The 72,089-nt window shown below is 47.0% G+C and overlaps 2 protein-coding genes across 2 annotated transcripts; both read left to right on the top strand.

Annotated features, from left to right (window-relative positions):
- The first annotated feature begins 24,937 nt into the window (after positions 1-24,937).
- LOC127053463 (olfactory receptor 52R1-like) lies at positions 24,938-25,885 on the top strand. Its single transcript, XM_050958269.1, has one exon. It carries the CDS (start codon positions 24,938-24,940, stop codon positions 25,883-25,885), a length of 948 nt encoding a protein of 315 aa, XP_050814226.1.
- Positions 25,886-53,490: 27,605 nt separating this feature from the next.
- Positions 53,491-54,459, top strand: LOC127037367 (olfactory receptor 51G2-like). The gene has a single exon (XM_050929030.1). It carries the CDS (start codon positions 53,521-53,523, stop codon positions 54,457-54,459), a length of 939 nt encoding a protein of 312 aa, XP_050784987.1. The 5' UTR covers positions 53,491-53,520.
- Positions 54,460-72,089: the final 17,630 nt, after the last annotated feature.

Raw genomic sequence — 72,089 nt, forward strand, 5'->3', positions numbered from 1 at the left:
CTAGGGTATCGATGGACACTGGTTAATGCCACACTAGGGATTGTAACATTCACACTGCCATTACCCAGTTTTCAGGTCACCTCTGTATACCCGAATTGCTCCAAGGGGGCTGCCATTTGGTTAGCAGAACAAAGGGCATGGATCGTCTCAAGAAGGAAAAGAGATCTGAATGCCAATAGTGCAGCAGCAATTTGGACTCTTTACGAAGGCCAAGAGCATGAGGTAACAGAGGGTCTGTCACCTGGCAACTAATGGCGAGACCCTGCCCCCTGCAAGGGGATGCTAAAGATGTGGGGGAACAAAGAGGTCAGGTGACCTCCTGGCCCGGGAAAGAGACACAGCCCAGAGAAGGAGGGGCTGGAGGGGGTTGGGGAGTTTTTGGAAGCTGACTGGGAAATGGAGAGGAGCCCTGAGGAGGCTCGGGCCTCCCAGTGGGGCTGTGGCCTCCCTGGGCCCCAGCTGGACCTAACTAAGGGGATGTCTTGTTGTCTATACTGGCAAGACCTGTTTTGGACCATGTTTCTGTTGTTTAAATAAACCTCTGTCTTACTGCCTGGCTGACAGTCACATCTGACTGCAAAGTGGGGGTGCAGGGCCCTCTGGCTTCCCCAGAACCCCGACTGGGCAAACTCGCTGTGAGAAGTGCACAGAGGGGCACCTGCTAAATGCTACGTGTGAGCTTCCTGCCCTAAAAGTAGTCTGCTCCAAGGGAGAGGAGGCTCCTGAAAGTCCTGACTGGCTTTGTGGGGAGCAGTTCCAGAGCATCGCCCGGGGACTCCGTGACAGCTGGTTTCTGAGTGGGAGCAGAAGTGAGGTCCCAGAGTTAACACCAGGTTTTGTCTGTCATCCTGACACTCAATCTCTGTGACACCTTGGCCAAAGCAAATCTCCTTGTGCCTCACCTTCCTATCTGTATAATGGGGATACGTTCATAGTGACTTTCCTTTGCTTGGTGTTTTGAATGTAAGGTGCTGCACAGTCTGATGATCGTTACTGATGAGAATTACTGATCTCTGTTCCCTTACCAACAGGCCAGTATGGCTGCAGAAAGTGTTTGTATTGCCTCAAAGTCATCTATCCCCAGATCTGTCTGTCTGCTTCCTACCCATCCCTCCTGGTCATTTACAGGATTTCAGACCCTATGGAGACTTAGACATTGTCTCTAGTTTTCTCCCTAATCAACTATAATTTTTAAATGAACACAAATGCACAGAGCAGCCATCTCCTCTCTGACTCAGCACAGAGCCCAAGGGTTCTCATCTCCCTTTGGGAAGGCCTTGTAATTGCTGTTTACTCATAAAGGTGGATAAATAGCACAGAAGCGCAGACAGGTTTGTCTCCAGCATGTTTACATCCAGATGCCCCTTCTTCCCTAGAGGCTGAACGATCCCACTGGGATTGCACAGAGCTATATTATAAATGGCGCACACCCCTGTGTCGCTCTCAGCGTGGGATACTGCTGCAGATGCTGGGATGAGAGAGGTGTGGGACACGGCTACCTGTAGGGGATTCCCGGGGAAGACGCTTCCATCTCAGGATTCACAGGTACCATCTCTTACTGCAGAACTCACCTGCTCGACAAACCCAGAGCAACGTGGGTGTGCTGGGATAGAGAATAGGTCTGGGGTCCTTTCTGATCTGTACAGTCAGTAAACATCCCAGGGCCCTTGCCAGACGTGATGAATGTCTGTTTTCTGTACACCCCCGCCTGCCTTGGTTGATGACTTCATGGCACAGGGGATCCTTCAGGATGAAAGCTGTTAGTAGACGGATAGTACAAGGCCAAATTTTGATGCCTTGGCCCATAGTTTGCTCAGGCCCCATTTATGCAAAACTCCCTTTGCAGTAAAAACTGATTAAAGACCTCAGGAGCCAGCTGTGTGTTAATGCACAGACACTGTCACATCCTGCTCTTGCATTTCAGGCTGTTAACTCGGGGGGGGGGCTGTTACCTGACTTTTGTCTGCTGGAAAATATAGAGGTGCTAGGGCTCCTGTGATGGTGCCGCCCGTGGGAGCCAGCTGAGGTCACTCAATTAGAATGAACTGAAAACAAAACGAGGTAGACAAACCTCAGAAGCTGGTGGTTATTCCAGTACTTAGATTTACCAAACCAGCACAGAACAGCTTCTGTAGGACCTCACTGGTTACTTAGGCCTGGTCTACACTACGCTTTTAAACCGAAGTTAGTAGTGTTAAACCGATTTAACGCTGCACCTCTCCACACAACGAGAGGAATAGTGCTGAAATTGGTATTACCATATCAGATTAGGGTTAGTGTGGCTGCAAATCAATGGTATTGGCCTCTGGGCAGTATCCCACAGTGCACCACTGTGACTGCTCTGGACAGCAATCTGAACTCAGATACCGTGGCCAGGTAGACAGGAAAAGCCCCGCGAACTTTTGAATTTCATTTCCTGTTTGCCCAGCGTGGAGCTCTGATCAGCACGGGTGGCGATACAGTCCCAAATCCAAAAAGAGCTCCAGCATGGACCGTACGGGAGATACTGGATCTGATCGCTGTATGGGGAGACAAATCTGTTCTATCAGAGCTCAGTTATAGAAGATGAAATGCCAAAGCATTTGAAAAAAATCTCCAGGCTATGATACAGAGTTCACAGCACAGTGCTGTGTGGCAAACGTAATGGAAAACCAAAGAATCAAATGGACGCTCATGGAGGGAGGGAAAGGGTACCGAGGACTCCAGCTATCCCACAGTCCCCGCAGTCTCCAAAAATCATTTGCATTCATGGCTGAACTCCCAATGCCTGTAGGGTGAAACACATTGTCCGGGGTGGTTCAGGTCATATCTCATCAATTTACACCCCCCCCCACATACCCGCGTGAAAGAAAAGGAAAAAAAAATCATTTCTTGACTTTTTTATATGTCACCCTATGCCTACTGCATGCTGCTGGTAGACACGGGGCTGCGGCACTGAACAGCAGCATCCTCTCTCCTCCCCTTGTCATCATCCCGTGAGTGCTCCTGGCTGGCCTCAGGTGAGGTCAGCCGAGGGCGCCTGGGTAAAAATAGGAATGACACCCAGTCATTTCCAGCCGATGGTACAGAATGGCTGTTAACCGTCTTCATCATAGCAACTGGGGGCTGAGCTCCATCAGCCCCACCCATTTCATGTGTAAAGAAAAGATTCTGTACTGCCTGGACTATCATAGCAGTGGGATGCTGGGCTTCTCTCCCCCCACTGTTTAATGTCCTGCCTGGGCTATCATAGCAGCTGGAGGCTGCCTCCCCCTCATTTTATCTCACTAACAAGTCAGTGTTTCTTATTCCTGCATTCTTTATTACTTCATGACACACATGGGGGGACATTACCACGGTAGCCCAGGAGGATTGGGGGAGCAGGGAAGCAATGAGTGGGGTTGTTGCAGGGGCACCCCCTAGCATGGCATGCAGCTCATCATTTCTGCGGGATCTGACAGAGAGCGATTGTGCTCTCTGGTACACTGATTCTCTAGCACGCTTGCCCCATATTCTAGACAGGACTGACTCTATTTTTAGATACAATATAAAGGAGAGAATGACCCATAGAGTCATTCCCATTTTTGTCTTTGCACCCCCGGCCAACCTCAGCCAGGGGCATCCATGACAGCAGCAGACGGTACAGAATGACTGATAACCGTCATCTCATCACCAATTTACAATGGCACAGCAGATAGTACAGAACGACTGGCAGCCATCTCTGCCACATTGCAATGGCAAAAGAATGCTGCTGTGTAGCGCTGCAGTATCACCTCTGTCAGTGGCATCCAGTACACATACGGTGACAGTGACAAAAGCCAAAACAGGCTCCATGGTGGCCATGCTAAGGCATCTACCAGGGCAATCCAGGGAAAAAGGGCACAAAATGATTGTCTACCATTGCTTTCACAAAGGAATGAGTGACGACATTTACCCAGAATCACCCGCGACACTGTTTTTGTACAATCATGCATTGGGGTCTCAGCCCAGACTTCCAATAGGCGTGGGAGACTGCAGAAACGATGGGATAGCTACGAGATAGCTACCCACAGTACAACGCTCCAGAAATCGATGCTAGTCTCGGACCATGGACGCATACCACTGAATTAACATGCTTATTGTGGTTGCGTGCACTCGACTTTATACAATCTATTTTACAAAACCAGTTCATGTAAAATAAGAATAATCCCGTAGTGTAGACATACCCTTAGAGTCCGAACAAAGCAGTTCCTTTAAAGTGCCCAGCCTCAGGCCTCCATCCAGACACACACGTCAGAGATGATGATAAATACGGAAAAACTTGTCTCATCATATAAAAGAAAAGGTTCTTCCAATCCCAAAGGATCAGCCACATACCCAGGTCCAACTATAGCTTAGATCTTACCCAAAAAACATGCTATAGCTAATTTTTGTTAACTAAACTAAAATTTATTTGAAAACAAAAGAGAGAGAGGGTTGGTTAATTGATCAATATACAGACAGACAAACTCAATTGTTAAGGTTCCGATACACATTAGAGATGAGTCTGTAGTTGCCAAATGTCCTTTTAGAAATAGTGCAGAGGTTATAGTCCAATGTCCATACGCAGGGTGACTCCAGTCAGTGACTGGGGATCTCAATCCTTATGGCTTAAGGTTTTCCCCTTTTGAAACCCAAAGCAGATCGGAGATAAAACAGGCTGGTGTCCCAGGGTCTTTATACGTTTTTCCAGCAGCTTCTTGTCCTGAGAGAATAAGCTTCATCTTCTGTCTCCCAAACATCCTGGCAATTAGCATAGTGCAATTTATCCATTAAGCAGTTTATACAGAGTTCATCACAACCTTCAAAGAGACAGACAGACAATAATACTATTTCACTCAAAAGTTATCATAAATATTAATACTCCTTTTTTGATCTTTGAATTAAATCTATAGCAATAGAAAAGACTTGTTTACCTCCATCACAAGACCTGGGCAAACATCTACCCTTCTATCTCTAACCGTGCGGCTGCATTTCAAACCTCTGTTCATTTACAGATCTTCCTAACGAGACTCTAAAGTTCGGCCCTGGGTCAGGTCAGTCTGTGAGTTAATTAATTCTTTCTGGTCCTGTCACCTTTCAATGAGATGTTATATCACACTCATATTGTGACAGATCTTCACTGGAACAATTATAAACATTTTTCAACATGGGCAAGACATATTCTCTCCTTGCTTCATTCAAGAAGTCGGCTAAACTGTTATGCCTGAATCTTTCAAAAGACAATTTAGCCAGAAGCAGACATTCAGCATGAGAAATTTCAGTCCAAACACTTAAAATTTGGTAAACTTATAAGCAATTGAAAATCAGGTCTCCTAATTGAAGGCGTCAGATAGACTCAACTAATTTTGGTGCCACCAACACCACCTACAATGGCCTATCCATTTGTGAATCCCATTCAGCTAAGCTCTTCTCCAATAATCAGAGAATCAGAGAATATCAGGGTTGGAAGAGACCTCAGGAGGTCATCTAATGAAAATCCTTGCTCAAAGCAGAGCCATCCCAACTAAATCATTCCAGCCAGGGCTTTGTCAAGCCGGGCCTTAAAAACATCTAAGGATGGAGATTCCATCACCTCCCTAGGTAACTCATTCCAGTGCTTTACCACTCTCCTAGTGAAATAGTGTTACCTAATATCCACCCTAGCCCTCCCCCACTGCAATTTGAGACCATTGCTCCTTGTTCTGTCATCTGCCACCACTGAGAACAGCCAAGATCCATCCTCTTTGGAACCCAATTTCAGGTAGTTGAAGGCTGCTATCAAATCCCCCTTCACTCTTCTCTTCTGCAGACTAAATAACCCCAGTTCCCTCAGCCTCTCCTCCTGAGTCATGTGCTCCAGCCCCATAGTCATTTTAATGTCAGTGCCAAGGAGTTCCACAGACCAAATATGGATTATGAAAACAATTTTCTTTTCTCAGTGTTATATGTTCAGATTTTCAATGTAATTGAGTATTTCCTTGTTCATGTGTTGTAAGACAGAGTAAATATTAATGTTGATCTTTATCTTTTCTTTATCAATAAGTTCATAGGGTTCAACGTCAGAAGGCCCCATTAGATCATCCTGTAGGATCTCCTATATAACACAGGTCATGAAAAGGATTTTCCACAACCTCCCAAGGAATCTGTTTCACTGTCCTGTTGTTACAGTTAGGAACTTTTTTTTCTGAGATTTCATCTAAATCTGTTCTGCTGTAGTTTAAACCCATTGACTCCTGTCCCACCCGCTGTGGTGAGACAGAACAACTCTTCTCCATCTTTTATATGGCAGCCTTTCAAGTAGTTGAAGACCGTTGTCATGTGCCCCTCAATCTCCTTTTTTCCTTTACACAGTGCACAGTCAACCTGTGGAATTCCTTGCATGAGGGGGTTATGAAGCCTAGAACTATAACAGGGTTTAAAAGAGAACTGGATAAATTCATGGTGGTTAAGTCCATTAATGGCTATTAGCCAGAATGGGTAAGAAATAGTGTCCTTAGCCTGTTTGTCAGAGGATGGAGATGGATGGCAGGAGAGAGATCACTTGATCATTGCCTGTTAGGTTCCCTCCCTCTGGGGTACCTGGCATTGGCCACTGTTGGTAGACAGGATACTGGGTTGAATGGACCTTTGGTCTGACCCGATACGGCCGTTCTAATGTTCTTATGTTCCAAATTACACATATCCAGTTCCTTCACCTTTGCTTGCATAGCTTGAATTCCATCCCTTGGATGCTCTTTGTCCGTCGCCTCTGGATCCTTTTCAGTTTCTCTACATTCTTCCTATACCCTGGTGACCAAACTGGACAGAATGCTCCAGCTGAGGCTGAACCAGCACTGAGTAGGGGACTACTATCATCTCGGGAGACTTGCATGCTATGCCTTTGTTAATGCAACCCCCAACTGCATTTTCTTCCTTTGCAATAGCAAAAAAATCCACACCCCAGAGAGATGTCACTCTATCAACCTAGTAGACAGTATGAGGTGAATGGAAGAATTCTTCAATCAACCTAGTTACCACCTCTTGAGGAGGTGGCTACCTATGCAGATGGGAGATCCCCTGCCATCAGTGTAAGTCGTGTCTACACTGAAGCAGTACAGCAGCACTGCTGTTGTGTTTTAAGTGTAGACAAGCCCTCAAGCAAATCTTCCAGAAAAAAATCCAGTCTGCATCTGCAGCCATAGGGAGTTGGCAAATCCACCACTTCCCTTCACAGTTTGTTCCAATGATTAATCACCCTCAGTGCTAAACATCTGGCCCTTATTTCCAGCTAGAATTTGTTTGGCTTCAGTTTCTAGCCATTGGGTCTTGCTCTACCTTTCTTCACTTTACTAATAGTTTTCATGCCATGAAAGTCTCCACTTGATCATCTTTTGATAAATTATATATTTGATGCCCTTTTAGTCTCTCACTGTCGGGCATTTTCTCCGGGCTCCAATCAGTTTTGTGGCTCTTTTCTGCACCCTGTCCAATTTCTCAACAGCCTTTTTGAAATGCTGACCCCAGAACTGGTCGCAGTTGATTTCACCAATGCTCTGTGCAGAGGCAAAATTCTTCCCCTGCTCCAGCTCACCAACTCCCTTTTTATGCATCCAAGGTTCGTATCAGCTCTTTTGGCCACAGCATCGCATTAGGAGATCACAATGAGTTGGTTTCCGCAGTGACCACTAAATCCTTTTCAGGGTCCTTATGTTCCATAATACAGTGCCCTAGTCTGAGGGTTGGGCCTGCATTGCCTGTTCCAAGAGAATAACTTTTCATGTTTCTTTGCATGGGCCCAGCTCACCAAACAATCCAGATCAATCGGTATGCCGGCCATGACCTCCTCATTGTAACCACTCTGCAAATCTTTGGGTCATCTGCAAATTTTATCTGCAATGTTTTTCTATTTCCTTCCAGATCATTGATGGAACTATTCAATAGCATCGAGCCTAGAACTGATCCCTGCAAAACCCTGCTAGTAACACCTCCATTCACTGATAATGGCTCTTGACAACAGCTTTCTGAGATCTGTCAGTTAGCCAGTTTTTAATCCACTTCACATGTGCTCTACTAGTATTGTAAACTGTTCATTTATTATCTGAATGTTTTCCACTACTAAATTAAATGTCTCAGAGAAACTGACGTTTATTGCATCTGCACGGTACCCTTGATCAACCAAATGTTCACTCACATTAAAGGATTAAATCAGTATTGTTTTATTTGACAAGACCTGTTTTCCATAAACCATGTTGTTTACTGGCATTAATTATATGCCTAGATTTTTTTTTAACTAATCCCATACCAGCTTTTCCATTGTTTTGCAACTGTGTCAAATTTTTTTTTATTTTCCCTTTATTTTTAAATACTTTTCACTTAACACAGAGTTGTCCTGTATTTACCCTGCTTTTTTCTTTTGGCTCCGCTGCTGACAGGATAAGTAATTCTACTTTTGAATGAGATGCATGGTTGATAGGTCAGTTTGCAACTCTGGTATTTGTAACTCTAAGGTTCTACTGTAGATTCATAGACTCTAGGACTGGAAGGGACCTCGAGAGGTCATTGAGTCCAGTCCTCTGCCCTCATGGCAGGACCAAATACTGTCTAGACCATCCCTGATAGACATTTATCTAACCTACTCTTAAATATCACCAGAGATGGAGATTCCACAACCTCCTTAGGCAATTTATTCCAGGGTTTAACCACCTGACAATTAGGAACTTTTTCCAAATGTCCAACCTAAATCTCCTTTGCTGCAGTTTAAGCCCATTGCTTCTTGTTCTATCATTGGAGGCTAAGGTGAACAAGTTTTCTCCCTCCTTCTGATGACATCCTTTTAGATACCTGAAAACTGCTATCATGTCCCCTCTCAGTCTTCTCTTTTCCAAACTAAACAAACCCAATTCTTTCAGCCTTCCTTCATAGGTCATGTTCTCAAGACCTTTAATCATTCTTGTTGCTCTTCTCTGGACAATTTCCAATTTCTCCACATCTTTCTTGAAATGCGATGCCCAGAACTGGAGCCAATACTCCAGTTGAGGCCTAATCAGTGCAGAGTAGAGCGGAAGAATGACTTCTTGTGTCTTGCTCACAACACACCTGTTAATGCATCCCAGAATCATGTTTGCTTTTTTTGCAACAGCATCACACTGTTGACTCATATTTAGCTTGTGGTCCACTATAACCCCTAGATCCTTTTCTGTGTACTCCTTCCCAGACAGTCTCCTCCCATTCTGTATGTAAGAATGAAACTGATTGTTCCTTCCTAAGTACAGCACTGTGCATTTGTCTTTATTGAACTTCATTTGATTTACCTCAGATCATTTCTCCAATTTGTCCAGATCATTTTGAATTTTGACCATGTCCTCCAAAACAGTTGCAATCCCTCGCAGTTTGGTATCATCTGCACACTTAATAAGTGTACTTTCTATGCCAAGATCTAAGTCGTTGATGAAGATATTGAACAGAGCTGGTCCCAAAACAGACCCCTGTGGAACCCCACTTGTTATACCTTTCCAGCAGGATTAATAACAACTCTTTGAGTACAGTTATCCAGACAGTTATTCACCCACCTGATAGCAGCCCCATCTAAACTGTATTTGCGTAGTTTATTGATAAGAATGTCATGCAAGACCGTATCAAATGCCTTACTAAAGTCTAGGTATACCACATCCATCGCTTCTCCCTTATCTACAAGACTCGTTATCCTATCAAAGAAAGCTATCAGATTGGTCTGACATGATTTATTCTTTACAAATCCATGCTGGCTATTCCCTGTCGCCTTACCATCTTCCAAGTGTTTGCAGATGATTTCCTAAATTACTTGTGTAATAACCTTAGTCCCAGATTTGGACCTTAGCGTCCAAGATATGGGGGTTAGCATGAAAACCTCCAAGCTTAGTTACCAGCTTGGACCTGGTACTTGCTGCCACCACCCAAAAAATTAGAGTGTTTTGGGGCACTCTGGTCCCCCTGAAAAACCTTCCCTGGGGACCCCAAGACCCAAATCCCTTGAGTCTCACAACAAAGGGAAATAATCCTTTTTCCCCTTCCCCCCTCCAGGTGCTCCTGGAGAGATACACAGACACAAGCTCTGTGAACCCAAACAGAGTGAATCTCCCTCTCTGTTCCCAATCCTGGAAACAAAAAGTACTTTCCTATTCCCCCCAGAGGGAATGCAAAAATCAGGCTAGCAATCCAACACACAGATCTTCCCGATTCCTTCCTCCCACCAATTCCCTGGTGAGTACAGACTCAATTTCCCTGAAGTAAAGAAAAACTCCAACAGGTCTTAAAAGAAAGCTTTATATAAAAAGAAAGAAAAATAAGTACAAATGTTCTCTCTGTATTAAGATGATACAACACAGGGTCAATTGCTTAAAAGAATATTGAATAAACAGCCTTATTCCAAAAGAATACAAATCAAAGCACTCCAGCACTTATATTCATGCAAATACCAAAGAAAAGAAACCATATAACTTACTATCTGATCTCTTTGTCCTTACACTTGGAAACAGAAGACTAGAAAAAAGAAACTACTTCTCCAAAGCTCAGAGAAAGCAGGCAGGCAGAAAACAAAGACAAAAGACTCAGACACTCAATTCCCTCCACCCAAAGTTGAAAAAATCCGGTTTCCTGATTGGTCCTCTGGTCAGGTGCTTCAGGTGAAAGAGACATTAACCCTTAGCTATCTGTTTATGACACGCCCCCCAAATTGCAGACAGTGGGGAAGCTCACTGGCGGCGATTTCCTTCTAGAACTTGAAAATAAACAGATTAATACAACACATAGACCTTTACATATACTCCTAAGTATATAACTAACAGACTTCTACATTTTAAGAACACTTTTTAACTACTGAATTCTGGGAAACTCTCACGGGAGAGTGCATCAGCTACTTTGTTAGAAGCTCCTGTGATGTGTTGAATTTCAAAATCAAAATCTTGGAGAGCTAAACTCCAACGAAGAAGTTTTTTGTTGTTCCCCTTGGCAGTATGAAGCCACTTTAGTGCAGCATGGTCAGTTTGTAGTTGGAACCGCCGTCCCCAAACATATGGGCGTAGCTTTTCCAGGGCGTACACAATGGCATAGCATTCCTTTTTACTGACTGACCAGTGACTTTCCCTCTCAGACAGTTTCTTGCTGAGAAACACGACAGGATGGAAGTTGTGATCTGTTGCTTTCTGCATGAGCACCGCTCCTATACCACGCTCAGATGCATCTGTGGTTACTAGGAATGGCTTGTCAAAATCCGGGGCCCTGAGCACGGGGTCAGACATGAGCATCGCCTTAAGCTGGGTAAAGGCCTTTTGACACTCATTAGTCCACTTAACGGCATTTGGCTGGGTCTTTTTGGTCAGGTCGGTCAATGGGGCAGTGATTTGGCTGTAGTGTGGTACAAATCGCCTGTAGTATCCGGCCAAGCCTAAGAAGGATTGGACCTGCTTCTTGGACCGTGGGACAGGCCACTTTTGGATAGCATCCACCTTGGCCTGTAGGGGGTTAATGGTTCCTCGACCCACCTGGTGCCCCAGGTAAGTCACTTTGTTTTGGCCTATTTGACACTTTTTGGCCTTAACAGTTAGTCCTGCCTGCCTGATGCGCTCAAAGACCTTTTCCAGGTGTAGTAGGTGTTCGGGCCAGGAGTCTGAAAAAATGGCCACATCATCGAGGTAGGCAACTGCAAATTTTCCCAGTCCAGCTAGTAGACCATCTACCAGCCTCTGGAAGGTGGCGGGTGCATTTCGAAGGCCGAAAGGAAGGACATTGAATTCATACACCCCCGCATGGGTGACGAATGCTGACCTCTCCTTGGCAGGTTTATCTAGCGGTACTTGCCAGTACCCCTTGGTTAAGTCTATTGTAGAGATGAACTGGGCACGTCCCAACTTCTCCAATAGCTTATCGGTACGTGGCATTGGATAGTTGTCCGGACGAGTTACCGCATTTAGCTTACGGTAGTCCACGCAAAAGCGTATTTCCCCATCTGGTTTGGGTACCAGAACCACTGGAGATGCCCATGCACTGGTAGATGGGCGGATTATACCCATCTGTAGCATGTTCTGGATCTCCCGTTCTATAGCAGCTTGGGCATGAGGAGACACTTGGTAGGGTGGGGTTCTGATTGGGTGAGCATTACCTGTATCAATGGAGTGGTATGCCCGTTCAGTCCGTCCTGGGGTGGCTGAGAACAATGGGGCGAAGCTAGTGCACAGCTCCTTGATTTGTTGCCGCTGCAGACGTTCCAGGGTGGTTGAGAGGTTGACCTCTTCCACGCCAACGTCTTTTTTTCCGTCGTAGTAGACACCGTCAGGCCACTCAGCATCCTCTCCCTGGACTGTAAACTGACAAACCTGTAAGTCTCTGGAATAGAAAGGCTTGAGAGAATTAACATGGTACACTTTAGGCTTTAGTGAGGAATTGGGAAATGCTATGAGGTAGTTTACAGCTCCCAGGCGCTCTTGGACCGTGAAGGGCCCTTCCCATGATGCTTTCATCTTATGGGCCTGTTGCGCCTTCAAGACCATAACCTGGTCTCCTACCTTGAAGGACCGATCTCTGGCATGTCTGTCATACCAGGCCTTTTGCTCTTTTTGAGCATCCTTTAGGTTCTCTTTAGCAAGGGCTAAAGAGTGTCGGAGGGTGCTTTGTAGGTTGCTTACAAAGTCCAGAATGTTAGTTCCTGGAGAAGGCGTAAACCCCTCCCATTGCTGCTTCACCAACTGTAATGGCCCCTTAACCTCGTGACCATACACAAGTTCAAATGGTGAAAACCCTAAACTGGGATGTGGTACAGCCCTGTAGGCAAACAGCAACTGCTGCAACACTAGGTCCCAATTATTGGAGAATTTGTTGATGAATTTTCGTATCATGGCCCCCAAAGTTCCATTGAACCTTTCCACCAGGCCATTGGTTTGATGGTGGTATGGGGTGGCAACCAAGTGATTCACCCCATGAGTTTCCCACAGTTTTTCCATGGTCCCTGCCAGGAAATTAGACCCTGAATCTGTAAGGATGTCGCAGGGCCAACCTACCCTGGCAAAGATGTCTGTTAGGGTCAGGCACACAGTGTTAGCCCTGGTGTTGCCTAGAGCGACTGCTTTTGGCCATCGGGTAGCAAAGTCCACTAAAGTCAGTACGTACTGCTTTCCTCTGGGCGTCTTTTTTGGGAAAGGGCCCAGAATATCCACAGCTACTTGCTGAAATGGGACCTCAATTATGGGGAGTGGCTGGAGAGGGGCCTTGACCTGGTCTTGAGGCTTACCCACTCTTTGGCATACCTCACAAGACCGGACATACTTGGCAACGTCCTTGCCCATCCCCTCCCAGTGGAAGGACTTCCCCAACCGGTCCTTGGTTCGGTTCACCCCAGCATGGCCACTGGGATGATCATGGGCTAAGCTTAAGAGCTTCCCCCGGTACTTAGTTGGAACCACCAACTGTTTTTGCGGCTGCCATTCTTCCCGGTGTCCACCAGAAAGAATTTCCTTGTATAAAAGTCCTTGGTCTATAACAAACCGGGATCGATTAGAAGAGCTGAGAGGCGGTGGGGTGCTCCGTGCCGCCGCCCAAGCTTTCTGAAGGCTGTCATTCGCTTCCTGCTCAGTCTGGAACTGTTCCCTTGAGGCTGGGGTCACCAGTTCTTCCTCAGACTCTGGACTTGGGCTTGGTCCCTCTGGAAGCGATGTAGGTGATGGGGTTGTTTCCGTTGCTGGTGAACCGCTTTCCGCTGGTGCACCTGAGGGTATTTCAGGCTCTGGCTGAGCCTTTTGGGTATGGCTGTTTGTTGCTTCTGCCAGTTTTGGCTCGCTGGCGCCCTCTGGCGTTGAGTTTGAAGATGTAGTTGCACTTGCTGGTGCTGGTTGCTGTTCCAGTTCCGGGCCTGGGACTGGAGATGCTGTGGCTGTTTCAGTGGTAGGCATGGAATCCGGGTCCACTACCTCTGTCTGGGTCTCTGGTAACACAGACGGGGCCTCTGTGGACGGTTCAGGAACAGGAATGGGTCTGGAAGCTTGCCTGGTTTGGCTACGTGTAACCATTCCCACTCTCTTGGCCCGCCTCACCTGGTTGGCCAAGTCTTCCCCCAGTAGCATGGGGATAGGATAATTGTCATAGACTGCAAAAGTCCACATTCCTGACCAGCCTTTGTACTGGACAGGCAGTTGAGCTGTAGGCAAGTCTACAGCTTGTGACATGAAGGGGTAAATTGTAACTTTGGCCTTTGGGTTGATGAATTTGGGGTCAACGAAGGATTGGTGGATAGCTGACACTTGTGCCCCCGTGTCTCTCCACGCAGTAACCTTCTTTCCGCCCACTCTCAAATTTTCCCTTCGCTCCAAGGGTATTTGAGAGGCATCCGGGCCTGGGGATCTTTGGTGTGATGGTGGTGTAATGAATTGCACTCGCATGGTGTTCTTGGGACACTTGGCCTTGATATGTCCCAGTTCATTACACTTAAAGCATCTTCCATCTGATGGGTCACTGGGTCGAGGTGAGTTACTGGAGACTGGTGAGGTTGAAGGGTAGGGTATCTGTGGCTTTACTTGGGTGGTATGTGGGGTCTTTGGCTGTCCTCGGTTGTAGGGTTTATGGTCTGTGTGCCCCCTGGGGTAATCGTTCCCCTTGACAGTAGCTTTCTTGCTTTCTGCCAGTTCCATCCATTTGGCTCCAATCTCCCCCGCCTCAGCGATATTCTTGGGGTTTCCATCTTGTATGTACCGTGTGATGTCTTCAGGAACACCATCCAAGAACTGCTCCATTTGTATGAGGAGGTTCAGTTCTTCCAAGGTTTGAATGTTGTTTCCTGTTAGCCAGGCCTCATAGTTTTTTGCAATGTAGTAGGCGTGTTTGGGAAATGACATCTCTGGTTTCCACTTTTGGGTTCTGAAGCGCCGACGGGCATGATCTGGGGTTATCCCCATCCTGTATCTGGCCTTGGTTTGAAAAAGTTTATAGTCATTCATTTGCTGCTTAGGCATTTCAGCTGCCACCTCTGCTAAAGGTCCACTGAGGTGTGGCCTTAATTCTACCATGTACTGGTCTTCGGGGATGCTGTACCCAAGACAGGCTCTTTCAAAGTTTTCCAAGAAGGCCTCGGTGTCATCACCTGCCTTGTAGGTGGGAAATTTCCTGTGCTGTGGAGCAATATTTGGCGCCGGGTTGTTAGGGTTGGCTGGCACAGGCAGCCCAGCTTTTGCCATCTCCAGTTCATGTTTTCTCTGTTTTTCCTTCTCTTCATTCTCTTTTTGTTGTTTTTCCATTTCTTTTTGTTGTTTTTTCCATTTCTTTTTGGTGTTTTTCCATGTCTCGGCGGTGGGCCGCCTCCTCTTCTTCTTGCTTCCTTCTGTGGGCCAACTCATCTTCTGCTTGTTTCCTTCGGTAGGCCATCTCTTCTTCTTCTAGTTTTCTTTTGTGTGCTGCCTCTTTGGCTGCCTCTTTGGCTGCCTGTTCTCTTTGGTAGGCTGCCTCTTTGGCTGCCTGTTCTCTTTGGTAGGCTGCCTCTTTGATCTGTTCTTCTCTTTCTTTCATCTCCATCTCTTTTTGTTTTATTTCCAGTTGTCGCCTGTGTTCAGCTTCTTTGATTTGTTCTTCGGCGTCGATTTTTGCCTTAGAAGTCATGGTTCCTGTTTTCTTGTGTTGGGGTGCCCTCCGGTGTTTATCTTCTGAACTGCAGGTTCTCTGTTGCCTCCTGAAGTCTGCCTAGCAACAGTGCCTTTAGCTAATTTTCCTTTTCTCTCTCTAGCTAATGTTCAATGAAGGGAAACCAGAAAAACCACTTTATTTGCATGCCTATAAGTGCTGGTACTTGCCTCCTAATGGGAGGGCTATTGCATGACAAAAGACCCTTAACATGCAAGCCACAAACTGCGAGAGAGAGCAGAAAAAAAAATTCTCTCTGGTTCCCTTTTAAAACCAACTGCTTCTCTCTGCTAAAAAGCCCTTAGCAGAGAAAAGAAAAATATAATATTTCTACTGGCTTCTGGATTCTGTCTATCTCCCACCAGCTGCCACTCATGTAATAACCTTAGTCCCAGATTTGGACCTTAGCGTCCAAGATATGGGGGTTAGCATGAAAACCTCCAAGCTTAGTTACCAGCTTGGACCTGGTACTTGCTGCCACCACCCAAAAAATTAGAGTGTTTTGGGGCACTCTGGTCCCCCTGAAAAACCTTCCCTGGGGACCCCAAGACCCAAATCCCTTGAGTCTCACAACAAAGGGAAATAATCCTTTTTCCCCTTCCCCCCTCCAGGTGCTCCTGGAGAGATACACAGACACAAGCTCTGTGAACCCAAACAGAGTGAATCTCCCTCTCTGTTCCCAATCCTGGAAACAAAAAGTACTTTCCTATTCCCCCCAGAGGGAATGCAAAAATCAGGCTAGCAATCCAACACACAGATCTTCCCGATTCCTTCCTCCCACCAATTCCCTGGTGAGTACAGACTCAATTTCCCTGAAGTAAAGAAAAACTCCAACAGGTCTTAAAAGAAAGCTTTATATAAAAAGAAAGAAAAATAAGTACAAATGTTCTCTCTGTATTAAGATGATACAACACAGGGTCAATTGCTTAAAAGAATATTGAATAAACAGCCTTATTCCAAAAGAATACAAATCAAAGCACTCCAGCACTTATATTCATGCAAATACCAAAGAAAAGAAACCATATAACTTACTATCTGATCTCTTTGTCCTTACACTTGGAAACAGAAGACTAGAAAAAAGAAACTACTTCTCCAAAGCTCAGAGAAAGCAGGCAGGCAGAAAACAAAGACAAAAGACTCAGACACTCAATTCCCTCCACCCAAAGTTGAAAAAATCCGGTTTCCTGATTGGTCCTCTGGTCAGGTGCTTCAGGTGAAAGAGACATTAACCCTTAGCTATCTGTTTATGACAACTTGCTCCATTATCTTCCCTGGCACAGAAGTTAAACTAACTGGTCTGTCATTTCCTGGGTTGTTTTTATTTCCCTTTTTATAGATGGGCACTATATTTGCCCTTTTCCAATCTTCTGGAATCTCTCCCGTCTCCCATGATTTTCCAAAGATAATAGCTAGAGGCTCAGATACCTCCTCTATTACCTCCTTGAGTATTCTAGGATGCATTTCATCAGGCCCTGGTGACTTGCAAGCGTCTAACTTTTCTAAGTGATTTTTTACTTGTTCTTCTTTTATTTTATCTTCTAAACCTACCCCCTTCCCATTAGCTTTCACTATGTTAGGCATTCCTTCAGACTTCTCGGTGAAGACCGAAACAAAGAAGTCATTAAGCATCTCTGCCATTTCCAAATCTCCCGTTACTGTTTCCCCCTCCTCAGTCAGCAGTGAGCCTACACTGTCCTTGGTCTTCCTCTTGCTTCTAATGTATTGATTAAAAGTCTTCTTGTTTCCCTTTATTTCTGTAGCTAGTTTGAGCTCATTTTGTGTCTTTGCCTTTCTAATCTTGCCCCTGCATTCCTGTGTTGTTTGCCTATATTCATCCTTTGTAATCTGATCTAGTTTCCATTTTTTATATGACTCCTTTTTATTTTTCAGATCATGCAAGATCTCGTGGTTAAGCCAAGGTGGTCTTTTGCCACATTTTCTATCTTCCCTACCCAGCGGAATAGCTTGCTTTTGGGCCCTTAATAGTGTCCCTTTGAAAAACTGCCAACTCTCCTCAGCTGTTTTTCCCCTCAGCCTTGATTCCCATGGGACCTTACCTATCAGCTCTCTGAGCTTACCAAAATCCACCTTCCTGAAATACATTGTCTCTATTTTGCTGTACTCCCTTCTACTCTTCCTTAGAACTGCAAACTCTATGATTTCATGATCACTTTCACCCAAGCTGCCTTCCACTTGGAAATTCTGGACTGGAGACTATTCCATCACCTCATGTGATAGGAGCACCTCATACTGCTTCTTTCCAAATGCAGAAGAAAACTATTTCGTCAATACATCTATATTTTCTGCAACCTTAGCAATTTTCCTTTCTTCCTCTAGGAATTGGCCTAAAGCTTTTTTTAGGATTTCTTTTGTTCTTAATATATTTAATAATCTTCTTTTTCTTATCCTTTGCCCGGTAAAGCATGGAGTTTTCTCAGATGTCTTTAACATCCTTTATCAATTTTCATAACTTCCAATTCTATTGCTTGCTATCTATTTTCCCTTTTTTCCAATTTGTATATATCGCTTTTCCCCACATAATTGCTGCCTTGACTATGGAATTGTGATTTTTTTTAGCTAGCCAATAAACCAGTGATTCTCAAATTTTTTACTGGTGACCCTTTCCAAGCCTCAACAAGCCTCTGAGTGAGACCCCCCGCCATCCAATCAATTAAAAATGCTTTTAAATATATTTAACACCATTATAAATGCTGGAGGCAAAGCGGGGTCTGAGATGGAGGCTGATAAATTGCAACCCCCCACGTAAGAACCTTGCATCGCCCAGACGGTCCCGACCCCCAGTTTGAGAACCCCTGAAATAAACTCTTCCTAAAGAACTTCCAAATTTCATTCCCATTTTCCTGTCTTATCAAGAAAACTGATTGGGAGGACAATCTTTTCTTCAGCTTTGGAGAATAAGCCCTTTTGAAGCACGAAGTATCTATAGGTATTACTGGTTGGGAACTGTTCTCTGTTTATTCAACTGAATGTAGTCAGTTCTATTCTTTATAGAGTCATAGAATCATAGAATATCTGGTTTGGAAGGGACCTCAGGGGATCATCTAGTCCAACTCCCTGATCAAAGCAGGACCAATCCCCAACTAAATCATCCCAGCCAGGGCTTTGTCAAGCCTGACCTTAAAAACCTCTAAGGAAGGAGATTCCACCACCTCCTTAGGTAACCCATTCCAGTGCTTCACCACGCTCCTAGTGAAATAGTGTTTCCTAATATCCAACCTAAACCTCCCCTACTGCAACTTGAGACCATTACTCCTTGTTCTGTTTTCTGCCTCCACTGAGAACAGTCTAGATCCATCCTCTTTGGAATCCCCTTTCAGGTAGTTGAAAGCAGCTATCAAATCCCCCCTCATCCTTCTCTTCTGCAGACTAAACAATCCCAGTTCCCTCAGCCTCTTCTCCTGGTCATGTGCTCCAGCCCCTGAACCATTTTTGTTGCCCTCCGCTGGACTCTCTCCAATTTTGCCACATCCTTCTTGCAGAGTGGGGCCCAAAACTGGACACAGTACTCCAGATGTGGTCTACCAATGTTGAATAAAGGGGATTGATCACGTCCCTCAATCTGCTGGCAGTGCCCCTACTTATACAGCCCAAAATGTCGTTAGCCCTCTTGGCAACAAGGGCACACTGTTGACTCTTATCCAGCTTCTCGTCCACTGTAACCCCTATGTCCTTTTCTGCAGAACTACTGCCTAGCCATTCAGTTCTTAGTCTGTAACAGTGAATGGGATTCTTTCGTCCTAAATGCAGGACTCTGCCACTTGCCCTGGTTGAACCTCATCAGGTTTCTCTTGGCCCAATTCTCTAATGTGTCTAGGCAGAAGTGTAGCGAGTGCCCTCTGTACCCTCCGACCAGAGAGGGACCCGCAAGGAAAGGGGCCCCTAAAAGTGGCAAAAAAAAATGTAAGGTATAACTAGGTAAGTGACATTTAATGACGCTATTGCACAATCCATGTCAGTTTTACTGACAAAACCATGAAGTCATTATGATACATCATAATACTATTGGCTACATCAGTTGTCTGTCGGTCAGTTTAGAATTTTAGTTGGTCCCGTTCAAAGAATGTGTATTTGCATTCATAATGGCGGTCAACGGATAAATGTTATTAATTTAGTTGTTTAGCTTTTTATCGTTTCCAACGCAGAAGCGTGCTTTGTGATGTCTAAGAGAATGTATAAGAGCGGAGCTAGTAAACGAAAGGCAGCAAAAGATGCCGAGAAGAAACTTGAGAAAATTCCAAAGTTGTCAACGTGTTTTGCACTGCAATCCAACGTACAGGTACAGGCTCATGAAATGGACAGCACTAGCAGCGATGAATCGTATCCAGAAGTATCCACAAGAGCTTCAAGTGAGGTCGAAGGTGAAGCCAGTTGTTTTACAAAACAAACTGTGACAGATATTCCAGCTGCTGCCGGGAAAGAAGTATCTGAATCTGAACCACTGACTGATGATCCAGGAGATTGGCCATCTACAATATCGGACAGGCAAGTGTGTGACATTGTTGCACGTGGCCTACCGCAGCAGAATGAAAGTTACGAATTTCCATTTAACGAGGAAAGACGGAGGTTCACAAGTACTCATTTCTATCGAACCATGGCAAATGGCGAGAAAATAAGCCGTTCATGGTTAATGTACTCAGTTCAGAAAGATGTCATTTTTTGTTTTTGTTGTAAATTATTTGGCACTGGCGACATACCGCTATGTCATGGAACATCTGCTTGGAAAGCACTGTCAAAAAGACTTCACCAGCATGAAACAGGCAAAGGTCATCAAGACTGTATGGTGAAATGGTTTGACCTTCGGTCAGGCATAGGAAACCGTACATCTATTGACCAACTCAAATTGCAGGCTTTTCTGAAAGAAAGAGATTTCTGGAGAAATGTTGTCAAACGTTCTTAATGTTCATGATACAACTGGCAAGGGCTTATTGGAAGCGTTTCTTGAAAAGGCAAGCAACTTAGGAATAGACATTGCTGACATGAGAGGCCAAGCTTATGATAACGGCGCAAATAGGAGAGGAAAGAATAAAGGAGTTCAAGCCCGCATGCTAGAAACAAATGACCTTGCCTTGTATGTACCATATGGAGCTCACACTTGGAATCTTGTGATCTCACACGCGGAAAAGGCATCAAAATATGCCGTTGACTTTTTCGGTCTGATTAGCAGAATATATGTTATCTTTTCTTCTTCACCTTCACGTTGGGATATACTTCAAGAACGTATGCCAATATCTGTTAAAGGGTTATCGGACACTCATTGGGAGTCGAGAATTGATGCTGTGAAGCCATTGCGTTTTCACCTTGAAGAATTGTGCAATTCTTTGTCATCTTTGCGAGAATGTGCGCTTGAAAAGAAAGATGGCAATACAGCAACAGAAGCCAGTGCGCTTTTAGACCATGTTACTACGTGGCCTTTTGTTCTGACTGTGTATACGTGGTATGATATACTATTTCATGTCAATAAAACCAGCAAATTAATTCAGTCACCAGATGTGTCAACTGACGTACTGCAGGCAGAAGTCGATGCTACAATGAAGTTTTTGGAAGACTATCGAAATACAGGATATAACTCTGTGGTCACAAATGCACATGAAATAGCAGAGCATATGGGTATTGAGCAGGTGTTTCCAAAAACCAGGGTGCGAAGTAAGAAGAGAATGTTTGATTATGAATGTGCTGATGATTCGAGTCATCTTTCTGCCGAAAAAAAATTCAAATCACAGTTCTTTCTTGTTCTCACTGATCAGGTTTATCTTCTGTTTCGTGGCGATTTGACCAACTCGTGGAGTGGTATAAATTGTTTGGATTTCTGTACAATGCTAACAGCCTGAAGCAGTGTCACAGAGAAAATGAACTGGAGAATCATAGCAAAAATTTCGAAAGAAAAATGGGAGACATTGATGCCAATGAACTCATAATGGAATTGAATCGTTTTATTTATGTCATCGAGAAAGAGAGAGGACTTGTCACGGCAAACAATTTTTTAATGTACATATACAAGAACAGCCTTCAGGAGATATATCCGAATCTTTGCATTTGCATCAGAATTCTTCTGACCACACCAGTTACTGTTGCTGGTGCTGAAAGGAGCTTCAGCAGAATGAAACTGATCAAGAATATCCTGCGCTCAACCATGACAGATGACAGGCTTTCTGCGCTTGCAGTTATCTCAGTCGAAAACAAGATTGCCAGATCTCTGGACTATGACGCATTGATTAAGCAATGTGCGGAGAACAAGGCTCGAAAGAAGCGCTTTGTGTAAATACAGAATACACATACACTGTAGGCCTATGTATACATAATATGAACCCTGTATATTGTATAAAATAAATACCGCATTCCAGTTTCTGCATTGTAAGGGGCCCCGGACATATGTTCGGAGGGGGCCACGTTCTTTGTTGCTACGGTCCTGTGTCTAGGTCCTTCTTTATCCTATCCCTACCCTCCAGCATATCTACCACTCCTCCCTGTTTAGTGTCATCTGCAAATTTGCTGAGAGTGCAGCCCACGCTAACCTCCAGATCATTAATGAAGATATTGAACAAAACCGGCCCCAGGACCAACCCTTGGGACACTCCGCTTGAAACCAGCTGCCAACTAGACATGGAGCCATTGATCACTATTCGTTGAGCCAGATGATCTAGCCAGCTTTCTATCCATCTTATGGTCTATTCATCTAGCCCATACTTCTTTAACTTGCCACAAGAACACTGTGGAAGACCGTATCAAAAGGTTTGCTAAAGTCAAGGAATAACACATCCACTGCTTTCCCCTCATCCACACACCCAGTTATCTCCTCATAGAAAGCAATTAGGTTACTCAGGCATGATTTGCCCTTGGTGAATCCATGCTGACTGTTCCTGATCACTTTCCTCTCCTCTAAGTGCTTCAGAATTGATTCCTTGAGCATCTGCTCCATAATTTATCCAGAGACTGAGGTGAGGCTGACTGGGTTGTAGTTCCCCGAATCCTCCTTCTTCCCTTTTTTAAAGATGGGCAATACAGTAGCCTTTTTCCAGTCATCTGGGACCTTCCCTGATCACCATGATTCATAGATTCTTAGATTCTTAGATTCTAGGGTCAGAAGGGACCAATGTGATCATCTAGTCTGACCCCCTGCACGAAGCGGGCCACAGAACCCTATTCATCCACTTCTGTAACAAACCCATAACCTATGCCTGAGTTATTGAAGTCTTCAGATTGTGGTTTGAAGACCTCAAGCTGCAGAGAATCCACCAGCAAGTGACCTATGCCCCACGCTGCAGGCGAAGGCGAAAAACCTCCAGGGCCTCTGCCAATCTGCCCTGGAGGAAAATTCCCTCCCGACCCCAAATATGGTGATCAGCTAAACCCTGAGCATATGGGCAAGACTCACCAGCCAGCACTCAGAAAAGAATTCTCTGCAGTAACTCAGATCCCATCCCATTCAACATCCCATCATCAACCACTGGGCATACTTATCTGGCGATAATCAAAGATCAGTTGCCAAAATTAGGCACTCCTCTAATGGTTAGAAACTTTCATCTAATTTCAAGTCTAAACTTCCTAGTTTCCAGTTTATACCCATGCGTTCTTGTATCTACATTGGTACTAAGCTTAAATAATTCCTCTCCCTCCCTAATATTAATCACTCTTATATATTTATAAAGAGCAAGCATATCCCCCCTCAGCCTTCTTTTGGCTAGACTAAACAAGTCAAGCTCTTTGAGTCTCCTTTCATATGACAGGTTTTCCATTCCTTGGATCATCCTAGTAGCCCGTCTCTGAACCTGTTCCAGTTTGAATTCATCCTTCTTAAACTTGGGAGACCAGAACTGCATACAGTATTCCAGGTGGGGTCTCACCAGCGCCTTATATAACGGTACTAACACCTCCTTATCTTTGCTGGAAATACCTCGCCTGATGCATCCTAAAACCACATTAGCTTTTTTAACAGTCATATCACATTGGCAGCTCATAGTCATCCTGCGATCTACCAATACCCCAAGGTCCTTCTCCTCCTCTGTTGCTTCCAACTGATGTGTCCCCAGTGTATATCTAAAATTCTTATTATTAATCCCTAAGTGCATGACCTTGCACTTTTCACTATTAAATTTCATCCTATTACTATTACTCCAGTTTACAAAGTCATCCAGACCTTCCTGTATGATATCCTGGTCCTTTTCAAAGATAATGGCCAATGGCTCTGCAGTCACCTCTCCCAATTCCTTTAGCACCCTCGGAAGCAGCACATCCGGCCCCATGGACTTGTGCTTATCCAGCTTTTCTAAATAGTCCTGAACTACTACTTCAGTCTGGTTACTGACCTGATTCGTGAAGACGGAGGCAAAAAAGCATTGAGTACATGAACTTTTTCCACACCTTCTATCACTAGGTTGCCTCAAGGGGCTCACACTTTCCTTGACTTTTTTCTTCTTGCTAACTCACTCAAAGAAACCCTTCTTGTTACTCTTAACATCTCTTGCTAGCTGCAACTCCAAGTGTGATTTGGCCTTCCTAATTGCTTTCCTCTATCATCTGGCACCTTCTTTGTCTCTTCTCTAAATGAAAGAGTCCCAGACTTTTCAGTTTTTCCGCATATGGCAGCCTTCCTGACTCACAGATCCTAGCTCAGAAATCCCTTTTATAATGCTATACCCATTTTAGAGACTGGATGATCAAAACTGAGCACATACCCATTTCTTAGGCATTCAAACATTGTCTTTGATTTGGCCACTACTGCGAATGAGCAGGTGTTTTGTTGACCTGCTATCAATGACTCCCAGGTCTTTTTCCCGAGGTGTGTTCTAGTTGGGATGTTTATCCCTGGTACAAGTCTTGGCAAAGTTTCGTTTATTTGTTTGTTTTTTTGTTTATTTGTTTTAAATCTCAGATTTTGAGCAATCGAGTGAAGGGGAACTCTCTTCAGCATGGCCTCTCTAGCCTGGATTTCATTGCATTAAGAAACAGTGATGAATAACCAGTATTCACACTCGTGTTTCCTTCTGGTGCCTAGTAAGGTTTCCCACACCACGACATGCAGAATTATTGACTCATGGAGCACCATCAAATATGGAATTGGCATTAGTAGAGCCAGCTGTTCATAATTCATTTATCTGAATAAAGAAAATTTTTCAGCGTGTGAAGAGCAACCGATCTGCTTCACCCATGAGAACAGAGTCCAGTAGTGCATGTAGTGTCTCATGTTAACATTGTCTCTCCATCCAGGCATTTGTATTGTGACCATCACTCTAGACTCTGGGCATATACAGGAAGTCAGGGGAACATACGGTGCATACAGGAGACACCATTCTCCCTCAGAGTTGGACACCTTCTTCCCTACTCCATGTCAGATTCCAACAAAACCGACTTCACCAATCCCTCCTCCTTCATCCTGCTGGGCATTCCTGGCCTGGAGATGGCCCATGTCTGGATCTCCATCCCCTTCTGCACCATGTACGCCATAGCCATCTTGGGGAACTTCACCATCCTTTTCATCGTGAAGAGGGAGCCGAGCCTCCATGGGCCCATGTATTATTTTCTCTTCATGCTGGCTGGCACTGACCTAGTCGTTTCTACGTCCATTGTGCCGAAAATGCTGAGCATCTTCTGGTTCAGTTCTAGGGAGATCAATGTCAGTGCCTGCCTCACCCAGATGTACTTCATTCACTGCATCTCTTCCATAGAGTCTGGGACCTTGGCGGCCATGGCTTTGGATCGCTATGTGGCCATCTGCGACCCCCTGAGACATTCCACCATCCTGACAAACCCTGTGGTGGCCAAGATTGGCCTGGCCATGGTGCTGCATAGCACCGTGGTCATATTGCCCTTTCCCTTGCTGGCGAGGCGGTGGTCATATTGCAGAACCAACATCATCCCCAAGCCGTACTGCGTGCATATTGCTGTGCTGAAGCTGGCCTGCGCCGACACCAGCATCAGTAGTTACTACGGCCTCTTTGTGCTATTCTGTGTGAGTGGTGTGGATGTGATTTTTATCACCGTGTCCTATACCCAGATCCTCAGGGCCATCTTCAGCCTCCCCACAAAGGACACCCGGCTCAAGACTTTGGCGACCTGCAGCTCCCACCTCTGTGTCATCTTAGACTTTTACATCCCACATCTCTCCTCCTCTGTCATGTATCGGTTTGGGCAGAATGTGGCTGTACATTTCCATGTTCTCATTGCCAACATGTTCCTCTTGCTGCCCCACATGCTGAACCCCATCATCTATGGGGTGATGACCAGGCAGATCAGGGACAGGCTGCTCCTGCTCCTTACTCATAAAGGGACCTAAAGTTTCCTCCTGGCTCTCTGACTCTCAGACCAAGCTCTGTGCAGAGCTGGCTGGTGACATGGTGCTGGGCCCCCTTCTCTGAATCACTCACTGGGCAGTCAGAGAGACATCAGACCCTTCCCTGACATTTCTGTGCTGTGTCAGTGTGAGAAACTGGAGAATCAGTCTGTGTAGAACTCATTAACTCATTGGGTTGCCACCTTTCTAACTGCTGGTAACTGTTTCCTGTGTCGTGGAAAGTGACCACCACCGTGTTGAGTTGATCAGACAGCCTGAGGCTCCTTTATTGATCAATCAGAGATACATGTGTACACACGGAGAGACGACAAATCCCCTAGCAAGGGGTAAGTCGCTCTACCTTACAGCAGTGATACCTGGGTTTATAAAGCCGAAAACCGCAAATTATCATATGAACTCATACATCCGATGATACCTTATTTGGTTAATACAATAACATCTTCTAACCATCTGCTAAAAACAATTGCTATTAATATACTGGTTATGAGCTAATTTGCAAGCCTGCTCCTTTGTTACTTCCCCATTTTACAGGTTTCGCTATCGTCAGGACATTGACACCTGGTTTTCCACCTACTTGTGGTTACGCTATTGCACGTAGCTCAAGCCTTTTTGAGGAACTTGGGTCCAAAAATACCTATTGGTGTACCTTTGGTCAAATGATCATGAGTTATATTTTATGCCCACACAAGCCACTTAATAAACCATAATAAACTAAAAGCTGTTATAACTTAACAGATTTTCTGGTTCCCCTTTATCCAATTCTAGTACCTCTTTTTGGGGCCCTGGCCACATTTTTTTGCCTCAGCGTGCCCTTTGTACAGAAAAACAATTTTAGCGGGAGTTAAAACTCTTGCTTCTAGCTAAGGACCTACTCTTACTTTATTCTCAGAAAAAAGCCTGGGGCCTTGGGTAAGGTGGGGTCGGGGGGGTTTTCCTATCACCTCCCTCCTTTCTGATGCCTTTGTCTTACATGGCATCAAACTCCTCACTCTGGATATCCATTAAGTCCTGGATCTCCGGATGAGGGTTCTTTAAGTTTGGAATGCTGGCATAGGTGGCTTCTTTTAAGGAAGCATTTAGCATAATGCAGGCGATTCTCATTGGCTAAAGTCGATTCCATTAATGGGTTAAGGGGTACCAACTGTGGTGGGGTATAGGAACGGGAAGTTGCACAAGGGCATGTGCAATGTGACCAGCAACAACAGCAACACCAGCAGCAGATACACACAACAGTAAACGTGCTAATGCCAAGGAGGAGCCATACGTACCAGAGGTGATGGGGTGACTGAACACTTTTTGTGAATTGGCAGAGAATGTCGCTTTTAACACAGAGGGAAGATACTAAGTGAACAGTTTGGAGGGCGTTCATAGCTTCCTGATAAACAGTTTCTAAATAATGAATTTGAGTTTGCAATTGTGAAATAGATCGGATTTCTGGCAGAAGAGATAACAATGAGTGAAATTTGTCAGGGATAACAGATGTCCAGTCGAAAGGGACCTGAAACTCCAAATAAACCTGATAATCCTTTTTTGCGGGCCAATAAATATTATGAGTACCTGAGTTAGTGTGGAGGTTAAAGGCCACATCATAGATAACAGGTGAATTGACATGGACACAACTGTTATTGGCGGACACAAGGGTATGGGAGGCTAAATCTTGCAAGCTGCCAAGACCCTCCCAACATACCCGGTGATGAACAGTTACCACCTCTCCGGGGTGTAGTTTTCTAAAGCATTGTAGTTGTGGGGACTGTAAGGGCCAATAGGTCCAGAGATCACCTAGACCTATCCAAAGGTCAGGGGTTATAGCTGGGGCACTGATTAAGAAGCGGTTAGGACTGCCAGGAGGCTTAATTTCCCAAACATCTCAATGAATTACCCAGTCCCACAAGCAACCACCCCAAGGGCCTGGGAGAATACGATAAGTGGGGGCCCAAAATCCTTTCACGGGTCCATAAGCCCGGAAGGAACACTGTGAGCGCCAACACTTCCATTCAGAAAACTTCCAAGTATGTCTCCATGGCCACAAAAAGGGGGTATACCAGACGTATTAGTAAGGGCAGTGGGCCAGCGCTGCTGTTCGAGGTCCTTACGTAAGGAGAAAAGGATGGTATTGAGATAATCCTGTACTTCTGAACACGCTTGATCCACTGCAATGCCTTTCCTGATACAGTAGCCTGATGGACCATATGCTTAAGCAGGTCCTGGGTAACAATGCTTAGTGCTGAGATAGTATGGAGTGCGCCTATACCAGCCTTTTCCTCAGTAATCTGAGTCCCAGGCCCATTAACTCCCCTGAGCCCCTTCCAGTCCTATGTGGGGTGGACACTCCCTCACAGGGTGTTATTTGATTGCTTTTTCTTTCAAACACAGCACGGGCAGTGCTAGATAGTCGCCTGCTGGCAGATGTTGCTGTTCAGAAGGATTTGATCCTACTCACAACCCCAATTTGTAATCTCTGCATTTAATTTATGATAATCCCTCACCTCACTTTCACTGGTCTCTCACGTTGGAAGTGAAAGCCTCTTAGTGGCTTTTTCCCTGTTATTTTAGATCCTGGAGTGTCTGGTTGTCCCTGCTCCCTCCTCTCTACATTCACTATCCCCTCCCACCCAGCCCCCAGGCTGGTGCCCCCGGTCAGTTGCCTTACGGTATCAGAACTTCATCCAGGTGTCTGGCCACGTATTGTAGCCTCCTCTCAAGGAACCTGAGGCTGTGAGCAAAGGGGAACTTCTCCAGGGGCACGGGGCAGCTGTGGAACAGAGAGAGCAGATAGCTGAGTGCAGGGCCTGCCCTCAGGCCCTCTCTTACCCAGAGGTGTGGCACCGAAAGGCTCCTTGTCCCATTCTCCACTGAGGCAGCCTCCTCCCCTGCAATACCCGGGCGTTGGATGTTCTGGTTTGGGTTAGCTGGATTGTTAGGTGAGCCCTGTCTAGTGCTGAGGAGGCAAGAGTGTATCCTGCTGACAGCGTGTGTATCATGTCCCACCCACAGAAGCTAATCAACATATAGGATAACAGCCTACTATAGCTGCCAACTAATGCAGCTACCTCTTTAGCTCTAAGGGGTGCTTTGTGCTGCAGAGCTGAAGGTCCAGGGTTCAAATGCTACTGGGAACCTATTCTGGGGGACTGGAGGAGGGGTCATTACCCAAGTGCTGCCGGATCCCTTTCACCCTACTCACCGTACCAGAAAAGCCAGCCTTCCTCCTGACCTCTCCACCTCACCTCCTTGGGGTGCACGGGGCTGCTCCCAGAAAACATTTTCTCCCCCTCTTGGGAGGGGAGGATGGTCCAGTCCAGTCCAGTCGACACAATCTACCCCACATCCCACAATTCCCCAAGTTAAATGAATTGTATGATGATCGAGGAAGGGAATGACCCACTGTACAAGGCGTGGGAGTGGATTTGAGATGGCAACTTCTGCTGGTTGGGAATGAAATGCATCAGTCTAAAGGAGAAGAGTTGCTTGCCTGGTATATAAGTCAGGGCAGAGGAGGGATTACTCAGGCTACTGCCCCTGGGTGGGGATGAATTGCATGACACTATAGGAGAGCACTGACCCACTGCAGATTTATGGAGGGGGGCATTGCTTACCATGTCTCTAGGGATGCACAAGCCTCCTCCAACTCTTCCTCACAGCACCCAAAAGCTGTCAGAAGTGAGACATAAAGGAGAAATTAAGCTGCTTGGGCACCCTCTGCTTCCTAGCACTCTAGAGGCCCAGGTTTCACAGGCAGCCTGTGAACGGAGCCCCAGCCAGTGCCTCTGCATGACTCTGGGCACGACTGTGCCTTTGCAGGAAGAGGGGAGGCAGGTCAGGGAATAGACCCTATTTCTCTGCTTTGCATGGGGCCTGAGTCTGCCACCGCAGCTGTGGGCTCAGGGGCTGCTTACCTTTCGGTTTCTTCTTTTTTCTTTCTGTACCTCCTCTTCCTCGGAGAAGCCTGCCACACACAGAGAAAGCAGCAGGGTTAGAAGAGAACGCCTCAATAAATCTGGGAGAACAATGAGCCGGAGGTGACTGCCATGTGGGGCCAGAGGGAAGTTTTTCCTTGAGGGAGAGTATTGCACTCTGAGGCATCACGGGTAGGTATTGTGCGTTCCTATGATGCAGACAATATAGGGCACACAGCACAACCCATAACAGAGGTCACTGGAACAATCCAGGGGTTGGAGAAACAGGGATTGCTGGTACCAGGAGCCTGCAGAGTTGATAAGCATTGAAGGAGAGAGCCTGGAAAGTTCTCTCTCCTGCAGAGATGATAAAATTCTGCAGGTTTTAGGATTGCAGGGTATGTAACTAAACCCAGATACCATGCATGGAATTCAGACCTTGGGGAAGAAATCTGACCTGTGGACAACAGTGTTTCCTAGATACATATTTAGGGAATGCATGATATCGGGGTTTTATTTGCATGCATTTGGGATGGCCATGCTACTCCTGAGTGGTGGAACCATGAATGGGTTATACAAATCCTCCCAAACCAGTGCTGATATAACCCCAATATCATCCTTAAATGGCAGCTATTTTACACCAAAAAACAACAACAACAGTTTGGCATTAGATCAGCCCACTTGCCTGGGAGCTGCAAAGTTTCCTGAAGAGAAACTGCACTGCTTGCAGCTTAACTAGCCAGGTATTCCTTTCCCAGGCTAGATCTTTCTCGCCTGGGCTCAGCTCCTGCCCTCCTCCCCCACAGTTTAGTTCCTTTAGTTCTCCAGGTGTTTTCAGCAGTCTTCCTTTTTGGGGCAGGGAGGTGGTGGAGAAGAATCTAGATTAACTCCCTTTGAATCCTTAAATGGGATTTGGCTATGACAGGAATCGTTTGACCCTCCACTCCCTCCTTTTGGAAAAATACCACCAGTCAAAATGATATCCATCTGAGGGAACTGGGATTGTTTAGTCTGCAGAGGAGACGAATGAGGGGGGATTTGATAGCCGCTTTCAACTACCTGAAAGGGGGTTCCAAAGAGGATGGATCTAGACTGTTCTCAGTGGTAGCAGATGACAGAACAAGGAGCAATGGTCTCAAGTTGCAGCGGGGGAAGTTTAGGTTGGATATTAGGAAAAACATTTTCACTGGGAGGGTGGTGAAGCTCTGGAATGGGTTACCTAGGGAGCTGGTGGAATCTCCTTTCTTTGAGGTTTTTAAGGGCAGGCTTGACAAAACTCTGGCTGGGATGATTTAGCTGGGAATTGGTCCTCTTCCGAGCAGGGGCTTGGACTAGATGGCCTCCTGAGGTCCCTTCCAACCCTGAGATTCTATGGATTCTATGATTCTATGAGGTGACATCATCACATGACCCTGTAGTGTCAAAGCAGCATCCCAGGAAACTTAGCAAGGAGGAAGTTTAGTATCTTCAAAGTCCTATTGTCTTTCCTAATGGCCCATCCAGACTGATTGCCTACTGTTTAGGGGCATTCCGCTGGTGCAAGCACTTTTGTAATTGATACAGAGCCCATACTCCTAACTTCAGATACAGAAATGATACATCCATACAAATAGAATAATCCCATTCAGTTCATCATAACCTTTCCAATGATATGTCACATCACCCATCTTGCATAAAACATACCTTAGTTATGCCATATTCATAGAATAATATTTCTATGAAGAAGTTGAGGCGTAATGTCAGAGGGATGAAGAAGCATGTAGACAAGGGCGATCCAGTGGATATAGTGCACCTGAACTTTCAGAAAGCCTTTAACAAGATCCCTCATCAAAGGTTCTTAAGCAAAGTAAGTTGTCATGGGATAAGAGGGAAGGTCTTCACATGGACCAGTAACTGGTTTAAAGATAGGAAACAAAAGGTAGGAATAAATGGTGAGTTTATGAAGAAAGATAAATAGCAAGGTCCTGCAGGTATCTGTAGTGGGACCAGAGTTGTTCAACATATTCATAAATGATCTAGAAAAGGGAGAAAACAGAGTAGTGGCCAGATTTGCAGATGATACAAAACTTAAGATGGTTAAATCCAAAGCTGAATATGTCCTCCTTGTTCCCAGATGTATAACTCTGTGCTGGGCTGTGTGAAAATGCATTTTGTTTGAATGGGCCCCATTTGCCAAACAAACTCTCCAGAACTCTCTGTATGACTGCCCTGTCCTCATTGTTATTTACCATTCTGCCAATCTTCATGTCATCAGCACATTTTGATCAGCAGCAATTTTGTATTTACTTCCAAGTCATTGAAAATATATTGACTAGCATCAGACCTAGTCTTGATCCCTGCAGAGCCCCATTAGAAACACCCACATTCGATGAGCCCTTTGACAATTACTTTTTGAGATCTGTCACTTCGCCATTAGCCTGTTCTCAATCCGTTTAACCTGTGCTCCATTGATATTGCATAGTGCTAATTTTTAATCCAAATGTCCTGTGGTGCTTGGATGCATAAACAGGGGAATCTCAAATTGGAGGAGAGAGGTTATTTTATCTCTTTATTTGGCACTAGTGCAACCGCTGCTGAAATCCTGTGTCCAGTTCTGGTGTCTAACATTCAGGAAGGATGTTGATAAATTGCAGAGGGTTCATTGAAAAGCCATAAGAATGATGAAAGGATTAGAAAACATGCCTTGCAACGATAGATTTTAGGAGCTCAGTCAATGTCGCTTAAAGAGGTTAAAGGTGGTTTGAGGAAAGTCTATAAATCCCTACATGGGAAAGAAATAATTACAAATGGGCTCTTCAATCTAGCAGAGAAAGGTCTAACATGGTCCAATGGCTGGAAGTCGAAACTAGACAAATAGAGACTGGAAATAAGGCGTCCATTTTTAACAGTGAGAGGAACTAACCATTGGAACTATTTACCAAGGTCATGGTGGATTGATTCTCCATTATGGCAGTTTTTAAAATCAAGATTGGATATTTTAATAAAAGGTATGCACTTGGCGTTATTGTGTGGAAGTTCTTCGGCCTGTGTTTGACAGGAGGGTCAGACTAGAATAGGCTCATCTTGCCTTGGAATCTATGAAAAACAACACCTTACAAAAGTCTAAGTTTGTCACATCTATGTTTGACATGGCCCATTTTCCATAAAAGATTATTAACCTGCTTTAAATATATTCCTGTCCTTTAATTCTTTATTGATTGATTCCCATATCAGTTTGTCCATTATTTCAGGCTAACTGGCCTCTAAGAAGCCGGGTCAACCTCCCGTACCTTTTCAAATATTGACAAAACATTAGCAAACTTTCAGGCTTCTGGAATTCCCTCAGGAATCCTAAATTGGTTAAAACATTAATGCCAGTGGGCCAATAACCTCCTGAGCCAGCTCTTTGAGGACTCTTGGATGGAGATGATCCAAGCCTGTGGATTTAAAAATACTTATATTTGGTTCCTGCATTCAGCTAGCATCAATCCAGCCTTTCCATCTCTCTAGGAGTCTCACTTACCTCAGATCTGGCGAGCCTTATCACAGCATAATAGACCAGAAAAGGCAGAGTGAATTTCAGGATTGTTAGGCAGGAGGCAGAGTTGAGATAGAGGAGGAGTGAACTCATTTCCCCGAGCTCAGGCACTAAGACACTCTCAACACAGACACTCTCAAACCAGCAACAAGTACCCAGGCTACACCTGAGGGCAAGTTGCTGCTCTGGCATCAGGCAGGCACTGATGTGGTGTCTAGGTCACAATGAGGCTGCCCTCCTGCAATCTCCCTCTAGTCTGTGAGGTGTCAATGCTGTACTTAGATCAGGAGATGGGATGGGGCAACCACCCAAATGGGCTGAGCTGCTGAGCTCAGAACAAAGCAGGAGAGAAGGCATCAGGTTTCCCAGGAAAACCCTGGGTCTTTTCTGAGCTCTGACTCTCAAGCCCTCTTTGCAACAATGAAGGCTTCAAATTGGCTAACAAATACAATGAAATAAAGAGCAGAGATTCTCAAATAAATGACTTGACTCCAGCAGTAGGCACGTTAAGAAAAGCACCCTATAGCATAAAATAATAAAGAGCCCTACCTCTTATCTAACATGTTCAATCAGTAGACCTCAAGGCACTTTACAAAGGAGGTCTGGAGCATTAGCCCCCTTTTCCAGATGGGAAACTGAGGCACAGAGAAGCACAGTGACTTGCCCAAGGTCACCTAGCATGACAGTATCAGAGTCTTCTGAGCTCCATCTAGTGCTCTATCCACTAGGCCACAGTGCATTTGAAGTAAGAGGTCATAGTCAGTACATTCCTGTAGTGGTTCTTTTGGGCTCTTCCAATACCATTGTTATTGAAGTTACACATTTTGACCTGTGGTCTGTGCTGGGAGAGGCGCATCCTTGTTAAAATGAGTTTCTCACAGCAGGTAGCATTTGAGTTCTTGTTAGGCCTGAACACAAGTTCACTGGCCCATGTCTCCGATGTCCCCATGGGAAAGTTTAAAAGCCATTGAAGACCTTGCAGTGCACTGACATACTGGGATTTTCAGATAGCCTTTGAGAAGGTCCCTCAGCAAAGGCTCTTAAGCAAAGTAAGCTGTCATGGGATAAGAGGAAGGGTCCTCTCATGGATCAGTAACTGGCTGAACCATAGGAAACAAAGCGTAGGAATACTGCATGGAGATGTGGTCTCCTCATCTCCAAAAAGAGATCTGGGAATTGGAAAAGGTTCAGGAAATGGTAACAAAAATGATTAGGGGTGTGGAACAACTTGCATAGGAGGAGAGATTAATAAGACTGGGACTTTTCATCTTAGAAGAGACAACTACAGGGGATATGATAGAGGTCTATAAAATCATGATTTGTGTGGAAAAAGTAAATAAGGAAGTGTTATTTACTCCTTCTCAGAACAAAAGAGCTAGGGGATCACCACATGAAATGAATAGGCAGCAGGTCGAAAAGAAATAAAAGGAAGTATTTCTTCACATGAGGTACAGTCAATCGATGGACCTCCTTGCCAGAGGATGTTGGGAAGGCTGAGACTATGAGGGGGTTCAAAAAAGAACTAAATAATTTCATGAAAGATAGATCCATCAATGTCTATTAGCCAAGATGGGCAGGGATGCCACACGGTGCTCTGAGTGTCCATACGCTCTGTTTTCCAGAAACTGGAAATGGATGACAGGGGATGGATCACTTGATGATTCTCTGTTCTGTTCATTCCCTCTGAAACACCCGGCATTGGCCACTGTCGGAAGACCGGATACTGGGCTAGATGAATCTTTGGTCTGACCCAGTGTGGCCATGGGTGGTAAGTTTGTAGAAAATTTGGTGGTGCCCAGCACCTGTCCCCCAACTCCACCCCCACTTGCCTAAGGCGCTGGGTGGGATTTTGGGGGAGAGGTCTGGGGTTCAGGTCCTGCGTTGGGGATTAGGGTGCAGGAGGGGTGCAGGCTTTGGGACGGAGTTTGGGTGCTGGATGCAGGCTCCGGGCTGAGGCAGGAGGTGGGTGTGCAGGAGGGGGTGAGGGGTGCAGACTTTGGGATGGAGTTTGGGTGCAGGCTCTGGGCTGGGGGTGGGAGTGTAGGAAGGAGTGAGGGGTGCAGGCTCTGGGAGGCAGTTTGGGTGCTGGGTGCAGGTTCTGGGCTGGGGCAGGGGGTGGGTGTGCAGGAGGGGGGTTCAGGGTTGGAGCAGAGGATCATGGTGTGAAAGGATGAGGGTTGGGGCTGAGGATGAGGGGTTCATGCTGCGGGGGGGGGCTCAGGGCTGGGGCAGAGGATCAGGGTGCCAGGGGATGAGGGCTGTGGCTGGGGATGATGGTTTGGAGCGTTGGAAGGGCTCAGGGCTGGGGCAGAGGATTAGGGTGCCGGAGGATGAGGGTTGGGGCTGAGGATTAGGGGTTCATGCTGCGGGGGGGGCTTAGGGTTGGAGCAGAGGATCAGGGTGCCAGGGGAGGAGGGTTGGGGCTGAGGATGAGGGGTTCATTCTCCATAGGGGGCTCAGGGCTGGGGCAGAGGATCAGGGTGTTGGTGTTATTGGCCCACTTGGGAGGGTTTGTATCAGTGTGCATGATCTAAGACGTGCCTGTCTCCGTGCATCAGGTTCGGTTTGAGATTTCAAATAAACTTAGTCTGCTTCTGCACCTTGGTGTGTTCTTTGGCGTGAAGCACACCGGGCAACGAACACCCCCACTGTTGCTGTCCTCGGGCACCCTTTGTGCTGGCAACAGTTTTGGCGTCCCTGGGTGGGCATCGAGGCTAAAACTGGCCTTGCCCGGACCCCTCCTGGAGGTCGACGGATTGCGGCGACGACCGACGCCCAGCACGCACTGGTGACTTCATCGGGGGCCTCGGCGGAGACGCGGTGTGGTCGACCCCGGAGGGCACAACGGTGCAACGCGCTTGAGTAGTGAAGAAGCTGTTGCGGGCGACGGTGGGGAACCGGTCCCGTGGATAAGGTAGGAACAGTCCAGTACTGTAAGCCTTCTTTTGCCTGTTTTGACCTAGGGACGCCCAGTGTCTCCCTAGAGTATGAGGCAGGGACAGAGTACCGGTAGGGCACGGTGTACGCCCTTAGAATGCATTCTGATGAATTGGAAAGTGTTTGGGTCTGATCCAATGGTTAAGAGCAAGCTGAAAAGATTCTGTACAGTAGACTGGCCTCAGTACCAACTAGAGGACCAGGAAAGGTGGCCACCGGAGGGATCATTAAATTATAACACGATCCTCCAATTAATTCTATTTTGTCAGCGAACGGGTAAATGAGATGAGCATATGTATGTACAACTGTTTATGTTGCTAAGAAATAGGTCAGACCTGGTGCAAAAGTGTAATCTGACGCCGGCAGGTCCGGTAGTAGCTGCTGCTAGTCCCCTGAACCCCTCCCCAGTTGTGATGGCAGAGTCGGTGTCCCCTTCGGCTCCTGCACCCCCACCATATAAGAACGAGGTGCCTAGGGTGTCAAAGATCGCCCCCTCAGTGGGATTCTATCAGCTAATTACTGAAACTCGAATAGCCCGTCCGGCGCCCGGCCACTACTATGCAGGTTTACACGCATGTACCTTTTTGGCAAACAGATTTTACTGAGTTCCCTCGGGCCCAGGGGTTCAGATACCTCCTCGTCTTAACGGACCGATTCAGTGGATGGCCCGAAGCTTTCCCATGTCGTAACAACACTGCCAGAAGGGTAGCCCTTAAGTTCGTCAAGGAGATCATTCCACGATTTGGGCTTCCTCAATGGATGGAATCTGACAACGAAACGCACTTCACGTCACAAGTTGTCCAAAAAATATCGGATGCCCTACAGATCCCTGGAAGCTCCACACCCCCTGGCGACCTCAGGCCAGTGGAGTAGTGGAACGCACAAATCAGACCCTCAAGCAACATCTCTCGAAGGTTTGCCAGGAGGTTTCTCTCTGATGGCCTGATGCCTTACCCCTTGTTCTACTTCAAGTTCGCGCTCTCCCAAAGGGCAGGTTAGGACTCAGTCCCTTCGAAATTATGTTTGGAAGAGCATGGCCTCTGAATGGTACACCGGTTCTGTTAGGGGAGTGGGAGGTAGGCTGTGGTTTCTTGTCTCAGTACCTGTGCTCTCTGTCTGCTGTTCTTTGTTCTCTTCACAGGTATACCAAAGATTTGCAGCCCCTCTCGCTGAATGCTCCTGTCCACTCCCTGCAGCCAGGTGACTCCATCCTCGTTCGTACCTGGAAGAACAAGCCTCTCCAAGAGAAGTGAAAGGGACCTCATACTGTCCTGCTGGTCTCACACACAGCTGCAAAGGTTAAGGACACAAGCACTGGATCCATCACTCTCATCTAAAAGCAGTGCCTGCTCCTGAACGGTGGACCGTCCAGCCTGCGGAAAACACTGCCAGCAACAATTTGGAACTTAAACTATTGTTTAAAAGACAGTAAGGTCCGCTGGAAATGCCCTGTGCCCTCTTCGAACAGTCACGGCATATTCCCAGCTACCACTCTGAGCATTGGTTCTGTTTATTTTCACAGGGCCGGCCTAGCCTCGTGGCCTGGTCCCTTCTGTTTTTAATCTGTTTGTTATTGGTAATTGTTATTTTGTGGGTATTTGGGGAATTGTAATTGTTAGGCCTCACGGTTATCAGCCCAGTATAAAGTTCAGGTCAAAGCTAGCCACAGTATTACTCCTTGCCATGGGAACACTCATTCTGGTAACTCCTGGTTCTCCCCAGGCACATGCGGGATGAAAAGGAATCCCTAACAAGCTGGGAACAAACACGTATGAGGCCCTAAAAGTTTGTTTTGCCCAAGAGTTTAACCTCTCCAAGTGCTGGATATGCTCCCAAATCGCACACCATGCAGCTGAATTGCCCTGGAGGGTGGTTCCCCAAAATTGGTCAGATCTCTGTTGGGGATGGTTCAGTAGGGTGAAAAACATTTCGGGTACTCCTTTGTCTCAAAACTGTACAATTAAGTCCCAGTATGCATTAAGGGACGACCCCTGGGAACCGCAAGCCAACTCAACGCATCTCCCTCCCCCTATTAGGCTGCGGCCAGTGAACCCCGGGTTGGTGTGCTATCAGCAGTCCAAGTCCAGCAATCACACCTGGTCCGCTGAAAACAGCACCTGCCAGTATTATCTATCCCCTGGCAGTAATGCCTCTGTCCCCGTCTATGTTAATGAAAAACCCAATTCTACTGCCCAGTTCGGAACTTTCAGTAGCTCCCAAACTGAAAGGTGGCAAAGTGGTTATAATGGGCTAGTGGGAAATGGCCACTCCTTTTATATTTGTGGTACCTCTGCCTATAAGTGGCTCCCACATCGGTGGTATAAAAGCTGTTATGTGGGATATCTTGCTCCTCCTCTTCAAGTGCTTCCTAAACTGCCCCCTGGCCGCCCCAGGCATCGCAGGTCTTTGTATGCCACCCCTGAGCCCATTGGTGAGGGAGATAGACTCGGTATAATCCTCCTCCCCTCTTATGGGGTGGGACGGCTGTCTCAAATATATCGTAAACTTTCTATGTTTCTCACCAAGTTTGCTAATAAAACCCTGGCCATAAAAAAAAGCCTTAACTCAGAGCTTTACCAGCTCCGATTGCTGGCCCTGCAAAACAGACAGGCCCTGGATTATGTTTTAGCCTCCCAGGGCAAAGTTTGTGCCCTGGTTGGCAGCAAGTGTTGTACTTATGTCCCAAAAAATGCACAAAACATTAACAAACACATTTTGTCAGCCGAACAGGTTCTCATCCATTGGAAGGCCCAGGAAAGGGAACCCACAATTTTTAATTCCCTCTGAAATTGGTTGCCTAATCTAGGAGGGCTGGGGAACGGCCTTGTGCGTCTCCTCCTCACAGGTGTGGTCCTGTGCCTAATCACCCTCCTCCTGATCGCGTGTTTCAAGCTGTTGCTCCGTAAACTTTGTAACTCCCAGCCCCCAGAAATCCCTACGTACCCTCTTGTTAAAAGCCCCAGCTCCATAAAACTCAATCACTTCTTGGCTGTAGAGTATAAAAGAACTCGGCCAAAGGTTTGTTGAGTATTCTCAAAGGAGGGAATTGTTGGTGTCATTGGCCCACTCGGGAGGGTGGAAAGCCACTGTGTCTCAATGAAGCCCCCTGTTAAGGCCTCAGTGAACCAAAGTCCTTCCATGTTTAAACTCTCAGCGACCTAACAAGCTACCTTAAAGAATGAAATGTAAGAGGGGCTGACTATCAGCTACAGTGCTGGTACCAAGAGGCACTAATAAGGCCTGTAGGCATCTGGCTAGGGGAGTAGAATAACAAACTAGGATAAAATAGTAGTTTAAAGAAAAGTCACTAACGAAGATAGATTAGTAGGTGCCAGGAGTGATTTATCTACTTGGGATAATTGCTTTTGTAACAGTCACAGGGAAAGATGGGAGGGGGGAGAGGGGGGCATGGGGGGGAATAGAAACGGCTTGGCTAAGTTATGTATAAAAAAAAGAAACTGTTTGTATCAGTGTGCATGATCTAAGACGTGCCTGTCTCCGTGCATCAGGTTCGGTTTGAGATCTCAAATAAACTTAGTCTGCTTCTCCACCTTGGTGTGTTCTTTGGCTTGAAGCACACTGGGCAACGAACACCCCCACTGTTGCTGTCCTCGGGCACCCTGTGTGCTGGCAACAAGGGTGCTGGGGGATGAGGGTTGGGGCTGAGGATGAGGGGTTCATGCTGTGGGGGGGGAGCTCAGAGCTGGGCAGAGGATCAGGATGCCTGGGGATGAGGGCTGTGGCAGGGGAAGAGGGGTTCATGCTGTGGGGGGGCTCAGGGCTGGGGCAGAGGATCAGGGTGCTGGGGGATGAGGGCTGGGGCAGAGGATCAGGATGCAGGGGGATGAGGGCTGTGGCTGGGGATGAGGGTTTGGCGCGTGGGAAGGGCTCAGGGCTAGGGCGGAAGGGCAGGGGAAGGGCAGCCTGCCCTGCCATTAGCAGATTGCGGCACTAGGACCCCAGGGCAGCAACCAGCAGTTCTGCCGGGAGCCGTTCCACTCTGGCAACACGAGCAGTCAGGGACGCGCCTGGCGGGGGGGACACGTAGGGGGAGGGTGGCAGGCGGAGCCCAGGACCCGCTCCAGGTAGAGACGCGGCAGCACGGGGGAGACCCACAGGGGCCGGGGACCGATCCAGGCAGGGCCATGGGAGAGACCCAGCTCCAAATATTGCTGGAGCAGGGCCCCCGACCCTGAATATTCCTGGTGCTCGGGCACCGCCAATGTATATAACCTGCCGCCTATGGGTGTGGCCATTCTTATGTTACAGCTGTTCAGCCTCCTTGATACCTGTCATGTCATAACCCTGCTCAGTTCTCCAGTCCTCCTTGGAGTCTGGATGGAAAGACAGGGCAGATGTCACCTAGTGAGCTGGGCCTCTAAGAGCAACCCGTGTTCAGGCAGAGAGCGGCTCCTGGGAGAGCAGAGTCAGGGCTCCGTTAAAGAGCTGGAGACAAGGGCCTGGCCTGAGTGTAACCCATGAAACTTCGGTTACACCCGTACTCGTAATTATTCCATTGTATTGCAGGGATAGTAAGAAGATTCAGTCTGTTCTGAGAGCGGAACTCCCCCCTGTGGAGAACAACACAAATATGCAAATTGGGACAGTTGGGGATGCCAGTACCCTGAGTTGCTCTGATGTGGAGGAAAGACACCACAGTGTAGTAAAGCTGCTCAGACTAAATAAAAAAATCCTTCAGTTGATAAGACAACAATCTGTGGGTCAACTAAGATGCCTCATAAATCAAAACATGCTCTTATCATTACAGCAATACAGCACATACCGATCAAAGAAAAATAACAGTATCTAACATACAGATTTCTTCAGTCCTGAAAGGTATACTGGCCACTAATCCTATGCATTGAAAGCATGCACCGCTTATGTGGCATTTATGTCCTCACACTCTCCTGAGCTGACCAAGCAGCAAGCACCCTGTTCTTTGAATAGGCTGGGATCCTTCTCCTGGCTGTTATCTGCTTGCAGCAGGTGGCCAAAGCAGGCCTGCGAACATCAGCCCTCAGGGCAGAGATCTTCAGCGTCCTTCCGATATGGCTGTCTCTCTCTCGGGCTGGCTGACCTGGCGGAACAGGTTGACACCCCCTTTTTTTCAAATTTGGGAGTGGAATTGGCCTTCTACCCTTGCAGATGCCCTAATGAGCATGTGTAACCCAAACCAGCCCTCTAGTCACACCCTACATGCAATGGTAATAGTCTTTGTACGAAATATGCCTTGAGATGTATCATTTGAAAACTAACAGCTCTCTGGTCAATAAGATCACGATGCAACATTACGTAGATAGTTATGAGTTCCCCCTGTACGACAATACTTGTGAAACCCTGACAACCCCTCCTAGGCAAACGCTGCGAAAGAGGTCTGTCCTAAACAAAGGAATGGGGGTTATATCAGCAACAAACAGGGTCATCAAGACAGCAGGGGAAGGAGACGATAGTGAACAGAGCAATTTACAATTCAGCAAACACAAGTGGGGGGCGGGGGAGGGAAAAGAGCCCGTGTAATGTTGACAGACCCTGGTTGTTGGCAGGTAGGATCAAACCTGGTACTTCTGGAGCATAGTGCGTGAGCTATAAGCCAGTTGGCAGTTAGCTAGGGCTGTAGAGCAGACTCATTTCACTGTCTCTAAATGGTCTGGGTGCCACCAGATAGGACAGAACACCACACTCAGGAGGTGTCTGGGTTACATACTTCCCCTCGCTGAGGAAGCACATCCCGAGCTCAGAGACTTCCTGGTTGAAATCCCAGACGAGCCCCCACTTGTAACATTGACAGACCCCGGTTGATGGCGAGAGTGATTGAACCGAGGGCTCTGGAACTTACCACACGAGTCTCTACCACATGAGCTAAAAGGCCACACCACAGACTCATTTTAGCTCTCTCTCATTAAGTGGTCTTGGTGCCACTTGATGGGATAGGACACCACACCCAGGAGGTGTGTGGATTACACACGGAGCCTTCACCACCAGACTTCAGGTCACCTTCCTCACAGCTTGGATAAACTTTGCTTTGAGGGGATCCTTTAGAACATTGGCTCTCAACCTTTTCAGTCTACTGTGCCCCTTTCAGGAGTCTGATTTGTCTTGTGTACCTCCAAGTTTCACCTCACTTAGAAACTGCTTGTTTACAAAATCAGATATAAAATATAGATGTGTCACAGCACACTCTTACTGACAAATTGATGACTTTCTCCTTTTGTCTGTACAAAATTTTAGTTTGTACTTATTTCGCTAGTGCTTGTTATGTAGCCTGCTGTAAAACTAGGCAAATATTGACAGAAGTTGATGTGCTCCCTAGAAGACCTCTGTGTACCCCATGCCCCTGGTTGACAACCACTGCTTTAGAAGAATCAACTTCCAAGACTCAATGGACTAGAAAAGAAAGGGGCAGACAATCCCACATTCTTTCACCTAAGAAAAAAAAAAACACCAGCACCTTTGGGCCCCTGGAAGAGAGCCTGAGCAAGGGGAGAGCCAGCCACCATTTTGCTGGGAGACTATGGCTGAGAGAAACCATCTTTAACAGAACCTGTGTGAAACAAGACGTACATTTATATTGCTAAGAGTAATTAATCACTGGGACAATTTACCAAAGGTTGTAGTGGATTCTCCATCGCTAACAACTTTTAAATCAAGACTGGATGTTTTTCTGAAAGATCTGCTCTAGGAATTATTTTGGGGAAGTTTTCTGGCCTATATGATACAGCATTCCGGCCTTGGAATCTATGAAAGCGCCTTTCAAAGGGCACTATGGGTTAGTAGACTATTAAACACGAGGAAACTGAGGTACAGAGAGGCAACTCATCGAGGTTCATGCAACAGGTCAGTGGCAGAGCTGCGACTGCACTGAGGTTTCCTGACTGCCCAGCCAGTGCTCTGCCCATTGGAACACACTGCCTCCTTGGTAGTACATTATATTCCCCGAAAATAAATTCTGAATAAGGAAAGGAGAGCATTCACGCTAGCAATCAGATTTCTTGGAGTTCTGCTCATCCAATCAGAGAACAGATGTCAAGTCATATGCCCCGAGTGTCCAATCCACACACTGTGAGTGTTCACTAGCAAACTGATTCCTGAAGAAGAATTATTCATTGAACTCACCCCGGGATCATTTTTGAAATAGGGATAAATTTGAGTGCCCTGTAAGCTTTTTATGGAGAATTTATGAAGAGGAAATGGGATAGATTCATAGCCTAAATTATTCCCCATGAATTATTTGCTTGGCTCTAAAGATAAGTGTCTCCATAACCCCCACATATTGGTAAATACTGCCGACCCAATACATTCAAACATCACAAGTCAGGCCTCCCAAATCATGAGATTTTATAATTATTTGGGGGATTCTTTTGATTTGCCTTATACTTTTTGAACCATTGGGGCATCACATTTTGAACATGACGGGCTAGACATTTACTATTTTTTAAATGAAAGTGGAGATTCTTGTGTGCTCGAGGGCAGCTCCACTCTGGGATACTCTCTCCGCACCGGCCATTTCCCTGACCCCTGATCAGCACATTAACTTCAAAACAAATACAATTTATTAAACAGCAACTGTAAGAAAAATAAGGAAAAATGGAAGAGGGTCCAGGGGAACAAGGAACCCCCCCCCGTGGCCTCAGGAACACCACAACCGGCATCTCTGGGACGTGAGGGCAGGTCACAGCCAGTTCCTCACACTTCCGGCTCCTTCGCGGGTCTCAGGCTCTAGCCAGCTGGGCCCTTCTCCCCAGCATTGCCTACCCCCTCGGTTAGGGTCACGTTCCCTCCCCCTGAGTCCGGCCTGCGTGTCTGGGGGCTTCTCCCTGCACTGGGCCCCTGCCCAGGGCCCCCCTCGCACTCCCCAGCCACGCCCCGCGCCCGGCTCCAGCGTGACCCGCGCCCGCAGTCCCAGCTCTGGCCCCACAGCTCCCCACTGCAGCTTGGCCCTTGCTCCCTGACGGTGCGGCTGGTCTGCGCTGCCCCAGCTCCCCCATCTCTGGCTGCTGCTCTCCCCTTAGCTCTGCCCCTTTCGCCTCAGGCAGCTCCTCTCACATGGAGGTGGGATCCTGGGCTCCTGGCTCCCTCATTGGCCGGCCTGCCCTGTCAATCAGGCTGACCTGGAGCATTAGCATTTCCATCTTGGCCCTGGGGACTGTCAGTCTCAGGATCCTGATTTCTCTTCATCCATTCCCCTTTCTTTTGGTACTGGGAGAAACCAGCCAAAAACCCACTAAGTGTCAGTGGGGGGCAGCAGCCTCCTCCTGCTGGCGTAGATCCAATCTTCAGAGCAGGCCCCTTGGACTGAACTGGAAATTGGGATTCAAAACACACACACACACATCCAGCCCCTGATGCTTTGAGCTCCAAACAGTTCTTAGATCTGGCTGCGGTTCCACCCTCACAAACTCTTCATCTACCCACCCTCCAGTCCCTCTTCTGAGTGCACGGGCAGCCCGGGGCTGCACTGATAATACCTTCAGCAGCAGACCAAAGGTCTATCCAGCCCAGTATCCTGTCTTCCGACAGTGGCCAATGGCAGGTGCCCCAAAGGGAATGAACAGAACAGGGAATCATCAAGTGATCCCTGCCTGTCACCCAATCCCAGCTTCTGGCAAACAGAGGCTAGGGACACCATTCCTGCCCATCCTGCTAATAGCCATTGATGGACCTGTCCTCCATGAATCTGTCTAGCTCCCTTATGAACCTCGTTATACTACTGGCCTTCACAACAGTCTCTGGCAAGGAATTCCAGGGATTGACGGTGTGTGGCATGAAAAAAAGTACTTTCTTGTGTTTGTTTTAAACCTGCTGCCTATTAGTTTCATTTGGTGGGCCTCTAGTTCTTATATTATGAGAAGGAGTAAATAACACTTCCTTATCTACTTTCTCTATACTACTCATGATTTTATAGACCTCTGTCATATCCTGCCTTAGTTGCCTCTTTTCCAAGCTGAAAAGTCCCAGTCTTATTAATCTCTCCCCATACGGAAGCTGTTCAATACCCCAATCATTTTTGTTGCCCTTTTCTAAACCTTTTCCAATTCCAGTATATCTTTTTTGAGGTGGGGCGACCACATCTGCACGCAGTATTCAAGGACAGGCCCTGGTAGCACATCTCTGATGAACCTGTGCTAGCAAGGAGCTGGTAAATGGTCAGTTTTCAGAATGGAGAGAGGTAAACCATGGGGTCTGGAGTGGGGTCTGAAGTGCTATTCCACATATTCATAAATGAACTGGAAAAAGGGGTAAGCAATGGGCTTTCACATAACTTGGAGATTGGGCAACAAAATGGCAGATGAAATTCAGTGTTGATAAAGGCAAGGTAACACACATTGGAAAAACCTAAACCCGACTGTACAGACAAAATGATGACACTAATCTTACAGTGCTTTGTTGGTGGCAAAGGAGTTCTGGAATTCTTTTACTGTTTTGCAGTTATAAGTTTCATTGCATTTCTTATTTTTATGTTAATATCAATAAAGGTTTTATCAATTTCTCAGTGTCCTCAGTGTACGTGTTCTTGCCAAGCACCCTGAAAGTCCTCTCCTGCTATAGAACTCTCTGAGTTCTTGAATCCTGTAGTCCAAATTGGACAAGAACCTATAAATCTTGTGGTTGGATGCGATCAGTGGCGAGCCATAACAACTAACCCATCAAATTCAGGTCAACAACTCAAAGACAGGCAGGAGACAAAAGCCAAATTGCCAGCTATCCAGCCTTGCACATTTCCTGGAGTATAAACCCAGAATTATACCACCTTGCAGTGCGCAGAAGTCTGTGTAGCATAAGTTCATTAATATAGGCTGCTTTCCCCTTGATGTGGGAAATATATGCAACAGTCATTTTACCAGAGCAGACACTTTATTTAAAACACACTGGTAAAGATACAGCATAAAACAGGTATTAATTACAAAAAAATGGATTTTAAGTGATTAAAAATGATAGAAATCTGATCAAAGCGGATTACCGAGAAAACCAAAAAACCACCAACTAAGGTTAATGTGCTAGATAGATTGGATATGAATTAGCAATTTCTCACCCTGACTGATAATAGAACCAGTCTATCAAGTTTCCACATGCAGGCTAGAAATCCCTTAAGCCTGGGACTAGCACTTCCCCCAGTTCAATCTTTGTTCCTCAGGTGTTTCCAGGAGTTCTCTTGTGCAGGGAGTGAGGCCAAGAGATGATGTCACTCCCCACATTATATAGCAGAAAAATACCGGTACCAAATGGAGTTTAGTGTCATGTTCAATGCCCTTGAATGTCTTGCTGAGTTTTTGCAGGCATTATCCATAGATGGTCCCAAGGGTTCCCAGGAAGGCTCGCCAGATGAGTTATAACCTTCTCCCAGAGATTGTCCTTTAACCCTAATGTCCCATTACTTGTAATACGGCCTTCTCAACTGACTGTCTGGACTGTAAGAATTTTGCCCAGTAGGTATCATCCAGGTGTAACTACATTTGAAATATAGATACATAGTCAATATTCATAACTTCAGATGCAAAAATGATACACACATACAAATAGGATCAACGTATTCTGCAAACCATAATATTTCCATCAAAACCTCACAACACATTTTTTTGTACAAGCAGCAAAGAATCCTGTGGCACCTTATAGACTAACAGACCCACTTTCTCAGATGCATCTGAGGAAGTGGGTATTCACCCACGAAAGCTCATGCTCCAAAACGTCTGTTAGTCTATAAGGTGCCAAGGATTCTTTGCTGCTTTTACAGATCCAGACTAACACGGCTACCCCTCTGATACTTTTTGTACAAAGTGCATATAACTATGTCATAATCTTATCATAAGAATCCCACTATGATTAATATCGGGGACAGTTTCATAACCACCTGCTCAGCTACCCTGGAACCTGCATTGGGCACATAACAAGCTGACGGTCTTTAGGAAGAGACAAGCTTTTCCCATGGGGTGACTTGGGGTCTCAGGAGAGTAGGATCAACAAGGCTGAGGTGGCTCTGGCTACCCCAGGTATTCTCCAACATCTGGGCTGGAGGGGCTCATTGTTCCAGCCATGGGGTCTGTGGAAGCTCTGGGCTTCTCCAGGAGCAGGGGGGGGAGTGAAACTCTGGCTGTAGGAGTGGGGCAGAAGGATTGGGGCCAGTGGACTCCACCCACAGCTCATATTGCAAATGACAAGGAAAGAGACGATTATAAGAAAATATCATGATGCCTCTACATAAATCCATGGAATACCCACACCTTGATTAGTTTTTGTAGTTCTGTTCATTCCATCTCAAAAAAATATATTAGAATTGGAGAAAGTACAGAGAAATGTGACAAAAATGTTTAGGACTATGGAACAGCTTCCATCTGAGGAGACATTAAAAAGCCTGGAATATTTCAGCTTGAAAAAAGAGAAGACTATGCAGGGATATAATAAGAGTTCTATAAAATCATGAGTGCTGTGGAGAAAGTGAATCAGGAAGTGTTGTTTACCTCTCCATGAGAACCAGGGGTCACCCAAGGAAGTTAATAGGCAGCAGGTTTAAAACAAAAAAAATAAAGTATTTTTTACACAATGTACAGTCAACTGTGGAACTTATTGCCAGAGGATCTTCTGAAAGCCAAATGAATCTCTGGTCCAATACAGAACTAGTTAAGTTGACTGAGGACATGTCCATCAACGACTGTTAGCCAATGTGATCAGGGATGAAGCTCCACGTTCCGTGTGTCTCTAAACCTCTGACAGTCAGAAGCCCGGAGCAGATGCCGAGGATGGATCACTCAATAATTGCACTCATCTGTTAGTTCCCTCTGAACTATCGGCCCTAACCACTGTCAGAAGACAGGACACTGGGCTAGATGGGCCATTGATATGACCCAGTAAGGCCATTCTTATGTTCTAAAATTGTTCCAGGGGTGCCTGTATTATAGAGCTGGCATGTCCACCCTAGCCGACGTCCAGGGGTTGTTAAGTGTGGGATGCTGATGGGGCCTAGTGCTGAAAGAGGGTAGATGAAAGAGATTTTCCCCACATTTAAATTTTGACCCAAAATAAAATGTTTCCTTTTCATTCATATTTTAGGAGGAGTTTTCATACAAAACAGTTCATTTTTCTGGAAATCTCAGCTGCCATGATATTGCCCAGCTGCAGCTTCTTGGCTCCACAACAGAAATTGGAGGCTTTTCATCTGCTGCTTCCATGCAACGTCAATGAAGGTGGCTCTGAGGGAGTCTATGCTGCACTCTGGGTATAGAAAGTTCGAAACCTCTTGACCAGTCTATGGCTGGGGTATTGTGTCCATCAGCTACTCTAACCAGCCTTCCCATCTCTGTGCAGCCCCCTTCACCCTGTACTATGCCCCTTTAGGAGATCCTGTGGGCAGTGGCTACTGTGACAGGCCTTGGTAGCACATCTCTGATGAACTGTGCTAGCAGGGAGCTGGAGAGGGTCCTAAAGCAATTGTGAAGGCAGAGAAATTGTGGGTGAGGGGCCTATCAACCAGTGGATCACTGAGATCTGTGCATAACTTTGGGAATCCCTAGATCCTGGGTACTGCCCTTCATTCCTCAGGGAGAAGGGAAATGACCTTGACTCCTGCAATGATCTGGTGGAAATTCCCATATACAGAGCCTTGTGGACTCTCCCTTTCCTGGCCTGCACCCTGGCTTTGGAATGCAGGAAAGGAGGCTGCTGGGGAGAAATTTGGTCTTATACTATTAATTATTATTATTTATCTTATTTCTGCAAGATTACAGCTGTGACAGCATCATTGTTACCACTCACTACCCCCGAGGTAACCATGTGACTAATCAGAACCATACGAACAGTGATGACGGGCCCAGATTCCAGGAATAGAACCTGCAGCAGGGCTTCCACTGCAACCCAGTTGTGTAGCCTCACTGCACATTCCCTGTGATTTGGCCGCCTGCAGTTTGCCTTTGGCCGTGACGGGGGTTAAAGCTGGTGCACACCGAGCCAAGCAGCTGAGGTTCCCTGATGGCCAAGTGGCCCCCATGGGAATGTGCAGACATGCTTCCTAAAGATAGTTGCCTCCTTGTCTGAACAGATGCTGCCTGCTGTCCATTCAACATCGCCGATGACTCCTTGTCCTTTAGGGTGAAGAGCTCTGGCGTCAGCGGCTCCCCTTCTAGCAGGAATTGGGGACGTTGGCAGGTTTCACTCTCTTTAAAATGCAAAGTGATCTGTAAAGCATGCAAGCTGTTTCCATTTGCAGATGTTCTGTGCAGCGGCAGAGGACTCAGCTGGGCTGTCGGGGTGTCTCAGTGACAGGGCTGGGGGGCAGGCAGCGTTAGGTAGCTTGGGAACCCCTCCCCTACCTCTGCCCATGCTCCAAGGTGGGTTGTCCAAGCTGCACAGAAAAGTGACATCAAAGCGAACTCGGAGTGTTAAAACCCCGATGCCACGAGTCAGGATTTCTCCAGGCGTTCCATTACCAGAGGTACCGTGTGCTCTGGGCCCCATCCTGCCAGGGGCTGAGTGAGAGGAGACCCCACAGAATATCCGTGACTAGTTCCCAGTCACCTCAGGTCTATTTGCTCCTGGAAATTGAACCAGCAAATGCATTTTCAGAGGTTTTATTCTCTGGCTCGATTGTGAAGATAGAAATTCAGAGCTGTGTCGGTCTGTGGTAACAGGTCCTATAGGGCATATTTCTGTTTCCTGACTGGCTGAGAGCTGTAGCGTGTCTGCCCTGTAGATATCCCTCAGAGTTACAGGGCGACCTGCATGTCTCTGCTCCCTGAGTACCAGATGTCAGACCTCGTAACCTTCCCTCTCATGAGGTGGAATCCCGGGATCCTCCCACCCTCAGACTGGGCCCTGGGCTACAGCACCCTGCGGGGGGACTGTACTTATCGAGCAGGTCTCAGTGGGTTTGACACCTCTGGTTCTTCCCTTTGTGAGCCTGTGACTAATGCTGAGATGAGTGACCAGCCTTCTTGAACCAAACTACTGTTTAATCTGAACAGCAGAAACAAAGTATGACATGGGAGAATAAGAGGGTTTTCCAGGAACAGTCTGTACACCTCTCTGACCTCAAGTCCTCCCAAACTGATGCAGACACAGGCAGGTCCAGGGCCTCCAGATTTCCCAAGTGGTGTCTGTTCTTGCAGTCTGAGCAGCTTATCAGCAACAGCTGTCCCATCTCTGCACAGGCTCCCAGCACTGGAAAAAAACCTGTGTAATGTGGCTGGAGTCTGGAAGTGGCCTTTTCCCAGCTTGTAGCTCCAGCGTTGTCTCTCAGCCTCCCTGAAAAGCTTACTGAGAAATGGCATTTCTTGATCTGTGCCTTCCCATTCTGCTTGTTTTCCAGCAGCCTGCTATTGAACTAAGAAGAGCCATACTGGTTTCACCCAATATAGCATAACCTAAACATCCCAAAAGTTAACCCAATTGAGCTAGACAGCAAACATCCCAAGAACTGTCTTTAACACACACATTTGTTACGGCACCTCAGCTCCACGTCTGTCCCAATGCTGTTCTCAGGTGCTACGGATTTTAGGAATACAGGATAGAGTTTGTTAGAGAGAGAGAGAAGGAGAGTAATAGACTACTTACTGTGGGAAACAAGTTCCATTTCTATGAATACCCATGCATTTGACTTTCAAATCCACTTCCTGCAAACTCGTCCTGGCTGAATAACAGCATCCATGTATTATGAACTAGAGAGTGAGAGCTCAGGGAATGGATATTTTCTATTTTGATCCCAGTGCCTGTTACCACTCTGGATACAGGCTACAGACTGACAGACTGGAACCTGAGGAGAACCAGTCAGCTGTTAACCCAGGGACAGGGGAGCTAATAGACTTTTGTTTGTTGTCAAGTGACTGAATGAGGGGTGAGACCCTGCGATTTTTTCATGTTCTGAAGAAATCCAGATTACAGAAGCTATATTTTAAGTCCCACTCTAACCTGAGAAATCATCTCTGAGAGAAGATGAGAGAGGAAAGAATGGGTTGACATGTGTGCTAAAGTACAGATGTGTAAATGTTATGCCAAAACTTGTTACTGTAATACAAATTTTACACATGAAACGTTCATAACATGCCTGTATATTGAAAGCCATCAGCAGAGTTGTTAGAATCTCTACAGGAAGGAGAAGTGTTAATTTAACTGCTTAATGACTTTTGCTTTAGAAAGTATTTAAAAATTCTTTTGTTTTTTTGCTATGAACTCCTTGTTCAGTGAATCATAGAATCATATAAACATAGAAGATTAGGGCTGGAAGAGACCTCAGGAGGTCATATCGTCCCACCCCCTGCTCAGAGCAATACCAACCCTAACTAAATCATCCCAGCCAGGACTTTGTCAAGCTTGGCCTTAAAAACCTCTATATATGGAGATTCCACCACCTCCCCAGGTAACCCATTCCAGTGCTTCATCATCCTCCTAGTGAAATAGTGGTTCCTAATATCCAACCTAGACCTCCCGCACTGCAACTTGAGATCATTTCTTCTTGTTCTGTCATCTGCTATCACTGAGAACAGCCGAGCTCTTTCCTCTTTGGAATCCCCCTTCAGGTACTTGTTGAAGGCTTCTATCAAACCCCCTCTCACTCTTCTCTTCTGCAGACTAAATAACCCCAATTCCCTCAGTCTCTCCTCGTAAGTCATGTGTCCCAGCCCCCGATCATTTTCTTTGCCCTCTGCTGGATTCTCTCCAATTTGTCCACATCCTTTCTGTAGTGGGGGACCCAAAACTGGACCCAATACTCCAGATGTACCCTCACCACTGCCTATTAGAAAGGAATAATCACTTCCCTTTATCTGCTCACAATGCTTCTCCTAATGCAGCCCAGTATGCCATTAGCCTTCTTGACAATGAGGGCACACTGCTGACTCATATCCAGCATCTCACCCACAGTAATCCCCAGGTCCTTTTGTGCAGAACTGCTGCTAGGCAGTCGGTCCCCAGCCTGCAGCAATGCATGGGATTCTTCCATCCTAAGTGTAGGACTCTGCAGTTGTTCCTGTTGAACCTCAACAGATTTCGTTTGGCCTAATCCTCCAATTTGTCTAGGTCCCTCTGGACCCTATCCGTACCCTCTAGTGTATCTCTCTCTCCTCCCCAGCTTAGTGTAATGTGTGAACTTTCTGAGGGTGCCATCCATCCAATTATCCAGATCATTAATAAAGACTTTGAATAGTTGTATGATACTGTCTCCTAGTGACTAACAAGAAGCTGTTTCTAATCAGGGTCATGAGCACAATCCCTCTGCAATACCTGGGCAAGACTTTCCAAAGAGTCTTGAGAAAAAGGCCGCTGCTCTGTCTGTCAGCAAAGAGTGGAGCAGAGGTGCTGGAAAAGGCAGGGTAATAGTGGTTGTATGTAATTTTCATCATTAGCTGTTACATGAGCATGCCTGAAGTAACTTGCACATTGAACAGGACATTGTTTGTGGTGCCAACCACTTCCGTGCTCAGATGAAGTAACTGTCCATGTAAGCTTTATCTTTGCAGATTGCTACAGACCCTTCCATGGAGAGAGGGAGCAGTTCCTGTGAGGATGAAGAGAAACCTGTAGGATGATCAAACGTTTGGTATTCAGTCAATATTGGTCAGACAAAGCACTTCACCTTCTCCTGCAGGGATTCTTGGGGGTCAGAGTGTACCACCGGGAGCATTTGAAAATAATATCATGTTAGTAACTATCTTCAATGCAACAAAGATAAATATAATCCCATTTTCACATGCAGTTTATACAATGGGCCGCACTCAGACGTGGAGGGTCAGAAAGGGTGTCTGTGCGAAGGTCACAATTGTAAAATCACACATTGCTCAAGTAGGCTGTGGAACTCCCAGCCACAAGCCATCAAGGGGGCTAATAACCTAGCAGAATTCAAAGAAGGACTGGATGTTTACATGGGTAACCAAAAAATTCAATTACATAAGTGAAGGCTGTTTCAAAAACTCTTGGAACGGCTCTAAACCTTCCTGATTTACACCAGAAAGTATCTGTAACTAGTGGGTGCCAGGGGAATCTTTTGGAGCAGGTTATCTCATAGCTACCTATTCCAGGAGTCCTTCCCCCTTTCTCTGAAGCACGTGGAACTGGCCAGTGGATACTGGGCTAGATGGACTGCAGGTCTGAGCCAGTCTGGCAATGCCCATCTTGCTATCGGTGGTGTAAATCCAAGGCTTTGTTTTTGTTGATTTTTCATCAGCTCCTGGGAGTCTCTAGACTTGTACTGAGAGCAGAAAGGTGTCTCGTTAAATATCATCTAGTTTTCTGTTCTTTTTCCTTTCAAGAGGGAAAGTTCAAAACGCCTTGGATCTGCACAGTACACAATGTCAGCTGTCAATTACACCAAAATCACATCTGCAGTGTTCCTTCTCACTGGGATACCCGGGCAGGAAGACATCCTTAATCTCTGGATCTCTATCCCTTTCTGCTTAATGTATGTTATTTCCATAGTAGGAAATTCAGTCATTCTGTTCATTATAAAAACAGATCCAAGCCTCCATGAGCCCATGTACATTTTCCTTTCCATGTTGGCTGTCACAGACCTTGGCTTATCGATATCCACCATACAGACAACACTGGGTATATTCTTGTTTAACTCTAGAGAGATCAGCCTCGATGCCTGTTTTGCCCAGCTGTTCTTTGTCCACTTGTTTGAATGCACTGAATCCTCTGTGCTGTTGTTGATGGCCTTTGACCGTTTCATCGCAATCTGTAACCCGCGGAGATATGTGTCCATCTTAACCCTGCCTAGAATAGGCAAGATGGGACTGGTGTGTGTTCTCAGAGGGGTGACTGTAATGCTCCCATTCCCTATTCTCCTGCAACAGTTCCAATATTGTCCATCCAATGTCCTCTCCCATTGCTACTGCATAAACCAGGATGTCATGAAGATGGCTTGTTCAGATAGCAGAATAAGCAGAATCTATGGCTTGTCTGTTGCTCTCCTGACGGACGGGTTGGACTCACTGCTCATCTTCTTCTCTTATGTGATGATCCTCAAAACAGTGCTGAGCATCACGTCCCAGGCAGAGGGTCTCAGGGCCCTGAACACATGCGTGTCCCACCTCTGCGCCATCCTTCTCTTCTACACACCAATGATCGGCTTGTCTCTGTTACACAGATTTGGGGAGGGCTCTTCTCCCTTGCGTCAGACTCTCCTGGGCTACATTTCCCTGCTTGTCCCTCCCTTGATTAATCCTCTTGTGTACAGCGTGAAAAGCAAACACCTTCGTGCGAAGATACTCAGGGTGTTCGTCAGGTGAAGGATCAGTTCATCATCCTGCTCCAGCACTGATGACATGTGAGACAAGAAATACTGGCCACCTATTCCATCCTGGACCCTTAAATCCAAGACAACATGCGCTACTGATCTCCACTATGTAGAGACAGGTTCAGATGGGGTCTAAGGCCTGGAGCAATTGTAAAGGGGCTGGTGAGGGAGGGCAGGGCACTGAGCAAGGAAACCAAGACAGGCAGCAGCATTTACAAAGTGACTTTGTTCGGTGAGAGCCAGATTGGATGTTTGTTCATAAAGAACCATATCGGTGCCTGCTCAGACCTCAGAATTCCTCTCCGTACAGTCAATAAAGAGAAGGGAGCTGGATGTTGTTTCCCATTGCCCTGGCTTGACACTGTCCTGTCTCTGATTAAACATTCACGGGCCATGAAAAAAAGTGCAGAGCTGTTCTGCTGTCACAGTCCTGGCCCTTCCTGAGTGCTCTGGTTGCTGTGTGATCCATGAGGGCGGCAGGAGCTGTGGGCAGGGGCTATTCAAGGGTCACGGACACCCACTCTTCCCCCACTCCCTCAGCCGGGTGCTTGTGACTGAGTCATGTCAGAGACAGGATTAATGCCAGAGCCTCAGAAGAGCAGAGCAGAGCTGCGTGTGTGAGTGAGGGTCTGACACACATCAGCCCTGGGGAGCGACTCAGGGGCAGGTTCCCTCCTCCTCCCCTCCATTTGTGCTGCCTCAGCAATGAAAAGGGGTGGAAATGGACCTCAGCTCCCAACAGAGGCACAGCCAGCTCCAATCCCAGCCCAGTCCATTCACTGCAGGGTAACCACCTTTTCAAAATCAAAAGAGGGATAGAGGAAGGAGCCTCACCTCTCTTCTTCCCCTGTGAGGCCCCACTCTCTGCTCCCCTTCTTCCCCCAAGCCTCCACCCCCTCTCCAGGTCAGAAGCTATAGGTGGGCCATGGTGAAATGTGTCTGAGGAGCTAGAGCCACTTTGAGGACCACCAGATCCTCCACCTGCCTTGAACAGGAGGCTGGGGGGCCAAGAGAAGCCTCCAGCCTGTGTCCCTGCCCCCCAGGACACACTCCAAGGAAAGTGGAGAGTCTTGGGCTCCTCACAGCAGCCTGGGTTCCGGGGGTAACTCTTTCCATGTCCCGGCTGGTGCCCAGGCCGGGGGGGAGTGGAGCATCAGGGGAAGTGGAGGTGTAGGGGGAAGGGCCTATGGGAAGAGATGGGATGGGGGCAGGGTCTCCATGGAAAAGCAGCAGGGGTTGCGGCAAGCCTGAATCAATGCTCACCCCAAAAAGTAGTTTGGTGAGGGGCTGAGTAAAGGAGGAGGATGCGGCTATGGGGTAGGAGCCCTTGTGTTTTGGAGAAGACTGAATTAATGCAAACCCAGACAGGGGTCTCTTTTTCTAACTACTCCAGGCTGAGAGTAAGTCATTGCAAGGACCTTGGAGGGAAGGGCAGGTTTCCTGCAGGGCTACCTCAGGCCACAAGGGGGCACTCTGGCACGGCCCCCATCCACGGGGACTTGGCCAGAGTGAGCTGTGCACTGGAAAGCTGTTATCACTGTGTGGAGTCTAGCTCAGCCCCCAGGCTGCTCTAAACTCCACAGGGGCAGGGGAAGAACAGGCCAGTGAACCAACCCCCTGTAACTGGCTCCTTGCCATCCCTGCTCTCTGCAGCGAAGGTGGGAGCTCTGCTGGTGCAGCAGAGAATCCAGTCGAACTTCTCACCACCCAGATGGCTGGGAGCCTGGCCCTGTTGTCTGGGCACTGCTCTGTGACTCAGGACAGCTGGGTTTGATTCCTTTGCCCTGTGTGGCCATGGGCTGTCTCTGAGCCTCTGCACATGTGGATAATAGCCCTGCCCTGCCTCACAGTGGAGACCGAAGGATAAATACATACAAGGTGCTCAGATGCTCTAAGACTGTAAGATCGGGGCTATGTGAGGGGTTAAACAGAGCAACACCTCTGACATTTGTTTATAAAAGGCGACTTACCACAGCCTCCCATGACAGCTGCTTTTGGGAAACCCCGTAACTCCAGCGTGTTGGTGTCTGCGGCAGATGTGGGGGTGCTCGGGGGTGAGAGTGAAGGGTAAGAACTAGATTTCTGAGAGGAGTTTTAGACTGTTACGGGGAGGCCAAGTGGCTCAGCACAACCATTGGACCCATGTTTGTGATCCATTGAGGCAGAATGGGTCTAACTGCCAAACAAAGGGAATAACAGACACAAAGGCCTTATCTTAGACATCTGCCTGGGCGACAGCAGTGTGGCAAAGGCCAGCTTCACACATTGGCACTTCAACGTGGACACGGCTGAGCACTACGGTGACTGGGCACAGGCTCACACAGGTTTCAGCAAAGTCTGATTCCAAAAGAAAATGACAAAGAGATGGGAGGATGCTCTCAGAGACACAGGGAATCTAGGCTGGGTCCCAAGAGCTCCTTGGCTTCCCAAAAGAATGTAAGTTGGGCCAGTTTTGTTTGTCTATCTCCACAGTAAAGCCTGTCTAACTTAGCTTGCAGTGATACGTGAGATAGATGAGTGTAGATGTGTGACAGCTGCCCCTGGTATTTTGAAAGAATTTTCCCCAATGCATTTTGCTGTTTGCCAATAAACCTACTAGTTTTAAGGAGGCTGGGGGTGACTCTATAGCCCTGGTCACAAGCACCCAAAGGGAAGGGACTGAAGTGTCCAACTGGACCGTCTCAGTGATAAGCATTTAGAATAGATGGCGTGTTCTCAGGTCAAAGAATGGGACAATTGTGAGATTCCCCCCAAAACAGGAAAGGACCTGGTTTAGATGGTAAAGAGACCATATATCGAGTGTAACTGTGACAATCCTGATACTTTTTCACCAGCGGATATAATTGTTTAGTGCCTATCAGCATTCAGGGTAGTGAATTCTTTGAGTTGCACCCAAGATAATGATCATCTCAAAATAATGACTCATAGAGTTATAGAATTTGAGGCCAGATGGAGCCATTAGATCATCTAGTGCAGCTGTCCCCTGCCCCCTCCCCAGGTCACTAGCCCCAGAGAGGAAGGATGGTTCAGGGTTAAAGTGCTGGCCTGGGACTCAGAAGAACTGGCTGCAGTTCCAGGCTCTTTCACAGACTTCTTCTCTGACCTTGGGCAACTCACTTAGTCCCTCTATGCTTCAGCAACGTGTGTTTTAATATGGCTGAATATAGAGGTTTACGTCTAGAAGCAAGGGCTGCAGGCCATCCTTACCCGATGGGGGATCCAATCCTGGGAAGTAGTGACTCTGAAAAGACTTGGGGGTCAGAATTGGTTGAACCTGAGATCCCAGTGAAAAAGCTAGTGCAGTCTGGGATGTACAACCAGGGGAATCTCACGTAGGAGCAGAGAGGTCATTTTCCCTTTGTATTTATCACTGGTGCAACCACTACTGGGATCCTTTGTCCACTTGTCCAGTTCTGGTGTCTGCAGTTCAAGAAGGATGTTGATAAATTGGAGAGCGGTTCAGAGAAGAGCCCAGAGAATGATTAAATTATTATTGTTTTAAAAATGAGGGTAATTAACCACTGGAACAATTTACCAAGGGCCGTGGCAGATTCTCCATCACTGACAATTGTTAAATCAAGGCAGGAGGTTTTTCTAACTCTGCTCTAGGAGTTATTGTGGGGCAGGTGTTATGCAGGGGATCAGACTACGAGATCACAGTGGTGCCTTCTGGTCTTGGGATCTGCCCAGTGGATTTAGTAACACGGCTCTCCTGCATGGGGCGTTGTACTGATCAATATGTTACTGACTGTGAGGCGCTCGGATACTACAGTAATTGGGGCCAGAGCTCAGAGCTTTAGAGAGATTTCAGCTCTGTGTGCCTCATAAGGATGATTTGAGTCACTGGGTGGAGAACCTGAACTCTTCCCAACACCCCTTGGTGATAAGACCTGTCATTAGCAGAGCCCCCTTTGACGAGGGAGTTCTGGGCCCCTCCTGCAGCTCAGCAGTAAGAGGGGGCATCAGGATGTTCTTTCAGAGAGTGAAGGATCTGGAGAGCAGTGCCTGGCCCAACACAGCTCTGCTGCGATGCCCCTCGGGCTGATCCTGACCCCCACCCTCTCCATGAGCAATGAGAGCCGCTCTAGCGCTGGAGATAGACCTCAAATCCTGCATCCCAATTTCCATCATCACAAAGTTTGCGTTCACTGGATCTGGGTGGTTTTTGGGGGTCCAATAGTCAGTTAGCAGCAAGCACTTGGAGCTGGGCTTCGGTCGTTCCCCTTTCTATTAGGAGTGTGGATGGCTTTGATTACTGGGTGTGTGCATGTGTCATGCCTGAATAATGGGAGAGAACATATGAGCTGTGCCTCAGGATCCAGTGACTCTTCGGCTTATGTCCGGCTGTCTGTGACGTAACCTGGTTCCTTACAGCATGGGACTCTGTAGCCCGGTACATCTCTGTCAGTGTGTGATGAGAAATATCCACTAACTAAACCTCAGTGCCGGCCTTCTGTGGGAGCTCTGCTTGAGACACGGCATCAGTGCCAGCAACGGGGATTTTACTGGGATTCTCACATTAGTTCCTCTCTTCTTACAGCCCCAACTTCTGGAATCCAGACACACTGCAGGAATCTCAGCTTTCAGTTTTTCAGAGATTTTTTTTAAATGAGTTGCTAGAATCCCTGAATCAATTGCACCCCGAAAGGCTGAGAAACCAAAGACACATGAAAACGAACCCCACATTAGTGTATTTTTAAATCCCATTATTTTTAATCCAATCTCATTATTTTTTAGGGGTGTGACTCATACTAGTTGAATGGGGCTTGACCATACTGCGTACTTAGTTCAAAAGACCTGAACAGCAAGCAGCAAAAGACACAGCAATTAACAGGATTTTTTGTAAAGTACATCAAAAGCAGCAACCTGCCAAACAATCAGTGGGGTCACTGGACGATTGAGGGGGTAAAGGAGCAGTCAAGGAAGATGAAGCTGTTGCCAAGAGGCTAAATGAATCCTTTGCATCTGTCCTCACTTTAGAGAATGTGAGGTATATTCCCACACCTGAGCCATTCTTCTTAGGTGATACGTCAGGGTCTCTGATATATGGAGAAGACGCACATGTAAGGTGAGTTGGTGGCCTTGGGGGAAATGTGCGGTAAGTGGGAGGGGGAAGTGCGGTGAAAGTTCAGAGGCTGATCTGAGATCAAAAGGATCAGATTCCAAGAGCCCTTTATACAGTTTAGTGGCAGCACAACAGTCCTTGGGTGAACAATGGGCTTTTGAAGTAACCTTCTATTTCCTAAACATCACTGGTAATTAACTACCTGGATTAATGTAAGGTTATTGTCCATTAAGCAATTTACAGAGAGTTCACAAGAAACTTTAAAGAGACATAATGAAAATGAGATTATTGCACCTAAGATCCATCTAATAATATTCCCTTTTCATCTCTGAATTAATCGAATACAGCTCTAGACACGAATCATTTGGTTGCAGTGTTAATCTCTAAGAAGCTGTCTGTAAATGTAGACTGCTAGAGTCACTAACTTCTTCCAGTTTCATTACATTTAATCATAGAATATCAGGGTTGGAAGGGACCTCAGAAGGTCATCTAGTCCAACCCCCTGCTCAAAGCAGGACCAATCCCCACACAGATTTTTGCCCCAGATCCCTAAACGGCCCCCTCAAGGATTGAACTCACAACCCTGGGTTTAGCAGGCCAATGCGCAAACCATTGAGCTATCCCTCCCCCTACAAGTCTACATTTCAAAGCTCTGACATATCTAAGACATAATGATCTTAATTACCATTTACATACTTTTCTAACCTGTCTCTAAAGGATGAGTCTGGGTCAATAGCCTGCAAGTTGCTTAACTCTTTCTGGCTATGTGTACACAAGCCCTTTCGCAAGGCCTGTGACTGTTTGATTTAGCAACCATGTGACCCAAAAAGGAGACATGTGTCTCTCCCTCTCTGTCACTTCTAAGGCTACGTCTACACTACAGCATAAAATCGAAATTACTAAAACCGGTTTTATAAAACCGATATTATAAAATCGATTTTATGCGTCCACACTAGGGCACATTAATTCAATGGTGTGCGTCCATGGTCCTAGGCTACCATCGATTTCCGGAGCGTTGCACTGTGGGTACCTATCCCATAGTTCCCGCAGTCTTCCCTGACCCTTGGAATTATGGGTTACTACCCCAGTGCCTGATGGGGCAAAAATCACTGTTGTGGGTGGTTCTGGGTACAGCCTCACCCCTCCCTTCCTGAAAGCAGCGGACAGCCATTTCATGCCTTTTTTACTTGGTGAACTGAGCAAACGCCATAGCACAGCAAGCATGGACCCTGCTCAGCTCGGTAGCGCGATCGTGGACGTTGTAAACAGCTCATGCATTCTCGTGCTGTCTATGATGAACCATGAACTGCAAATGCAGGAGAGGAGGAGGCAGCTACGGCAGCGCGGCGACGAGAGTGATGAGGACCTGGACACTGATTTCTCCCTAACCGCGGGCCCCCACGCTTTGGAGCTCCTGATGGTAATGGGGGAGGTTCTACCCATTGATCGCCGATTTTGGGCCCGGGAAACAAGCACAGACTGGTGGGACCGCATAGTTTTGCAGGTGTGAGATGATTCGCAATGGCTGCGGAACTTTTGCATGCATAAGAGCACTTTCTTTGAACTTTGTGACTTGCTTTCCCCTGCCCTGAAACGCCATAATACCAGGATGAGAGCAGCCCTCACAGTGGAGAAGTGAGTGGCAATAGCCCTCTGGAAGCTTGCAATGCCAGACAGCTACCGGTCAGTCGGGAATCAATTTGGAGTGGGAAAATCTACTGTGGGGGCTGCTGTGATGCAAGTAGCCAAAGCAATCACTAAGCTGCTGCTACGAAAGGTTGTGACTCTGGGAAACGTGCAGGTCATAGTGGATGGCTTTGCTGCAATGGGATTCCCTAACTGTGGGATGGCCATAGATGGAACCCATATCCCTATCTTGGCAACGGAGCACCAGGGCACCCAGTACATAAACCGCAAGGGGTACTTTTCAATGGTGCTGCAAGCACTGGTGGATCACAAGGGACGTTTCACCAACATCCACGTGGGATGGCCAGGAAGGGTTCATGACGCTTGCGTCTTCAGAAGCACTGCTCTGTTTAAATGGCTGCAGCAAGGGACTTACTTCCCAGACCAGAAAATAACAGTTGGGGATGTTGAAATGCCTGTGGTTATCCTGAGGGACCCAGCCTACCCCTTGATGCCATGGCTCATGAAGCCATACACAGGCAGCCTGGACAGTGGTCAGGAGCTGTTTAACTACAGGCTGAGCAAGTGCAGAATGGTGGTAGAATGTGCATTTGGCTGTTTAAAAGGCCGCTGGAGAACTTTACTTACTCGCTCAGATCTCAGCCAAATCAATGTCCCCTTTGTTATTGCTGCTTGCTGTCTGCTCCACAATCTCTGTGAGAGTAAGGGGGAGACCTTTCTGGCAGGGTGGGAGGCTGAAGCAAATCACCTGGCTGATGATTACGCACAGCCAGACACCAGGGCGATTAGAAGAGCACACCAGGAAGTGGTGCACATCAGAGAAGCCTTGAAAACGAGTTTCATCATGGGCCAGGGTACGGTGTGACTGCTGTGTTTGTTTCCCCTTCATGAACCTCCCCCCTTTATTGACTCCTCCTGCAAGCAACCCACCCTCCCCCTTCCATTACAGCTTGCTTATGGAAATAAAGTCACTATCGTTTAAAAAGCTTGTATTCTTTATTAAAATCATTCCCTGTAAGCAACCCACCTTCCCACTTCATTTAAAAAGCATGTAATTATAAAAAGAGTAAGAGAAATAACAAGGTATCCCGGGAGTGGTTTGGGAGGAGGCTAGAAGGGAAGAAAAAGGCCATTAATGTAATGACAGCCTTTTGGTTGGACTGTCCACGGGGGTGGAGTGGGCAGGTGCACGAAGCCTTCCCCCACGCGTTCTTACACGTCTGGGTGAGGAAGATATGGAACATGGTGAGTACTGAGGGTGGTTAAACATGGGCTGGAGCGGCAGTCTTTGACCCCGCTGCTCCTCCTGAAGATCCACCAGACGTCGGAGGATGTCAGTTTGATCACGCAGCAGCTCCAGCGTTGCATCCCGCCACCGCTGATCTTCCTGCCTACACCTCTGATCTTCCTGCCGCCACCTCTCATCTCGAGCATCTCTCCTATCCTCACGTTGGTCCCTCCTGTCCTCACGTTCACTGGCATCTTTCCTGTACTTTGCTACCACGTCCTTCCACTCCCCCAGATGAGCTCTTTCATTGCGGATTACTGCCATGATTTCTGTGAACATTTCATCTCGTGTCCTCTTCTTCCTCCGCCTTATCTGAGCTAGCCTTCGGGATGGAGTAGGGAGGCTTGAAAAATTTGCAGCTGCATGAGTGGGGGAAAATAGTGATAGAAGGATTATAAGAGATACATTTCACAGAACAATGGTTATACTCTTTCATAGCGAACTACACTATTCACCTTACATAGCACATGTCATTTCACTACAAGGTCGCATTTGGATTCTTTTAGTATTTAGTGCCTGCGGCTGTGGTGTAACAGATCAACACAGACGCAGGTCCGGGGATCACAATTCAGCTTGCATGCGGTCATGGTAAGGCCTACATCTAATCATCCCCCCTTTCTCCTCCCCCCCCCACCACGTGGCTAGTAGCTGGGAAGATTCCTGCTGGCCAAATGCTAAAAAGCTCAGCACCATTAAGCCACCTCCCCTCCCCCCGCAGGGCTACCTGCAAGGAAAGATTTCTTTTCAGCAGCAGGCAAGCAGCCCCGTAGGAAGGGTTAGGGTTAGGGTTAGGGGCCTAGATGATCAACTGGACCTTAGTTCTCAGGCTAAGGGAATTAGATGTCTAATCACCCCCCCTTTCTCCTCCCCCCTCCTCCACCGCGTGGCTAGTAGCTGGGAAGATTCCTGCTGGCCAAATGCTAAAAAGCACATCTCCTCCCCCTGTTCTTCTGCTTTTACAAGGAGCAGCAGACGACATACTCTACCCCTAAGGGAATTGTCTGTCCCCTTAATAAAAGACATTAATTTTAACCAGGTTACCATGAACGATATCACTCTCCTGAGGATAACACAGAGAGATAAAGAAACGATGCTTCTTGAATGCCAGCAATCACTGGGACCATACGCAGCTAGGCTTTGTCATGGAATGATACCCGATTACTTGATACAGGCATGGCGTGGTAAAGTGTCCTACCATGGTGGACAGAAAAAGGCTGCCTTGCCCAGAAACTTTCTGCAAAGGCTTTTGGAGTACCTCCAGGAGCGCTTCATGGAGATGTCCCTGGAGGATTTCCGCTCCATCCTCAGACATGTTAACAGACTTTTCCAGTATCTTTAATGCCAGCTAATGCATGCAAGCCCTCCTGGCAAATCAATCATTAAAAAACGCTTGCTTTTAAACCATGTTTATATTTCCAAAGATACACTCACCAGAGGTAGCTTCCATGGCTTCACTGTCTGGGCTAGTGGCTTGGAAGGGCAGGGACAGTAATTCCGTCGGGGTCACAAAAAGCTCCTGGCTGTTGGGGCTAACGGAGTGCTGTGTGCTCTCTGCAAGCTCGTCCTCTTCTTCCTCCTCCTCATCTTCCCCCTCTGCTGAATCCTCATCCATGGGTGAGATTATAACCCCCACCTTGGAATCCACGGACAAGGGGGGGTAGTGGTGGTGCAGCCCCCTAAAATTGTATGCAGCTCAGCGTAGAAGCGGCACGTTTTTGGCCCTGATCCAGATCTGCCATTTGCTGCTTTGGTTTTCTGGTAGGCTTGTCTGAGCTCCTTAACTTTAACTCTGCACTGCACTGAGTCCCTGCTGTGGCCTTTGTCCATCATAGTATTGGACATTTTTTCAAAAGTTTTTTCATTTCGTCTTCTGGAACGGAGTTCTGTTAGCACTGAATCCTCTCCCCACATAGCAATAAGATCCAGTACCTCCCGCGCGGTCCATGCCGGAGCTCTTTTTCTATTCTCAGGAGACTGCATTGCTACCTGTGCTGATGAGCTCTGCGTGGTCACCTGTGCTGATCACAGCTCCACGCTCGCCAAACAGGAAATGCAATTCAAAAGTTTCCGGGGCTTTTCCTGTCTACCTGGCCAGCGCAGTAGAGTTCAGTTACCTATCCAGAGCGGCCACTGGTGCACTGTGGGATACCGCCTGGAGGCCAATAACTTTGATTTCCATCAACACTAACCCTAAATCGATATAGTAATATCGATTTTAGGGTTACTCCTCTCGTTGGGGAGGAGTACAGAAATCGATTTTAAGAGCCCTTAAAATCGATTTAGAGTGTCTTGTAGTGTGGACGGGTACAGCGTTAAATCAATTTAACGCTGTTTAAATCGATTTAACTGAGGAGTGTGGACCAGGCCTAAGTCCCTGGCCTTTACAAACTAGCAGCCTTCAGCTGTGGTAACCTATAGTCTAGCCTACTTGCTTACCTATATATCTTTTCTTATATATTTCTTATTTTCTTAGGGTTGGATTATTTGTTTTATTAATAAATTTACAAATTAATATTAGAGTATATTTCCCCTGTAACACAAGGGACCTGCAGGCCACATACTGTATGTTGAGCTAAAGCAGGTAACAGATATGAAAAGGTTTGGGGAAAAGTGCAGAAAGACCCTCCTGCTGAAGTTGTGGAGGAGTTGGAATAGGGGCTGCAACCTTGCGCATTGTAGATTGGCGTGTGCCAGCAGACGACCTGGCATGACCTCAGCAACTCCTAGCATCTCAAACTGTAGGTTGGGGAAGAATAGAGGGGTTACCAAGCAAAATGAGTGCCGAAGTATCATAACCTTAGTCCCAGATTTGGACCTTAGCGTCCAAAATATGGGGGTTAGCATGAAAACCTCCAAGCTTAGTTACCAGCTTGGACCTGGTACTTGCTGCCACCACCCAAAAAATTAGAGTGTTTTGGGGCACTCTGGTCCCCCTGAAAAAACCTTCCCTGGGGACCCCAAGACCCAAATCCCTTGAGTCTCACAACAAAGGGAAATAAAAAGTGTTCTTAACCTGAATTCTGGGAAACTCTCACAGGAGAGAGCATCAGCATCTTTGTTAGAAGCTCCTGTGATGTGTTGAATTTCAAAATCAAAATCTTGGAGAGCTAAACTCCAACGAAGAAGTTTCTTGTTGTTCCCCTTGGCAGTATGAAGCCACTTTAGTGCAGCATGGTCAGTTTGTAGTTGGAACCGCCGTCCCCAAACATATGGGCGTAGCTTTTCCAGGGCGTACACAATGGCATAGCATTCCTTTTCACTGACTGACCAATGACTTTCCCTCTCAGACAGTCTCTTGCTGAGAAACACGACAGGATGGAAGTTGTGATCTGTTGCTTCCTGCATGAGCACTGCTCCTATACCACGCTCAGATGCATCCGTGGTTACTAGGAATGGCTTGTCAAAGTCCGGGGCCCTGAGCACAGGGTCAGACATGAGCATCGCCTTAAGCTGGGTAAAGGCCTTTTGACACTCATCAGTCCACTTAACTGCATTTGGCTGGGTCTTTTTGGTCAGGTCGGTCAGTGGGGCAGCGATTTGGCTGTAGTGTGGTACAAATCGCCTGTAGTATCCGGCCAAGCCTAAGAAGGATTGGACCTGCTTTTTGGACCGTGGGACAGGCCACTTTTGGATAGCATCCACCTTGGCCTGTAGGGGGTTTATGGTTCCTCGACCCACCTGGTGCCCCAGGTAAGTCACTCTGTTTTGGCCTATTTGACACTTTTTGGCCTTAACAGTTAGTTCTGCCTGCCTGATGCGCTCAAACACCTTTTCCAGGTGTAGTAGGTGTTCGGGCCAGGAGTCTGAAAAAATGGCCACATCATCGAGGTAGGCAACTGCAAATTCTCCCAGTCCAGCTAGTAGACCATCTACCAGCCTCTGGAAGGTGGCGGGTGCATTTCGAAGGCCGAAAGGAAGGACATTGAATTCATACACCCCCGCATGGGTGACGAATGCTGACCTCTCCTTGGCAGGTTCATCTAGCGGTACTTGCCAGTACCCCTTGGTTAAGTCTATTGTAGAGATGAACTGGGCACGTCCCAACTTTTCCAATAGCTCATCGGTGCGTGGCATTGGATAGTTGTCCGGACGAGTTACCGCATTTAGCTTACGGTAGTCCACGCAAAAGCGTATTTCCCCATCTGGTTTGGGTACCAGAACCACTGGAGATGCCCATGCACTGGTAGATGGGCGGATTATACCCATCTGTAGCATGTTCTGGATCTCCCGTTCTATAGCAGCTTGGGCATGAGAAGACACCCGGTAGGGTGGGGTTCTGATTGGGTGAGCATTACCTCTATCAATGGAGTGGTATGCCCGTTCAGTCCGTCCTGGGGTGGCTGAGAACAATGGGGCGAAGCTAGTGCACAGCTCCTTGATTTGTCGCCGCTGCAGACGTTCCAGGGTGGTTGAGAGGTTCACCTCTTCCAAGCCACCGTCTTTTTTTCCCGTCGTAGTAGACACCGTCAGGCCACTCAGCATCATCTCTCTGGACTGTAAACTGACAAACCTGTAAATCTCTGGAATAGAAAGCTTGAGAGAATTAACATGGTACACTTTAGGCTTTAGTGAGGAATTGGGAAATGCTATGAGGTAGTTTACAGTTCCCAGGCGCTCTTGGACCGTGAATGGCCCTTCCCATGATGCTTCCATCTTATGGGCCTGTTGCACCTTCAAGACCATAACCTGGTCTCCTACCGTGAAGGAACGTTCTCTGGCATGTCTGTCATACCAGGCCTTTTGCTCTTCTTGAGCATCCTTTAGGTTCTCTCTAGCAAGGGCTAAAGAGTGTCGGAGGGTGCTTTGTAGGTTGCTTACAAAGTCCAGAATGTTAGTTCCTGGAGAAGGCGTAAACCCCTCCCATTGCTGCTTCACCAACTGTAATGGTCCCTTAACCTCGTGACCATACACAAGTTCAAATGGTGAAAACCCTAAACTGGGATGTGGTACAGCCCTATAGGCAAACAGCAACTGCTGCAACACTAGGTCCCAATTATTGGAGAATTCGTTGATGAATTTTCGTATCATGGCCCCCAAAGTTCCATTGAACCTTTCCACCAGGCCATTGGTTTGATGGTGGTACGGGGTGGCAACCAAGTGATTCACCCCATGAGTTTCCCACAGTTTTTCCATGGTCCCTGCCAGGAAATTAGACCCTGAATCTGTAAGGATGTCAGAGGGCCAACCTACCCTGGCAAAGATGTCTGTTAGGGCCAGGCACACAGTGTTAGCCCTGGTGTTGCCTAGAGCTACTGCTTCTGGCCATCGGGTAGCAAAGTCCACTAAAGTCAGTACGTACTGCTTTCCTCTGGGCGTCTTTTTTGGGAAAGGGCCCAGAATATCCACAGCTACTCGCTGAAATGGGACCTCAATTATGGGGAGTGGCTGGAGAGGGGCCTTGACCTGGTCTTGAGGCTTTCCCACTCTTTGGCGTACCTCACAAGACCGGACATACTTGGCAACATCCTTGCCCATCCCCTCCCAGTGGAAGGACTTCCCCAACCGGTCCTTGGTTCTGTTCACCCCAGCATGGCCACTGGGATGATCATGGGCTAAGCTTAAGAGCTTCCCCCGGTACTTAGTTGGAACCACCAACTGTTTTTGCGGCTGCCATTCTTCCCGGTGTCCACCAGAAAGAATTTCCTTGTATAAAAGTCCTTGGTCTATAACAAACCGGGATCGATTAGAAGAGCTGAGAGGCGGTGGGGTGCTCCGTGCCGCCGCCCAAGCTTTCTGAAGGCTGTCATCCGCTTCCTGCTCAGCCTGGAACTGTTCCCTTGAGGCTGGGGTCACCAGTTCTTCCTCAGACTGTGGACTTGGGCTTGGTCCCTCTGGAAGCGATGTAGGTGATGGGGTTGTTTCCGTTGCTGGTGAACCGCTCTCCGCTGGTGCACCTGAGGGTATTTCAGGCTCTGGCTGAGCCTTTTGGGTATGGCTGTCTTTGGCGTCTGCCAGTTCTGGCTCGCTGGCGCCCTCTGGCGTTGAGTTTGAAGATGTGGTTGCACTTGCTGGTGCTGGTTGCTGTTCCAGTTCCGGGCCTGGGACTGGAGGTGCTGTGGCTGTTTCAGTGGTTGGCATGGAATCCGGGTCCACTACCTCTGTCTGGGTCTCTGGTAACCCAGACGGGGCCTCTGTGGACGGCTCAGGAACAGGAATGGGTCTGGAAGCTTGCCTGGTTTGGCTACGTGTAACCATTCCCACTCTCTTGGCCCGCCTCACCTGGTTGGCCAAGTCTTCCCCCAGTAGCATGGGGATAGGATAATTGTCATAGACTGCAAAAGTCCACATTCCTGACCAGCCTTTGTACTGGACAGGCAGTTGAGCTGTAGGCAAGTCTACAGCTTGTGACATGAAGGGGTAAATTGTAACTTTGGCCTTTGGGTTGATGAATTTGGGGTCACCGAAGGATTGGTGGATAGCTGACACTTGTACCCCCGTGTCTCTCCACGCAGTAACCTTCTTTCCGCCCACTCTCAAATTTTCCCTTCGCTCCAAGGGTATTTGAGAGGCATCCGGGCCTGGGGATCTTTGGTGTGATGGTGGTGTAATGAATTGCACTCGCATGGTGTTCTTTGGACAGTTGGCCTTGATATGTCCCAGTTCATTACACTTAAAGCATCTTCCATCTGATGGGTCACTGGGCCGACGTGAGTTACTGGAGACTGGTGAGGTGGAAGAGTAGGGTGTCTGTGGCTTTACTTGGGTGGTATGTGGGGTCTTTGGCTGTCCTCGGTTGTAGGGTTTATGTTCTGTGTGCCCCCTGGGGTAATCGTTCCCCTTGACAGTAGCTTTCTTGCTTTCTGCCAGTTCCATCCATTTGGCTCCAATCTCCCCCGCCTCAGCGAGATCTTTGGGTTTTCCATCTTGTATGTACCGTGTGAAGTCTTCAGGAACACCATCCAAGAACTGCTCCATTTGTATGAGGAGGTGCAGTTCTTCCAAGGTTTGAACGTTGTTTCCTGTTATCCAGGCCTCATAGTTTTTTGCAATGTAGTAGGCGTGTTTGGGAAATGACACATCTGGTTTCCACTTTTGGGTTCTGAAGCGCCGACGGGCATGATCTGGGGTTATCCCCATTCTGTATCTGGCCTTGGTTTGAAAAAGTTTATAGTCATTCATTTGCTGCTTAGGCATTTCAGCTGCCACCTCTGCTAAAGGTCCACTGAGCTGTGACCTCAATTCTACCATGTACTGGTCTTCGGGGATGTTGTACCCAAGACAGGCTCTTTCAAAATTTTCCAAGAAGGCCTTGGTGTCATCACCTGCCTTGTAGGTGGGAAATTTCCTGTGCTGTGGAGCAATAATTGGCGCCGGGTTGTTAGGGTTGGCTGGCACATGCAGCCCAGCTTTTGCCAACTCCAGTTCATGTTTTCTCTGTTTTTCCTTCTCTTCATTCTCTTTTTGTTGTTTTTCCATGTCTCGGCGGTGGGCCGGCTCTTCTTCTGCTTGTTTCCTTCGGTAGGCCACCTCTTCTTCTTCTAGTTTTCTTTTGTGTGATGCCTCTTTGATTTGTTCTTCTCTTTCTTTCATTTCCATTTGTCGCCTGTGTTCAGCTTCTTTGAATTGCTCTTCGGCCTCAATTTTTGCCTTAGAAGTCATGATTCCTGTTTTCTTGTGTTGGGGTGCCCTCCGGTGTTTATCTTCTGAACTGCAGGTTCTCTGTTGCCTCCTGAAGTCTGCCTAGCAACAGTGCCTTTAGCTAATCTTCAATGTTAAGTAAACCTGAAAAACCACTTTATTTGCATGCATATAGTGCTGGTACTTGCCTCCTAATGGGAGGGCTATTGCATGACAAAAGACCCTTAACAGTCTGGTAATGGCTTCTTTCTTAACATGCAAGCCACAACTGCCAGAGAGAGCAGAAAAAAAAAATTCTCTTTGGTTCCCTTTTAAAACCAAACTGTTTCTCTCTGCTAAAGAGCCCCTAGCAGAGAAAAGAAAAATAAAATATTTCCACTGGCTTCTGGATTCTGTCTATCCCACCACTGCACACCATATCATAACCTTAGTCCCAGATTTGGACCTTAGCGTCCAAAATATGGGGGTTAGCATGAAAACCTCCAAGCTTAGTTACCAGCTTGGACCTGGTACTTGCTGCCACCACCCAAAAAATTAGAGTGTTTTGGGGCACTCTGGTCCCCCTGAAAAAACCTTCCCTGGGGACCCCAAGACCCAAATCCCTTGAGTCTCACAACAAAGGGAAATAATCCTTTTTCCCTTCCCCCCTCCAAGTGCTCCTGGAGAGATACACAGACACAAGCTCTGTGAATCCAAACAGAGTGACTCCCCCTCTCCGTTCCCAGTCCTGGAAACAAAAGCACTTTCCTATTCACCTAGAGGGAATGCAAAATCAGGCTAGCAAATCCAACACACACAGATCTCCCCCCTGATTTCTTCCTCCCACCAATTCCCTGGTGAGTACAGACTCAATTTCCCTGAAATTTCCCAATAAAGAAAAACTCTAACAGGTCTTAAAAGAAAGCTTTATATAAAAAGAAAGAAAAATACATACAAATGGTCTCTCTGTATTAAGGTAACAAAATACAGGGTCGATTGCTTAAAAGAATATTGAATAAACAGCCTTATTCAAAAAGAATACAAATCAAAGCACTCCAGCACTTATATTCATGCAAATACCAAAGAAAAGAAACCATATAACTTACTATCTGATCTCTTTGTCCTTACACTTAGAAACAGAAGACTAGAAAGTAGAAACTACTTCTCCAAAGCTCAGAGAAAGCAGGCAGACAGAAAACAAAGACTCAGACACAAACTTCCCTCCACCCAGAGTTGAAAAAATCCGGTTTCCTGATTGGTCCTCTGGTCAGGTGCTTCAGGTGGAAGAGACATTAACCCTTAGCTATCTGTTTATGACAGAAGTGTCTAAAATATACCTGGTCCCCACATTCCAACCAGGGGCAGCTCTAGGCATTTTGCTGTCCTAAGCACGGCAGGCAGGCTGCGTTCGGTGGCCTGCCTACGGGAGGTCCACCGAAGCCGCGGGACCAGCTGACCTCCTGCAGGCAAGCTGCTGAAGGCACCCTGCCTGCCACCTCCTCGGCTCCGGCAGAGCACCCCCGCGGCTTGCCGCCCAAAGCACGCGTTTGGCATGCTGGGGCCTGAACTTTTGCTAACAGAGAGTTTTACCACTGATTTACAATGGGAGTAGGATAGGGTTCCTAGACTGCAGCTTCCTTGGGCCAGAGAATTTGACTTCTTATATTTGTCTGTAAAATACTACGCACATCTCTGGCAATAGATCTCTTCCTTCTAGGTTACTTGCTCTCTTATGAAAGTGAATTCCTCCTCATAGGAAATTATGAGATTCAGTAGGAAATCCTAAATATCTGCATTATACTCCATTGCCTCCCGCATCCAGAGTGCAGGGATTCCAAGGTATGTAACAGAAGTACTGCACTTTGCTACGCGTACCACTATGGCAGATTTTTCTTTTGAAAACAATAGCTGGTTTGCCATGTGTACAAAGGCAGTTGGAAGGGGTTACATATATGCTACGAGCTCAAGTCACATCTGCTCACATCATAAAGTTCATATTACCTCAGGCCAACCTTGACGTTTACAGCAAAATGGAGCATTTATGTAACAGGCAGAGCAGCCAGTG

This window comes from Gopherus flavomarginatus, chromosome 1 (genome assembly GCF_025201925.1).
Source record: "Gopherus flavomarginatus isolate rGopFla2 chromosome 1, rGopFla2.mat.asm, whole genome shotgun sequence".
NCBI lineage: Eukaryota > Metazoa > Chordata > Testudines > Testudinidae > Gopherus > Gopherus flavomarginatus.

Bases quoted from the DNA above. Each gene is read 5' to 3' on its own strand.
- LOC127037367 (XM_050929030.1), top strand. From the start codon at position 53,521: ATGTCAGCTGTCAATTACACCAAAATCACATCTGCAGTGTTCCTTCTC.
- LOC127053463 (XM_050958269.1), top strand. From the start codon at position 24,938: ATGTCAGATTCCAACAAAACCGACTTCACCAATCCCTCCTCCTTCATC.